Here is a 71,626-nt window from a genome sequence, read left to right as displayed (position 1 = left end):
CCAACTCAACAGCTCAGGCATCAACTCCTTTTAGGAGCCTCTTTGGCAGTCTCTCTTCCCTACTGGACACATGAGGTGTCCTGTCTGAGCATTCCCCCAGCAATCAGGGTGTAGTTGTACTGGGAAGTAGCACACAGCATTATAATTGCCTGTTTACTTGCCTCGGGCCTTCACCAGAAGACTCTTCCATGCTGGGTCCACAGCATCTGGAAAAGTACCCGATATACTATCACTATCTGACCTACGTCTAGCAAGCGAATGGGTGAAGACTTGAATGAAGGCATTTGGTCCAAATACAGATGCACTTTATAGATCAAATTTACCTTGGAATCAGTGTGCCTTTTGGTAACGAGCAATCCTCTTTTTAAAGCAGAGAGACAGACAGCAGCAAACAAAGCCCAGAATGGAAAAATCTTCACTGGGTCTCAGGGGGAGGGCCACAGGAAGACAAAGGGCTCAAACACAGGATTGGTTCCAAGGAGAGCCCCATGTGAGGATGAATGGGAGCCAAAAGCAAACCAGGCCTCCTTCATCATCTTGTCTCAGACTGCCAAAGATCAAACGTGGCAAGTCACGATTCCTATGCCATTATGTACAAAGCGTGGGCCTGGCACTGGTTACTTGTAGTCATGGGATGTATCCGATTCTTAAGCTTAGTGACAGAAAAGTCAACCACAGCCCCGAGAGTCATCAACCACCAGGATGATTTGCCCAGTGGGGCACGGTCTACATTCCTGCGGGTTTTGAGGTTCTCCTGTTATTCTATCCTGGTTGTAAATCTTCTTGCTTGATACTCTTGAATATTTTTAAATTAAAAATCTTTTTAAAGTTTTAAAGATCCCTGCTTTTATGATATGTCCTACTCTTATATTTTTCTCCCGAGTACATGTTTATTCACTTACAGAGCACGTACTCCAAGGCGGAGACTGACACCATTTTACTCCTAGTCTTTGCTGATAAAATTTCCACTTCCTTGTAATGTCTTTGTTTTTGTCCTTTTCTGCATTGTCTTTTTTTTTTTTTAACTCCAAAACCTTTAGGAAGCTATTTCTTTGTATTCCTTATAATTTTCCTGCATTCTCTTCTGTACATTCCCAGTAAAGTTTTATGGCCCATCTCTCATCAGTCTGATGGGTCAGGGGAAATGTACACAAGTTCCTACATATTTACGAGCAAAAATATTTTGATTACCTGCTTGTGTTCCTTTAAAATACCCATTTTAGGGATGCCTGGGTGGCTCAGTGGGTTAAGCTGCTGCCTTCGGCTCAGGTCATGATCCCAGGGTCCTGGGATCGAGCCCCGCATCGGGCTCTCTGCTCAGCGGGGAGCCTGCTTCTTCCTCTCTCTCTGCCTGCCTCTCTGCCTACTTGTGATCTCTCTCTGTGTGTCAAATAAATAAATAAAATCTTAAAAAAAAAAAATACCCATTTTAGGGACGCCTGGGTGGCTCAGTGGGTTAAGCCGCTGCCTTCGGCTCAGGTCATGACCCCAGGGTCCTGGGATCGAGTCCCGCATCGGGCTCCTTGCTCAGCAGGGAGCCTGCTTCTCTCTCTCTGCCTCTGTCTGCCTCTCTCCCTGCTTGTGTGCTCTCTCTCTCTTCCTCTCTGACAAATAAATAAATAAATAAAATCTTTAAAATACCCATTTTAATAAATACACATGTGAGGGAAAAAAACACAAAAGAAAGAAAAAGACATCAACAATTGTTTCTCATTATAGATCATTTTTAACCAGAGTTCTCCAGCTCTATTTTAGTTAAGAAAATCAGGTAGGCTCCTTGTTCAATATTACTTCCATGTATGAGAAGAAATGATACTCTCAAGGTAAAGTACTTAGTCAACTACTAAACACAGTTTGATATATCCAGACCAAAGCAAGTCATGCAGCTGTGCAAAGTGTAGCCTTGCTCCAAACTGAGCTGGACCTAAACACAACTGGCTTCTAACAAAACAAAAAACAATTTACCACATAGCTGACCTAAATTACTGTGTTGTTTTCAACTGAATGAATGTACATTAAAAAAAAAAAATTAAGTACTTTGTCCAGATTCTAATTGTTCAACACTGACCCTCTCCCTCCATTAGCCATTTTACCCATAGATGCACCAAAAGAAAAGGAGTCACTTCCATCAAAAAGCACATTTTCCAAGTTACTACCTCCTCCTTTGCAAAAAGTCCTTTTTGAAAGATTAGATGACCTCTAACCAACACCTATGTTGACCTCTGACACATTAAGACTGTCAGAATCCCAGGCACACCCAAACACATCATCTGATCAACTATTGTGACAACGTGTTGTCACAATATTTTGGATTATTTGCATACTTGGTATGACTAAGGAAGTATCTCGTTTGTCATTCATACTTTGCCAATTAAAGAGAGTGAATCTGTGCATAGCTATTTACTGCCTGCAAACTAGATTTCTGTAAGAACTGAAGTTAGGGGACACCTGAGTGGCTCAGTGGGATAAGCCTCTGCCTTAGGCTCAGGCCATGAAATCAGGGTCCTGGGATGGAGCCTCCTTGTGCGCTGGGCTCTCTGTTCAGTGAGGAGCCTGCTCCCTGCTCACCCCGCCCCCGCCTGCCTCTCTGCCTACTTGTGATCTCTGTCAAATCAATAAATAAACTCTTAAAAAAAAGAAATTTAAGAACTGAAGTTAGCCAGTATTAATACTGTGACATTCCAAGACAGGACAAGAAAGGAACAAAAAAATCCAGCTTTCAAAAATATTGATTAAAGATAAAGTATGACTCCCCTCTCAGAAGGATCCTCATTAAGTCTTCTTCTGCTTACCCTATGAATAAGCCTCGTAATGAACTGTTAAGTTAAAAGACGTTCTTCGTAATTACCTATTTGTACACTGTCACTGACGTATGGAAAAGACTCTTTACGTGGAACTTGGAATGAAGACTTTTCTTGCATCTTTAACACAGAGGTGATTCTTACAGATACTGTGTTTCCAAAAGTCATACCCGGTAGCCCGTCTAAGCCAAGTTTAATTGCCCCCTCTGCATTACAGGAAGCTGCAGGAGTAAAGCACTCAGCTGATCAGGGAAAAAAAACATACCATGTTTAATAAAATCCCCGATTCCTGCGGTCGGTGTCCATAAAAACGCTTTGCGGTGTTGGATATGTGGTTTGCGAAGGCCAGCAAGTCCTCCACCGTTCCGTATCTGACCGATGACAACAAAGGCACCTCCTGGCCACTGAGCAGCAGAGACTCTGAACGCTCCTCATTTTCATTACTGTCTTGACACATGGTCATGAGACTGGGCTCGTAAACCGCTGGCTCTTCGCTGGTGTAGAGATTCTCCATAATGTCTATCACATCGGACACGTTCAAGTGCTTAATTAATAAATCGATCTCGTCTTTGTTGTCACTGCCAGTGCTCATGTACTCCATCACTGTTATGCTTTCTAGAGAATCTGCAGAAGAAAAGACAAACACTTAAAGTTACCCTGTTTGTATCTGCCTGTAAGATCAGTGGGAAACTGACAACAATGGCTTGGGAACGGGCTTCCATACACCTCCGTTTATAAAATAAGGGCTCTGTGTCAACAGTGTGTGTAAATTCAAGTTGACAGATGGTGAAGAAAGGGGCCTTAGATAACCGTTAGTTAGTCTGGTCCTCCCCTTTGCAGAAGGGAAACCTGAGACCCAGGGAGCTGGCTCCTTACTCACTCACTGAGCTGGTGGCTTTGGCTGTAGCCACTGAAAACAAACTTTCACTAACATAAACACAAATAAGAGCTGCTCAGAAAGCTGAAGAGCTGAGGCTCCTGCCCCTTGACAGCTCCCAACCCTACTGCTCCCCCCAAGGGGGCAACCCTCCCCACAGAGGCTTGTCTGTGGCTTCCATGCCCTGGGTGACTTTACAGAAAAAAGAACCTTTTACTGGGGTGCCCGGGGGCGGGAGTGGGGGGGGGGCTGCTCATTCAGTTTAGTGGCTGCCTTCAGCTAAGGACATGATCCCTGGGTCCCAACATTGGGGCTCCCTGCTCAGTGGGGAGTCTGCTTCTCCCTCTCCCTCTGCTGCTCCCCACAGCTCAGGCTCTCTCTCAAATAAACAGACAAAATCTTAAAAAAAAAAAAAAAACACAACAAAAAACAAAAAACTTTTTTTAAAAGTAAAAAAAAGAACTCTTTTACCAAATTCAGGAGCTAACTTGCAAATCAAATTCAGGCCCTAGAGCCAAAAGCCTGTAAAATGCATTGGAATCTAAGGGAAGATGACAGGTCAAGTTTTAGGAATAATTCTGATGCAAATAAGTTAAACTGCTCGTTTAGACCAGGGGACCCCAAGCCTCAAATCCTGCCAGCTACCTGTGAGAAAGGGGAAGGTTCTTTTAGCCTGTGAATCAGCTGTCTCCTCCTGAGACCAGAATTCTTTAATAGTACAAAGCATGTACCTCAAAAACCCAAGAAAGTATATGTAATATTTAGATCAATCACCTTCTCGAAGTTGTGGTATTACAAAGAGGCCAGGACAGCCGAATCCATCCTAAGCAAGACACAGGAAAGGCCGGCTAAGCTCACTGTACTAGCCAATACTGTGTGTTAGTTCTTGTGTGCAAATCAGGCCCTCCAGCTTGGGATCCGTAAATGAGAAAAAGAAGGTAAACCCGGAGTAATAAAACGATGCTGTTTGTTGCTCAGGATTTTAGAAATATTCCATTCCAGAGGATTAAAGATAAAGGGATTTAAGATATCTAAGAGAATTCAGAGACAGGAACATCTACGTAAACTACTGAACTCCTCAAAACCTCTCTGATAGATGCTTCTGGTTCTTCAAAGCACAAACGTTTAACACATTCAATACTCAGTGCCCAAAGCCACGGGCCTGGGGCGGGGGGTGCACCTGCTGCTCTCCTGATGCCACCATGCCAGCTTTGGCCTCTGAGCCCATTTCTTTTCTTTTTTTTTTTTTTTTTTTAAGATTTTATTTATTTATTTGACAGAGATCACAAGTAGGCAGAGGGGCAGGCAGAGAGAGAGAGGGGGAAGCAGGCTCCCTGCTGGGCAGAGAGCCCGATGTGGGGCTCAATCCCATGACCCGAGCCAAAGGCAGAGGCTTAACCCACTGAGCCACCCAGGCGCCCTGCTCTGAGCCCATTTCATCTGAGAAAAGCCGGGGGCAATCTAGTGACACTGTTCACTTACTTGATGACCATTTCCTGGTAGACAAGCTGTGTCCGCAGGAAGCTCGCTACCTCGCACACTGTAGTCTGATATTCCTTCTCCACTCAGGCTGCTTGGGCCGGACTCCTAGTCCCCTCCTTCACTGCCTACAGAATCCTGGGTGGGCATCTTACCTACTCTGCACCTCGACTTCCCCTATCTGTGAAATGGAAGAACAGCACCTACCTCATAAGGCGGTTGTGAGGTTTAAAGAAGATCAGGTGTGTAAGGTGCCTGCTGCAGAGTCAAAACACTCTGGCATCTCTAGTCGCCGGTGTGTACACAACACACAGAAGTACTGAGTCACACTCCTGGCTTTGCAGATACTGCCTGGGCCTCCTTTCTTATCTGCAAATCAGTTGTGGCTACCTGTCCCCTGGGCTTCTTCACAGTAAGGTTGTAAAGGCTGTTTCTAGAACAAGAGACAGACAAAAAGGCAAAAACCTCTGAAATGCTTTGCTAGCTGTTAACCACAGTCACATCTAGACAGCAAAGGAAGCTTCGCTCACAGATCTCCTGTGTCTTTGAGGGAGACTATGATTTGGGCTCCTGGAGTCTTCAGTTAGGAAAGGAATTGCTTAGGTTCAAGGAGGAACATTCTACTCTGCTTTCATTGGGCCATTCAGTTGCAGTTTCTCCTTGTAGAATTTGCTGAGAAAAGGAAGTTAAAACCAGCCAGATGGAGGACTCCACTGGCTGAAAAGTTCCAAGGCTCCAGGACTTAGCTAATGGCTGGCTGGAGAGAAAATAAAGTTCCCAGGAGTACCATGACTCAAGAAAGAAAGAAAAAAAAAAAAAAAAAAGCCCACACAGTTTACCAGTCAGCTGATCCAGAGAGGAAAGACAGGTTTTGATTTTTAAGTTCTGCAGAAAGTCTGGAGCATTTATATGTGAAGCCTAAGAGGTCTGAATGCACACACCCCTAAGTTTTGTGCCCAGGGAAACAGGGAGGAAGGAAGGCGCAGCAGCGGGGAGAGGGAGAGGGGAGGAGGAGGAGAAGGGAGGGAGGCAGGGGAGGCGGAGGAGTGCAGGACACTGATGCTAGGGATAATTCCTTAGCAACAGCAGGGCTCCTGTCACGCAAATCAGCACACCCCAGCCACCCTGATGACCAGTCCTTCTGGTCATTCTAAATGTCCCTGCAGAAAACCTCAGCACTTTCAGGCCTTCATTAGCAGACAATATGCTAGTGATTTCTGAGTTATACAGATCAGTACTCATCTAGAAAACGCGGGGATTGTGAAGGTACTCTACTTGACCGATAAAGACTCTTCCCCCACGTGGTTTACAATAAAAATCCTCATAAAATCCCCACTTGACAGTGGAGTAGACAACTACAACCATCTTAGAAATGGAGAAATGGGCAGATATTGTCGAAATGATTTGCTTCGAGTTATTTCAGAAATCAGCAATAAACCAAGAGGAAACCCTGTTCCTATTCATTAATGTTACACTCAGGGCTACTTCCAGTTACATATGCAGAAGTGGAGAAACTCCTAGCAACAGTGATCGGAAAAAAAAAAGGCAAGATTATAGATATAAACCTCTGCCTAACAAAGGATAATTATACTTTTGGTTACTTCCCATTTAATAGATTTTTCTGCCAAAATAGTACGATGCCCCTCAGGGCATATCTCTTATATTTTTCGCCAAAAGCCCCAGAATTACACATTCTAGCCACACCGCTTCAAAACCCTCTAGACACCTCAACTATCCAATTTCCCTTATAAGAAAAAGGCCTTAAGGGCCAGCGGCCACAAGTAGGGCAGACAAACCTCAGTCCATCAGAAAGCTGGGTGGGGGGCGGCTGTTATATTCCACTCAGCAAATACACGAAACAGAGGCCACAGATACCTAATGCAACTCTACGAGTGTTTCTTCCCCTCTTTTTTTTTTTTTTTTTTTTTTTTAATTAGGAGCAGTTCTTTATTCCGTGCCAGAATGTCTTTCCAAAAGTGAAATGGCCGGTTCTCTCGAAGACAGCTCCTGGCCTTCCTTGTTAACTTTTGGGGCAATCCCTGTGCCCGCCGTCCTTCTTTCTAAGCGTCACTCTCCACCCAGAACTAGAAGAATTTCCGAGTCCCGATATCGCATTACGACCGGGAAACATGCATGAAATAACCTTTCTCCCCCCAATATTCTTCCTTAGACCGAAAGCCCAGCCTTCACGTTCTGGGGGAGCGACCCTTGAGTCACAGGATAGCGTCCCGGTTACATAAGCATGAAATTAAGTTTCGGCTCTTTGAAAGGTTCTCTGCTCCGCCAACGGCCACCCCCACTCCCCTCCTCGGATTCTTTAAAGCCTGGGGAAGCCGACCAAGGGCCTGTAAATTATAAAAGCCCCCACGATTTGGGCGGGCGGCAGCCGGGTCCCCAGCCTCGGAGGCGCACTCACCGGCGTCGGCGGGGTGAGTGCAGCAGACCCCGCGGTGCGCGCGGCGGGAGGCGCGGTGACAGCGGGGATCTGTGTCCCCGCGCACTGCCCAGGCGCGCACTGCTCGCGCGTTAGGGATCCGGGAAGGAGGAGGAAAGGGGAGGAGCCGGACTCTGCACCCCGTGAGACCCTTGCGCAAGGTGCTTTCCAGCTGTGCGGACTGCAGCGGCGACCCGCGCGAACCGCGGAAGCGCCACAGCGCGGGCGGCGCACACGCCCCCACCCTCAGAGCCCGGGAGTTCGCCCGGCGGCCAGGGGCGCCTTGCAGGGCTGCGACCACGGAGACACCCAGAAGCCCCCGAACGGAGGGTTACCTGGCGGGCGGAGCGCTGCAGCCGCGGCCCCCCGACGGCTCGGGGCGCTGCTGGTGGCCCAACCGCCGGAGTCGAGCGAGGTCCGGCGGCAGCGGAAGCTGGAGCCCGCGCGACCGACCCCGGAACGTGGCGCGTCGTCCAGATCCGAGCGCACCAGTGAACGCGGGGCCTCCAGCCCAGGCGGCCCGCCCAGGCCGCCCTCGTCCGCCCCTGACTCACGGCGTCTGAGCCGGCCGAGGGGCGGCGCAGCGGACGCCAGCCGCCGCCTCCCCGCCTTTTCCATTTCCCCTTTCTCTCCGTAAACAGAAAAAGGCTGCCGCGTTGCGGGGAAGCCGGAGCCCCGGCTCTGGGAAATTCCGCCCCCCCCACCCCCCGCACCCCCCGCACCCCCCGCGGTGCGTCCTCGGGGCGCCTGAGCGGAGCGGGAGGCGGGACTAGGGAGGGGCGGAGCGCAGCGCGGGGAGGGGCGCTGCCCCAGCGCCGGAGTTGGGACTAGCCACGCCACCTGAGAGGCCAGGGACAGCGGCCGCGGCGCCAGTCCGGGGCATGGGACACTTGGGGAATTTCCCTCGGACCTGGGGACCCGACAACCCGGTGCTGTAAGGCGCCCCGCGATCGCGCCTCTGCGCCCCTTCCTAGTCCCGGAAAGAAGATGGTGTTTCCTAACGTGCCGGCGCCCTCCGCGCTTCTCCAGTGTCCCAGGCCGCGACGGGTAGGGCGAGCGGCCCTGGCCTTACCTGCGCCCACCTCCAGCGCCCCGGAGGACCGAGGCGCAGTGGGCTTCCCGCCTTCTCCCAGAACCACGTCCGTGCGCACGCGGCTGGTTGCGCGGCTCCGCCCGCGGGCAGGGAGTGCCAGGATGAAGGCTGAAGTGAAGGCTGGGGGGAGGTTGCTGCAAGGTGGGCCAGAACCCCGCGGTGTGGCACCTGGAGAGGGGCCTGTGTCCCCCACTAGCAAAACCTGGTTTCGTTCTCCGCAGCCTTTCTTGGAACGGGTTATTCGGCGGCGCCGTCCCATTACGGATCGCCCCCTCCTTACCCCGACTGCCATTGTGGGGTTTTCTGCAGAGCTTGGGAAGATCAAAGTGTGTTCACAGTATTCTTCCCTGTTGAATGGAAATTGTTTCCTCCAGGTGAAGCAGGAAGCGAGTTCTAGGGAAAATAGCGCCTCTGTCTCCGAAATCCACTCTGCTGGGCATTCCCAGTACCTGAGTCGGAACTCACCACCCCCTCGCCCCTCAGTACTTCCCCTAGTAGCAAGCACCTACCATAAGCCAGACATTTTGCAAGACGGCCCGGAGAAAGAATGTGAGGTGGATATTCTCTGGGTCTCGCCGACCCGGACGTTGGGCGTCCCCAGGCAGAGCCCAGATTCAAAAGCCCCACAACTCTGAGTCCGCGCGCGGTCCTTTCCTGCACCCACTGTCCTCCTACCCTCGCGGTTTCAAAACTTCATCAGACTCGCTCTAGAGCTTTCCACGTTTCTTCTGTGGAAAGTGAGTTGCTCTTTCGATCCAGGAAAGTCCTACGAAAATTGCTGATGGACCTAGGCTAGCTTAGGTGAGGAGCAAGGCCCTCGCCGAAGGACCTTAACTCCCATCCTTTCTTTGTGCTTCGGGTCAGGCAGGGCTGAGGCTGAAAAAGTGACGAGCAGAGGAGCTCATCAGTAAAAGTGCGCGGAAAGAGCAGCTAAAACGGCCAGGACTGACGGACGCAGTCGGCACTAAATCGCCACCTCCCAATTATCTTAGCTCCTGGAGTGCTGGTGACACGAATAACGCGGGATGCGTGTCAACCCCTGGAAACTTCCAGGTGGTCTCGGGCGGTGAAGGGGTCCCCGGCGGCCGGAAGAGAAGCCCTTCTAGGCGCCAGGGCTTTTACTAGTTTTGGAGGGAGGGACTAACTTTGCCTCTCGAACTGGGGAGAGGCAACGTGTGCAGAAAATTGAAATCCAGAGGGCTCTAGCTTTTTCTCTGGGAACCAGGTTGTGCCCTTGTTATCTCTAATGGTAACGTGAGAGACGGAGAGACGTCCCTCCCTCATCTGTTGTCTCTGAGCGAGGAGGGATGGTCTTTATAAGCATTTTAAAAATAGAAACATGGAACCACTCCCGCTTCCACCCTGATGAATGAGCTCATTGAAACCACGCCTTATCTTCTGGGAACTAAATGTTAGCCTTACTTCCCACAAAGAGGTCTCCCAAATACAGCTGCATTTTAGGGAGCTGGTGAGATGGATGCCCCAGCAGGGTGTTCTGGCTGTTCACAACCTGTGGGAGAGCAGATTTCATTAGGTGGGGCGAATTAAGAGGAAGTTTAACTTAAACCCATTTTTGAAAGTCTAACAAAGATTGAATCTGGTGTCCTGGAAGAGGCTGGAGATGGACGAGTGAACTGGCAAGAAAAAGTCTGCAGACTGCTTGCCTCTTTCTTGGTCAGGACTTTGTTGTAATAGACTTGCAAAAGGAATCCCGTTTTTTAGGAGCCTGCTGGGAAAATGAGGTTCCAGCTTGCCAAGGAGAAACCACCTGAGCCAGAGTGTGCACAAGTTACTCAAGAAGCCATTACGATGTACGTTACAAAATAGCTCTTTGCAAGCTGTTCCAAGCCAACAAAACGCACTTTAAAGTTGAATTGCAACCCACTGCAGTTTACTTGAGGTTTTCTCCACCTACAGCCTGGCACAGGAACGGGTTTGTAAACTGTAGTTTGCAAATCAGAACTCATGTACTCATGGAAACAAAATGATTAGCAATGGGTCGGTCAGGAGCCGGAATATTGATCTCATGTAACCCCAAATGGGGCTCTATACTAATGAACAGAATATGGGACACAGCTTTCCAATGTTTTGCGGGGTTCTTTTTTATTCATAAAATATATAATGCTTAGAGAATACTGGAATAAACTGGAATAAGTTGGGGGATACCTATACAGAGCTTGGTGAAAAGTGTGTTTCTTCTTCTTAAATTATAAAATATGAAGTATTTGAAGATGATAATTAAATATTGAATTTGAATAAAGCTTTAAATAAGTTTTGTTTTTTGAGAGAGAGAGCATGCACAATGGGGGGGTTGCAGAGGGAGAATCTTAAGAAGGTTTCATGCTGGGCACCCCCCCCCCCGGCGGGGGGGGCTTAGTCTCACAACCCTGAGATCATGGGAGTTAGAAGCCTAACTGGCTGAGCCAGCCAGGCATCCCTAAATAAGCTATTTTTAAAGTTAAGAGGAACTTGAGGCTGATTTCATGAAAATAACTTTTTTGTGCAAGTGTTTGTTGTACCAGCTCTGCATATTTGCCAGTTAAGATATTTGAATAATGATTTGTCCAAACCTCTGATAATAACCTTCAGGGGAGACACTGTACAGGCAGACATGCGGTTTATAAACTTAGAATCAATTTTATAATCTTCAAAATTTTTTTAAAGTTGAAATGCCATTTTAAAAATCCAGTAGCTCGTTTTCCTGCATGGGCACCCTTCAATTTCTTATGCTGATGTACGTGGGTTTCAATTATGATCGGACTTTTTCTTATTTAAGTCTCTCTAAATGACATAGCTTTAATTTGCAGAATGTGCATGCACCGTTAAAGCAGTTAGCTTGGACAACATTGAAAAAAACCCAGTAGCCCAAAGAATGAAGTATCAGGTCAGGGAGGAGATTCAAGGCCAACTCCCTCATACCCCACCCTCACTGCTAATGCGCCCGGGGCTTGGGCCACGCCCCTCTGGTACCCAAAACAAACCCTTTCCTCCAGCAAGGTCACTGCAGCTACTGGCTAATGGATCTGCTTGGCCTCAGTCACCATCTGGAGGTGGATTCAGGATGTCCCTTAGATCTGTAGAGACGACAGGCTGTATCATTAAATTCTGCTCTGCCCCAGCAGTTCCCATCCCAGATGAGACTGCAGAGGGGACAGGCCCTAGAGCCCATGGGCCCACCTGATTGCTTTAAGCAATAGGGGTGAGTTCCTATAAAGCCCTCAGGGCACATCTGTGTGCAAGGCTAAGCCCTGAGCTCCTGAAGCCCTCTCCCCCGCAGATGCTCCCTAGGACTCTTGGCTGTGTGGTGCAGCCCAGAAGGAAAAAGACAATTTCTCTGTCCTCTTCCTTCTTTCTGTCTTCACCCCACGTTTTGGGACACCGTACTCATCAGCTTCTGTCAGCACTGTGCAAAGTGGGAACAGCAACCGAGTGAGGGAAATGGGGCCTGAGGCGGAGATGGAGTCCTCACGTGGGGGGAAGGGGAGAAAAATCCCCCAGTGGCCTTGGGAAGGCAGGGGAAGTTCCAGAACACTCTTAGCTGTGGGGGCTGTTTATCTATGAGGGCTGTGTGTAACTCGGGCCGGTATGCGACTCACAGATCTTCTGTTCTCACGTACAGAACACTAAAATTTAGGTCTTTCAAAGTGCCTCAGTTGCACTGTTCTGTGTGATACGTATGATGTTTTATTCTTCGCTCTGGGCTATAACTTCCTCAAATCTCAAATCAGAGGTCCTTGAACCGCACTCTGAAAACAGAAACTACTCTATGCTTCACTCTTCCACCTCCCAGATAGAAAGTCCTGGTACAGCATTTCTTAATCTCGGGCTTCCGAAATTGCCACAGGGCTGAGGATGCCCCCCAGGAACTGTGCGCAAGGCTTTGGCCTGGGGCCTGGGCAAGTGCTTTCATTGTTCCCATTTTTAGAGGCAGAGAAAGGCTCAGCAGTGGGACTCCCCCCAGTTGCCTGGAGCAGTCCCATGTGGATTTTGGAGCTTATCCCCAGGCAACCTCAGGTAGCCCTTGTCACTCCTTATTAACCTCAGCCCCAGTACTGTGCAATCCCTTGCCAGTGGGGCATGGAAAAGGGACTGCCCATGAGGGGGAGGAAGTAAGTGCTGGCAAGGTATTGTTTGCTGAGCGGAGGCATTGCTGCAAAAAGGTTAAGTACAGTGAGGGGCACTGAGTAATGTACACAATTGCTGAGTCACTGACTTGTCCATTTGACGCTAATGTTCCACTGTACACTAATCATACAGCAATTAAAATTCTTTTTAAAAATGCTAGAATTAGGGGAGCCTGGGTGATTAAGCCGCTGTTTTGGCTCAGGTCATGATCTTAGAGTCCCAGGATCAGCCCCACATCAGGCTCTTTGCTCATCGGAGAGCCTGCTTCTCCCTCTGCTGGCCACTCCCTATGCTTGTCTGTCTGTCTCTTTCTCTCTCTCTCTCTCTCTCTCTCTCTCGCTGACCAATAAATAAATAAATCTCAAAAAAAATATGCTGGAATTAGAAAGTAAAAAAATAGATAGTTGCAAATGTAAATGGATAGTAGGAAAAAAACTACACACACACACTTGAATAGGGCACCCTCCCCAGACAGTGACCTTAGCTCTCCTCCTGTGAAATGGAGCTCTTCACACACGTGTGGGGCAATAGGTCGCATTATTTCAGCAGCCTCTAAAAGTCGTGGTGTGCTTATCTTTGTGTGATTTGTTTTAAATCAAGTGAGTTAAACATGTTTTGTGGTTTGCCCTTCCAGTTACATTACGACGCTAGAGACAATTGCCCACCGATTTCATCTTTTAATTTTTTAATTTTTTTATTATGTAAAGACTGTATTTGAGAGAGAGCGAGCAGGGTGAGAGAGAGCTGGAGGCGGGGAGGGGAAGGAGGGGGAACTGGGACAGCGAGAGAGGGAGAAGCAGGCTCCCGGCTGAGCAGGGTCCATCCCAGATCAGATCAGGTCAGATCATGACCTGAGCAGAACACAGATGCTTACCCGCTGAGCCACGCAGGTGCCCCCAAATTCCATCTTTTCAGAGCGTGTGTGTGTGTGTGTGTGTGTGTGTGTGTGTGTTTTGGGGGAGGCGGTCGACTCTCCTTTCTTAATTAAAGCTACAGATTACTGTTCATCACAACTTTTTTTCTTAGTATCAAGATACTCTGATGAATAGATTTCGTAATAACTAAGCATCATTGTTGCCTTCAACCACATTGGTCGAAGCTACTGTGTTTTAAGGACTTACCATGACCCGGGCACTCCCTTCAGCTAGATTACTTCACAAAAGTCCTGAGGTGGGCACTAATGTCTCCTTTGGCGTGGGGGGATTTCCTTGTGTTTAATCCGTGCCTGTCTAACCCCACGTCCGAATAGTAACTTCCTGCATCAGCCAGCACATGGGTGCCCCCCACGGCAAAGCCCCTCAGGGCCCGGCTGCCATTTGTTGGTCAGCTGGAGGAAAACAGGGCTGACCATAGGCCAACTGGGAAATGCCCCGATGGCTTTCTCATGCAGGTGTCTCCTCTCCTGTCCCCTCTGGCCCCCTTCCTTGCGCCGTGAGTGAATTTCAGGCACTCCTTAGCCAGGTGTTTAAATCTTTAATCTTTGCTCTCTCTTTGTGAGAGGAGAGGTTCCAAGGAATTTCAAGAATATTCCAGGAATCCAGATGAGGGGGAGAGCTGAGCCCCAGAAAGCCTTCAGAGTAGAACACCAGTTTTGCTCATCCTTACCGTAAATTGGCTTTAATTCCTGTTGGAGTCTGCAGGAACCCAGAGGCCTTCCTGCCCCCCTCACCCCAGAGCTGGGTGGAATGTGGGCTTGTGTAGGTGCCAATGGGGCCTAAGTTGTTCTTAAGGTGGCTGAGCAGCTGTTCCCACTCGCCGCCCCCCCCAACTCTGGCACAGATACACAGTCCCCAGACCAGCACTGTCCCCCCAAACAAAAGTCCTTTGCCCAGACCCCTACAGACAGTAGTGTGATGGATGGAATCTGTTTTTACCAGTGTTAAACTTCGCAGGATCTGTGACAGCTGCTTGCTACACTGTCACTATGAAAAATAAAATTGTATGAAATCACAAGGAAATAAAATGGATATTAAAGATGAAGGTAACAAATACTAAGAGAGACACTGAAAACTTAGCCCAGATTATTTTGTTGCATTTTCTCTTTTCCCAGGCTCCTGAGTTTACTCACGGCTACCATCTGTGTGTGCGGTGGAAATACTAGACTATGACGCAAGCTAGCGCATGTCTTTGCAACTCTGCAGTCGGTGGCCTCACCTGGGTAGATTAAAATAGGCCATGGTGGGCGTATTCACACCGCGGAAACCAGCAAATGCTATAAACCAGGGCGGGGCTTTGAGAAGGCTGGTTGTTAAAGAGTTAGCACACCATTGCCTACAGATGAATTTTGTGTTTTCAGGCACTTTTGAGTTTTAAGGTTATTGACTTTGTTTTTACACCTTACTCTCATTTTTCTAATATTCCATAATACATCTGGATATCTCACTTCCACGCAAGCAGCAAAATATTCAACAAGGTAGGCTGATGGCAGTGGGAGGAGACACTTTCACTCCTAATCTGAACTCCCGGGCTGACGGGCTGGCTGGATTTGGGATCCAGGGTCCATGTACACCTCAAGGGATCGCCTGGGGAAGTCTCATTCGATAGATGACAGCCCTAACATCTGAATTTCAGAGTTCCAGGAGAATGTTACTGGGAAATACTGGGCAAGTAGAAAGGGCACTTTTTGGACTCAAACTTCTGCTTTGTCACTTTCTGTCCATCTCACCCAGGGCTAATCACATAAATTCACAGAGCCCTGGTTTTTCATGTTTGTTTGTTTTTTGCTTTGTGGAAAGGGAAACAAAAGCTTCTTGGTTTTCATCTTACTTTTCACAATTTCAAAAGCTGATAACACCCATAGCTTTGATATTGGGAGAAAAGTTAAATCAATTATTACATGAATTCATACCATTTTGTAAAGCTTTAGAAGAACCTAATAATTTCGTGTACTTATTAGTTTTTACTAATACAATAACCCTGAAATGGCCGTAATTAGCCCTGTTTTACACGAAGGCTCTAAAATCTGGAAATAAGTGAGTTACATCACTCAGATAATATACAGATCGCAAATTCTAACCCAGATGTGTCGCTTTCAGAATGAGGTAGCCATTAGATCATTCTATTCTTGGACTTGGCAGGGGTCAAGTCACTCATTCAAGACATACGGGGATCAGTGGGCTCCAGGGACACAACTCACAGTGTCCAGCATAGTCTGGACATGGGCCTCCAAGGGGGGGGGGGTGCTGGCATAATGAGATGCATCTTTTCACCTTCAGTGAATTAAAGATGGGGAACCTCCAGGGGTACCACTTGGTTCCTCGTAAATCCCCCATCTCAACGTACAGGTTACAGCATTACCTGCTCCCAGAAGAACACCAAACTAGAGAGCGTTCCAAAAGTTTGTACTTCTTAAAAACTTCAATCTGATTGCAAAAACAATTTATGTTCAGTCAAGACATTGTAGAAAGATAGAGATAGTGAAATTTACACCCCCCCCACCCCAGTCCTGGATCAGACATAATGACTGTCAACGTTTGAGGGAACATCATTCTGATTTCCTTTGTCACTCACAGAAGGGAAGATTTTGTTGCTCTTATCTTGGGTAACTGCTGCTAAGATTAACTTGACAAGTGAGAAACAAAGAATGACCACCACACCATTTTACAGGGAATTTGCTCGCTCATTTGTTCATTCAACACAACCTCGCGTGTGTGTTGTTTGCAGTTCCGGCTTCTGGGAAGTAGCAGTGGACAAATTCAGTGGCCTTCAGGGATCCTACAGCTCAGGGAGAAAGAGACACATACCCAAGGACGAGCACCCTGTAGGAAATGAACAGAGTGGAGGAAGTAAGGGGGTGTGAGAGATGCTTATGGACTAGACCTTGTAAGAGTCAGAGAGCACTTTTCTGAGAATGGAGCCTTCACATAAAGAGAATAATCTGTAATGAATGCAACCTGGCCCACATCCCAAGTCACTGCCTAGGAATAGCTGTTTGTCACTTAAATCCATACTTCAATTGTGTTATTAGTCGACGTGGATAGATTCTCAAAGTGAGCAGAGATCCTAGAGGTGATCTCATCCAATCCCTTCAACTCATAAATGGCAAAAGTGAGATCAAGGGAGTGATTTATCCAGAATCCCGTTACTGGCAAATAGCAGAAACATGTTCAGAGGCTAGCTTTTTTTGACCCACGAATCCTGTCTCTTATTATGGTAACACACAGCTCCTTTAAAGAAGGTTAATATAAAGAAATGTTGCTCTATATAGTTCCCATAAATACACTGTAATCAAATGTAATCACATGCATGATCTTTTTTTTCCTGATGCAAGACGAGGGTGAAAGAAAGAACATGCATTAGTGTTACGTGGCATCCAGATGTCTTTTTGGTTTTTCTCCTTTCACTTGCTGTGTGATTTGGAAAACCACTTAATCCTTCTGAGCTGTAGTTGCTTATTTAGGGAATGAGGATGCTTAGTAAATATGGTGGTTATTGCAGTGTTTGAAAGGAGAAAGTAGGATACCTGGGTGGCTCAGTCGTTAAGTGTCTGCCTTTGGCTCAGGTCATGATCTCAGGGTCCTGGGATCGAGCCCCACATCAGGCTCCCTGCTCAGCGGGAAGCCTGCTTCTCCCTCTCCCACTCCCCCTGTTTGTGTTCCCTCTCTCACTGTGTGTGTGTCTCTCTCTATATATCAAATAAATAAATAAAATCTTTAAAAGAAATAATATATGCCAGTGTAAAAAAAAAAAGAAGAGAGAAAGTAGTTAAGAGAATATAGGGGGGAAATGACACAGTTAGTGGTAACTTTTCACATCTTCCGGGCAGTGGGGGAGCGGGGGGGGGGATAGAGCAGAATTTGGTGGTGGTTGGGTTTTTCTTTCACCTGAATAGGGCTCTGGTTAAGAACAGAAACCCCGGGTCAGTGCGTGGAGAAACCTGGGGAACCAAGTCAGTGGGTCAAAGCCCTCTTGCTGTGGTTTTTCTTTTAAAGATACCAAACCTTCCGGTTTTCTTCAGTGCTTCTTTAATTATACCTTATTTGTTGCCTCATAAGCTGTGTGGTCGTGGTTTCATTTTTACCATGTGCACTGGATTATCCCACTGCAAATCTCCCTGGGGTTCTTGGAAAAATATCTAAAGCTGATAAGAAGCAGGACATTTTTAAGGAAAAACCCGACAAAGAAATTATTAAACTTTTACATAGCTTGTAGAGGTTTTACAAAGGTCTTAAGTGCCTCTTTGGAAAGGCCAGTTTAAAGGCTTATTATATATTTCAGGGGACTGCATAGAGTACTTATTTTTTAGAACACTGGAATAGACTGGAATAAGCCTAATTTTTTTTAAGATTTTATTTATTTATTTGAGAGAGAGAGAGAGCATGCACATGTGCACACAAGCAAGGGAGGAGCAGAGGCAAAGGGAGAAGCAGAGGGAGGAGCAGAGGCAGAGGGAGAAGCAGAGGGAGGAGCAGAGGCAGAGGGAGAAGCAGAGGGAGGAGCAGAGGCAGAGGGAGAAGCAGGCTCTCTGCTGAGCAGAGATCCTAAAGTGGGGCTGGCTCCCAAAATCCCTGGGACTTTGACCCAAGCCAAAGACAGATGCTTAACTGACTGAGCCACCCGGGCATCCTTGGAATAAGCCTAATTTTTGATGTCTTGGAGCCTTTAGCTATGAGGTTCATCAGGCCAACTTCTCTTTTTCTAACCCAGCTGGGTTGCCACAAACCAAGGAGAAGTGGCTTGATATGGGAAGAAAATGCAGGCTCCATCCAGAGGGATGGAATCACATGGTTCCCAGATACCTATCTTCAATGAGAGGCTGGTTTCTTCTGTTTTGCAGCCCCGAACAGGCATTTCTGCCCATAAGAAGACAGTCTTCCTGTAGCTTGGTGGCAGCAGCATGTCCAGAGGGCTGAGCAAAGAAGCCAATGACAGAGGTTCTGAGAAGGAGCAGCACCCGGAGGAGAGAAACATGGCAAAGCCGTCTCCCTCCCCTCTTGCCTCTTCAAAGGATCTTTTCTTTCTTCCTCTTCCTTTCCTTTTTTGAGGAAAAGAAGATGTGAGTTAGTATTAAATGTGGCAAGAAGAGAAATAAGTATTTCTTTTAAAAAATATTTTATTTATGTATTTGACAGAGAGAGAGAGAGAGATCACAAGTAGGCAGAGAGGCAGGGGGAAGCAGGCTCCCTGCTGAGCAGAGAGCCCGATGCGGGACTTGATCCCAGGACCCTGAGATCATGACCTGAGCCGAAGGCAGAAGCTTAACCCACTTCTGAGGGTCTAAGGTCATAGAACTCAATATTAAAGTTGGCTCCACCATCAAAATTCACATATACGTGAACCCATAGAACTCTTTGTAACTCAAGTAAAAACATGAGTATAAGCAAATTTAACAAATATAGATATTATTATCATTATTATTATGAATATGGCAAAAAAAAGGCACTAACCCGTTCTCCAAGGAGAAAAGGAACTCTAGCAATAACTAGATCATGTGAGGTGTTTTTCATGTGGTAAAACAATCTTTTCAGAAAAGTGTAGACCTCCATGGGATCACACACATGTAGGGATGGTCTTCAAGGGCTGTTCTCAACTTATAGCATATCTAACATCTTGTGAAAAATGCAGACTCCTGAACCCACTTCCCTGCCCCCGCCCAGATAGTCTGATTAAATAAGTCCGCAGGTAAAACCCAGTACTCTTGTGTTGTAGTAATCTCGCCGAATGCTTCTGAGGCAAGAATCAGGTCCCTGCACCAACCTTGGAAAGCCTAGCCTCCCAAAAAGAGGAAAAAAACCTCAGTCTAGAACATATGAAGTCAAACTGCAGCCAGATTGGTGTCGTATTCCAAAAGCTGATTTTCCCATTTTCAAAACATTTGTTTGCAAGCACTGGCACGTGAGGTTAAATCTAATTGACCATTCATGTTCACCAAAAAACGGCAGCAATCACTCAGAAAAAAAAAAAAAAAATCTTACAGGAGAAAGAAAAGTTGTCAATGCTCCTCATTTACATAAAGCCCTTCAGAGGGTAGTGAAGAACTTACAGAGCTCTTTCCTTTAAGGCAACCCTGTAGCTCAGATCTCTGGGTAATTCACTAAACAGAAGGCCTTCTTATAGTGCGGGTGGAAATGGTTCTTACGATTTCCAGCTTAGTCCAAAAGTCCTCTGGGTATTCTAAGGTGCCTGAATTACTCTCTTTGAGGATCTTTGATAGCTTTGGGGGGATTTTATTTTTTATTTTTTTAAGGATTTTATTTATTGGTTCGTCAGAGAGCGAGAGCACAAGCAGCAAGAGTGGCAGGCAGAGAGAGAAGCAGGCAGAGGGAGAAGCAGGCAGAGGGAGAAGCACGCAGAGGGAGAAGCAGGCTCCCGCTGAGCAAGGAGCCCCACCCGGGACTTCATCCCGGGACTCTGGGATCATGAACTGAGCCGAAGGCAGACATTTAAGCAACTGAGCCACCCAGGTGTCCCTGAGGTTTTTTAATATTGTTAAAGTACTGTATTTTTCCTTCAGACAGAGGAAGAGAGAGACACACAGAGATTGACCAAACTGGGACTGTGGGTCACCCTGATCACTATTCTGCCTTTACTTACAGCCTTTTTTTTTAACCTCGGGCAAATTATTTAATTTCACTGTGCCTCAGTTTCTTCACCCCCAAAATGATACATGATAATAGCTTATTTTATCGATTCTACAATAAACATTTCCCCCCAATTTTTAAAATCTCTGAAATCAAAGCGTACTTCACTATGACAATGAGAAAGCATTGTGTCATGGGTTAATTGACAGCATTTTTCTTAGTGGTGCATAAAATCAGAGAGTGTTTTATAATGATGGCATCTTAGACTAGGTGAAATATGATAATAATGGCTCTACCCTAGGGTTTTGTGGGAATTAACTGAGTCAAGAAACAAAATGCTTAGAACCAATACCAATACATAGCTGGTATTATTTACTTAATAAATTAATCTATTAGTATTCTAACCTGTGGTTGGATTATAAATGAACTAGTTTCTTCTTGTTGCGCATTTGAGTTGTTTCCAATGATATCCCTGCACTATACACTGCATTGAATGTAAACCTTTATGTACATCTCTGATCCTAGAAGTGGAATTACTAGGTCAACATGCATGAGCATGTTGAAGGGATGGACTTATAATCATGGTGAATGGATCCCCGTAACATGGTTGGGTGTAGTGCTAGTTTGGGTTAAGTGTGAGCCCGGGTTTCTCAACAGTGTCCCCCTGTGGCCATAATGGAAGTAGCAGCTGCAGAAAATAGGGTGTAGTCAGAAAGGATCAGATTCATCAGTTCTGGTGGTGTGGGCAGGACTGTCTATTTGGACATGGGGAGATGGAGAGAAGAAGGGAGTTGAGGGAAATTGGAAGGGGAAGTGAACCATGAGAGACTATGGACTCTGAAGAACAACCTGAGGGTCTTGAAGGGGCGGGGGGTGGGAGTTGGGGGAATAAGGTGGTGGGTATTAGGGAGGACATGTATTGCATGGAGCACTGGGTGTGGTGCAAAAACAATGAATACTGTTATGCTGAAAAGAAATTAAAAAAAAAACTTTATCTGTGGACTAACAGAAAAAAAAAAAAAAAAAAAAAAAGAAAGAGAGAAGCCTAGGATTCGTGTGTGACCCGAAACAGACAGACTCAGGAAATAGTGAATGTTGCCAATCTGTATATGAGGGCCTAAGCGATTGCGTTAAAAAAATTTTTTTTAAACAGTTTTGATCATTTTTTTTTAAAGATTTTATTTATTTGTCAGAGAGAGTGAGCACAGGCAGACTAAGAGTGGCAGGCAGAGACAAAGGGAGAAGCAGACTCCCTGCTGAGCAAGAAGCCTGATGTGGGACTCGATCCCAGGACGCCGGGATCATGACCTGAGCCGAAAGCAGCCGCTTAACCAACTGAGCAACCCAGGCGTCCCGTGATTGCTTTTAAATACTGAAAAACGATCTCATTTAGATCTCCTATATGAACTGATGAAGAGTTCAACATCATTTCTATGGATACGTCATAGGAACAGCTTATCTCTCTGCATAATATAACCATGAAAAAGCACTTTGGTCATTTTATTTGGGCCTTAGAAATCCTGGAAAACTCTAAGACTGAATTTTATTTTATTTTATTTTATTTTATTTTATTTTATTTTATTTTATTTTTAAGATTTTATTTATTTATTTGGTAGAGATCACACGTAGGCAGAGAGTCAGAGAGAGAGAAGCAGGTTCCCTGCCGAGCAGAGAGCCCGACGCGCGGCTTGATCCCAGGACCCCGAGATCACGACCTGAGCCACCCAGGCGCCCCTCTAAGACTGAATTTTAGAAAGGCCTCTTGGCTTGAACTTCTGGACAAATTGGATGCCTAGAGCTTAGAAAGACAATCGGGGGCACTTGGGTGGCTCAACGGGTTAAGCCTCTGCCTTCAGCTCAGGTCATGATCTCTGGGTCCTGGGATCCAGCCCCGCATCGGGCTCTCTGCTCAGCGGGGAGCTTGCTTCCCCTCTCTCTGCCTGCCTCTCTGCTTACTTGTGATCTCTCTCTCTCTCTGTCAAATAAATAAATGAATTTTTTTTTTTTTTTAAAAGAAAGACAATCAGGGGCACCTGGGTGGCTCAGTGGGTTAAAGCCTCTGCCTTCGGCTCAGGTCATGATCCCAGGGTCCTGGGATCGAGCCCCGCATCAGGCTCTCTGCTCAGCGGGGAGCCTGCTTCCTCCTCTCTCTCTGCCTCTCTGCCTACTTGTGATCTCTGTCTGTCAAGTGGATGAATAAAATCTTTAAAAAAAAAAAAAAAGAAAGACAATCAGAAGTGATCATATAATGAGGACATTGAATATATTCAGAGCTGTAAGTGATAGTTTTGAGAAAATTTACTATCAGTAGCAAAACCATAAGACCCCAAAGAGATAGATGTAGATGATCAGTTTGAATTATAAAAAAATTTAGAATATGTAATTATGAAGGTTTATATGATTTTTAAGTGTAGTTTGACTGTATTTAGGAATTTTTATAGTCACTTAATTAACAAAGTGATATGAAAGCTCTGACATGTTTAAAGGCACTTCCTTTTTTCCCCCTAAATACGCATGGTAAAAAATTTAAAAGGAGCAAAAACGTAGACGTTGAAAATTAATTCTCAGGCACCTGGGTGGCTCAGTCAGTTAAGCAACTGCCTTTGGCTCGAGTCATGATCCTGGAGTCCCAGCATTGAGTCCCATATCAGGCTCCCTGTCCAGTGGGGAGTTTGCTTCTCTCTCTGAACGTTGCCCCTCTCGTGCTCTCTCTCTCTCACTATCTCCCTCAAATAAATAAAATCTTCAAAAAAAAAAAAAAAAAGAAAGAAAGAAAGAAAGAAAGAAAGAAAAGTAGTTCCCCCTGACTCCCCTAATAATTAGATATTGAATTTCTCTTCTGTGAAGCAAATGGTAGATCTGAAGCCTTTTTACATTTTTAACTAAGAAGTGTTTTAAATCTTTAAAATAAAATTCAGAATTACAATGTTTTTATTTTTTATTTTTTTAAAGATTTTATTTATTTATTTGACAGACAGAGATCACAAGTAGGCAGAGAGAGAGGAGGAAGCAGGGTCCCTGCCGAGTAGAGAGCCGGATGCAGGCCTCGATCCCAGCACCTGGAATCCTGACCTGAGCAGAAGTCAGAGGCTTTAACCCACTGAGCCACCCAGGCGCCCTGTGAGTTACAATGTTTTTAAATATTTAAAAATTTAAAGGAACAAAGGGTATAAATAATCCCCTTCTCACAGTTGGTTCATCTCCCGAATCAGTCAAAGCTACCAGTTTTTTGTTCATCCTTCCAGAAATAGTTTGTACACATACAAGCCAAGGGTTTGTGTGTGTACTTATAGTGTCCTACCCTCTGTTTCTTTTACTTTGCAATTTTCACAATGTATCTTTTTTGTAAAGATTTTATTTATTTATTTGACACAGAGAGAGAGAGAGATCAAAAGTAGGCAGAGAGGCAGGCAGAGAGAGCAGGGAAGCAGTCTTCCCGCTGAGCAGAGAGCCCGATGCAGGGCTTGATCCCAGGACCCTGAGATAATGACCTGACCCGAAGGCAGAGACTTAACCCACTGAGTCACCCAGGCGCCCTCACAATGTATCTTGAAGGTAGTTTCAAATCAGTAAATTAAGATCCTCTTCATTCATTTAGGTTATCTGTTATCTCTCGCTGTAAGAAAGCAGCTCCAAGATCAAGTAGGGGCATACAATACATTTATAAAAGTAGAATTGCGGGATCAAAGGTGTCACGCATTTGCAGTTCTGGTAAGTGCCACTAAACTTGCTGAAGGACACTTTAAAAAGTTGTTCTTTAAGTACCTAAAAGAAACTCATATATTGTGATGTTTTAATTTTCACTGCAAGCCCTGCTTTTATATAACAGAAAGGTCACTAATCTCTGTCCAAACTATCTTCATTCCAAATTGGTAGAATATTGATAAATTCTTCAAGTTTTAAAGCATGTAAAATTATAATAAAAATTATAATAAAATATTAAAAAATTATAATAAAGTTATCTTTAAGGGAGTACATGGAAGAAAAGGATCATCAGATAGGTTGAAATGAAAAGTAATAGACAAGCGTACTAGAGTATGTCCTCTGTCAGCACAAGTACTTCTAAAAAGTTGTTCATAATTTAATGAATTGTTAACCTACTATGTTCTTACTGCTGGAGAAACAGGATGAATAAGTCACAGTCCCTAATATCAAACTGCTCACAACCCTGAGTGTGTGCCTGTCTGTTTACCACTCTCATCAATTACACTGGTTCCCTCCTTCCCCCTTCACTACACCATACCTTTTGGGGAACATCTGCTTTCCACTTCTTTCCCCCTTTTAGCATTTACCAAAGCTAGACCAAAGTAATATACTGCCTAGTCGGTTTTTCCCAGCAGAGAAGGGACTCCGTGAGGACAGAAACACTTGCTTTAAGAAACTCTCTGCTTTTTTATTTTTATTTTTGTTTGTTTTGAGAGAGAGAAAGAGAGGGTGAGAGTGCACCAGCAGAAAGGACAGAGGGAGAGGGAGAGAGCAAATCTCAAGCAGGCTCCACACTTAGCACAGAGCCCCGGATGTGGGCCTTGATCTCAGGACCCTGAAAGCATGACCTGAGCTGAAATCAAGAGTCTTACACTTAACCCACTGAGCCCAACCAGGCACCCCTTCAAGAAACTCTTGATGTAAGTCTTGCATAACTTTATACTACTGGCACATAAGTTTAAGGGACTAGGTCTTAATTGAATTTTAAGTCTTTGTGTTATGATGAAACAGAAGATCTCGTGTTTCTCTTTCTGCAGTTTATCAGACACAAGGGACAAAAGCAAGATGTTGAATTCCTTTCCTTAAGGACGAACAGAGCAGCTTCCTGGTAGAGGTAGCACTAGAGTCCAGCCTGCTAACTCCCAGGCCAGTGCTCTTTTCTCTGTCTGTCTTGATGCTTGTACCTGATCTTCAGCTCATATTCAGGGATTGTCCTTCTGCCAGGCATGAGGCTGAGCCTGGAGGTGCCGAGCTATGAGATGTGCTCTTTGCACAGAATGAATGAATGAATCAATCAATCAATCAATGAACGAATGGCATGAATAAAAATATTTATCTCTATTTACCTGATAACTAAGTCAGTCTTTGTACATGTATTAGTCTAAAGCAAGTGAAAGGAGTTCATGAGTTTTCCTCGCTCACGTGGAATGAAACGTTGGGCAATGTCAAACACTTCATTTACTAAGGGCCATTTACCCACAGGGGTCTCCCCTTATCAGATGATGACACTAGAAAGTGGTGGAAACATTCAGGTAAGTGTTCTACTGAACACCCAGGCATTTCGTAAAGGAGCTCAAGAAGTCTCCGGCATTAGAACAGTACCTTTCAGATGAGAGGGTAGGAATCTCAGGCATTTGGGGATGGGGGGGGTGGGGAGTGGAGAGCATAAAAACCGTGGAGAGTCAATCCAATTTTACTCAAAGATGATTTGAAAGGAAAAGTCAAGTAAATTCAAATGCATAGTGAGAAAAGCATTATTTGTCTACTGTTCTAAATACGTAGATATTGTAGAGAATGCAACATTTCCCTGATCTTAAAGATAAAAGATACAATTTCACAGAAACTGAAAAATTGCATTGGTGCATAACTTTCAAAAGTCCCAGAGCTTCCGAGTTTGCTTTTCTCCGCTAGTAGAATTTTCTCTGGCGCCTCTGCATGCTGAGATGTTCTTAGCTAATATATTTGGCTTTGAACGTGAAAATCCTTCTTGGTGACTCGAACAGGAAACCAGGATCTGAAAAGACATTAGTAAGTTGACCTTGTAATTTATTGCCCAACTGCAACACTTTGAGAGTGAGAGTGATTCAGTAATTACGTGGTCGCAAACAATATATGTGGTCTCTGAGCCCTTACTCACACATGTTCACTTTTTATTAAAGACTAACTTAATTTACAGTAAGTATTTTAGTGGCCTGTGAAATGTACACACAATTATTCACTCTTTTCCCATTGGCTTCCCAATCTGCATAGGATTCTCTTCTCTTTTTGATGATGTGACAAATATCTGTTTGTTTTTTAAGATGGTGATAGGTTAAAAACTCCCTCATTTCTATGCACCTAAGCCTCTGATTTCCCTTCTCATAGAGAACTGTCACTGCTGACAGCTTGGAGAGTGCCCTTCCAGACATCTCCAATGCTGTATTTCACAGGATCTTTCAAAGGACAGATGGGTCCCTCAGCTTCATTGAATCTGATTGATGTCTATTGTCTGATGTCACAATAATATTGATAATAAGTATAAGTATATGGCAAGATTATTAGTTCGCCAGTCTTTCTCTTAGCCAAATGGCACCACTGAAGTGGCTTGAAATGACAGAAATGTATTGTCCTACAGTCCTGAAGGCTAGAAATCCAAAATCAAGTGTTGATGAGGCCATGTTCCCTCTGAAATCTGTTGGGGAATCCTTCCTTGTCTCTCCCCCGCTTCTGTGGTTTGCTGGAAATCTTTTGCATTCTTTGGCTTGCAGCCGCACAACTACAGTCTGTGCCTTGTCAACATATGGCATTCCTCGGTGTCTCTATCTTCACATGGCCATCTTCTTGCAAGGACCCCAGTTGCATTGGATAGGGGCCCACGCTACTCCAGTATGACTTCGTCCTAACTAATTACATCTACAACAACCCTATTTCCAAATAAGGTAATATTCTGAGGTACAGGGAGCTAGGACTTGAACCGATCTTTTTTTTTTTTTTTTTTTGAGGAAACAATTCAGTCCTCAGCAGTCAATAAACTTTGTAAACCAAAAAAGGAAGGCCACTGTCTAACAAATATTCAGGGATATCCAGAAGCTTGATTCTTCTTCCCATGTTCAAGAGAATCTATGTGGGCAATTTTTTAAAATATTTTATTTATTTATTTGACAGACGGATCATAAGTAGGCAGAAAGGCAGGCAGGGGTTGGGGGGAAGCAGAGTCCCCACCAAGCAGAGAGCCCTATGCAGGGCTCGATCCCAGGACGCTGGGATCATGACATGAGCCAAAGGCAGAGGCTTTAACCCACTGAGCCACCCAGGCGCCCGCTCTGTGGGCAATTCTTGATAGACATAGAGAATGAATGAACTGACCTCAGCTAATAGAACCCCCAACTCTTTGACAAAGATTTATTTGCACTAGCCTTTTCGAAAGAGAAATCATTAACAAGAAAATAATCAGATATCATGGGTATAAATTTTTATTAAATATTGAATAGATACAAAATGGTATTTACAAATATGTGTATGGTAAGAAGATTTCTAATACAATGAACACCCATGGCCCTACCACACAGTGTGAAAAATAAAAAATAAAAAATTACCATATCTTTGAGGTGTCCTATGTGGAATTTTTTAAATGATAAAAGTTAATATACTGACACACTCTTTTTGTAAAAATTTGTGTACAATTAGAATTCTATGATGTAAAAATTTGAAGTCTTTTCATGCCAGAGGTATCCTCTGGACAAATGAAGGAAGAGAGTATCTTCGTAATAAAGGAAGAGAGTATCATGGTATGTCTCTACCCTAGTTGATGTAACCAACGATTGATGTTGGAGTTATTTCCATTTTTTGCTTTTACAATTAATGCTGCAGTGAACCTCCTTGTACATATAACCTTGCAGTCATACAAGTATATCTATAGGGTAAATTCCTCGAAGTGGAAATGTTGGGTAAAAGTCATGAATGTGTTTTTTAAACTTACATAATTTGAGTTGGTTTTCTGATATATTGTATTAAAATGCTTCCAAGTAAAAGAATTGTTGCAACAGTCTTGAGAAAATGAGAACAAGTTAGCACTTAAACCCAGATTTAATATTGTGGACTGTAACCTAGTTGACTATTTTACATACAAAGATGATCTCAGTTCACCAAGGACATCAGGGAAAGCCCCATGATTTGAGGCCACTTGCTGGAATTTTCCTGGGGCAAGTACTCTACTATTATGATCACCAGTGAATTATTCATTTAACAAACACACCACCTATCTACATCATCTTCATATAGTCCATATTCTGAGTCTGATCCCTTCACTTGGGAACTAGACACATCCTCTCTCAAGAACTACTAAAGGACATAGCTCAGCAATTTTCTCTTCTGGCTCCCATAACATCTATTTTCTATCTCTACTGGGATTGTTTGAATCAATGTACAAATATGTTATTTCTTCATGCACCATTTCTCTATTCACCTTAGTAGTAAGATTCCTAAAGTAATTTTCTGTACCATCTGTTTTAATTTTTCTCCTCTCATTCATGCTTGAACCCATTCCAATTGGGTTTTCATATCCACCTTCCATTAAAATAGCTTTTACTAAGAATATTAGTGACCTCCATATTTCTTGCAAAATCTTTCTCTATTGTACTCATCACTACTGACATACTCATATTTTAATTATACTAGTTTATTGAATATCTCTCCCTACTGAAAGATAAGCCCCATAGGGCAAGGATTTTATCTGTGTGGGTTGTTTTTTTTTTTTTTTTGCATTTTACCTCCAGCACTTAGAACATTGCCTATAGTAATAAATCAATAATACCTGTCCAATAAATATGTAAATATATTTACTTGAGCTTATGCTGTACTTAAGGAAAGACAGTAAGTAAAACAAGCATAGACACATATATAGAGAGTGTCAGATGGTAAAATATGCTATCAAGAAAGAGCAGGTAAGAAGAATGGGAAATAGGGGCACCTGGGTGGCTCAGTTGGGTTAAGCCTCTGTCTTCGGCTCAGGTCATGATCTCAGGGTCCTGGGATCGAGCCTGGCTTCGTGCTCTCTGCTCAGCAGGAAGCCACCCCCCCCACCACCGCCTTTCTCTCTGCCTACTTGTGTTCTCTCTCTCTGTGTCAAATCAATAAATAAAATCTTAAAAAAAAAGAATAGGAAATAATAGGCTATACTTGAGGGTAAAAGCATTGTTATTTTATAAGATGATCTGAAAATGCTTCTCTAGTGAGGCAACAGTTGAACAGGGGCCTGAAGGAAGTAAGAAAATAAGCCATATGGGAGAAAAACAACCAAGGAAGAGAATACAACAAGTGCTAATGTCCTGAGGTGCAAATTTTCTTGGATTTCTGGGAAATATCAAGGAGACTAGGGTAGGAAGAGCAGAGTAGATGAGACAGAGAGTGCCAGGAAATGTGATCTAGAAGAATTGGGAGGCTCATTTATACCAGATCTTGTAAGATTTTAGCTTTGACTCTGAAGTGGGAAAGAAGTCCATAGAGTGTTTTGAAACGAATGACATGATCACAACACTGTAGCCAGAGGACTGAGAACAGACTGTATGGAACGTGGTAAAAGGAGGCAAACCAGTTAAGAGGTTAGAGTAGAAATATAGGTTAGCTGAATGCAGCAACATGTAAAAATGATTATACACCATCACCAGTGGGATTATTGCAGGAATGCGAGATTGGTTTAACACCTGAAGATTCATTAATGTAATATATATATCGTATTGAATGAATGCAAGACAGAAGTGTAAGATCATCTCAATGGATGTAGGAAACAAAACAAAACAAAACAAAACAACAACAACAAAAACAATACCACACCCTTTCATGATAAAAATGCTTAATAAACAGTAAGGGGAGGTTACTTCTTCAACCTGGTAAAAGATATCTACAAAACACCCACAGCTAACATCTTAAACTATAAGAGAAGACCGGATGCTTTTCCACTAAGAACAGGAACAATACAGGATGTGCATTCTCACCATCTCTCTTCAACACTGTACTGGAGGTTCTAGCCAGATGAAGTAGGTAAGTAAATGAAATAAAAGCCTCCAAACTGTAAAGGGAGAAGTGAAACAATTCCTCTCTGCAGATGGCATGAACTTATATATAGAAAAATCTGATGCAGCTCCAAAAAAACTATTAGAACTAAAACTGAGTTATCAAGGTTACTGAATACACTATTAACATACAAAAATCAATTTTTGCAATGGACACTCTATTGACTGTTTTATCTACTTGCAATGAAACATCCATAAGCAAAATGAAGAAAACAATTTCATTTATATTAGCATCATAAAGAACAAAATACTCAGAAATAAATTTAATAAGTGTAAGATTTATACAGTGAAAACTGGAAAACACTGTTGAAAGAAATTAAAGGAGACTTAAATAAATAGAAGGGCCTTCCATGTTCATGTTTTAGATTTGATATTGTTAAGATGACAATAGTCCTGAAATTGATCTACAGGTTCAACACAATTCCTATCAAAATTTCAGCTACCTTTTTGGCAGCAACTAAGAAGATAATCATAAATTCATATGGAAACCTAGGGGCCTGATATAGCCAAAACAGTCTTGGAAAAGAAGAACAAGTTTGGAAAACTCAAACTTCCTGAATTTAAAACTTACTACAAAGCTACATTGATCAAGGTAGTGTGGTTCTGGTATAAGGATAGGCATATAGATCAATAAAATAGGATTGAGAATCCAGAAATAAGCCTGGTATCTATTGTCAACTGACTTCAATTAATATGCCAATACCATTAAATGGATAAAGTAGAGTCTTTTAAACAATAGTACTGGGACAAATTGAATATCCACACACAAAACCATGAAATTGGATGCCTACCTCATACCATCTATAAAAATTTATCCAAAATTGATCAAAGACCTAAATGTTAGAACTGAAAATATTAAAATCTTAGAAGCATACATAGGGGTAAAGCTTCACAGCCTCAGGTGAGGTACTGTTTCTTAAATATGACACTAAAACACAAGCAATACAAGAAAAAAAATAAAGAAATTAGATTTCATCAAAATTAGCTTTTATGTTTCAAAGGACACCATCAAAAAAGTGAAGTTCAACCCACAGAATAGGATCAAGTGTTTGCAAATCATGTATCTGATAAGGACTTACATCCAGAGTATATAAATAACTCTTGAAACAGTAGTAAAAATAATCCAGTTGAAAGTGGGTGAAGGGGGACGCTTGGGTGGCTTAGTCAGTTAAGCCGCTGCCTTTGGCTCAGGTCATGATCTCAGGGTCCTGAGATCGAGTCCCGCATCAGGCTACTCGCTCAGCGGGGAGCCTGCTTCTCTCTCCCCCTCTGCCTGCCGCTCTGCCTACTTGTGCACACTCTCTCTCTGACAAATAAATAAATAAATAAATAAAACCTTACCAAAAAAATGGAAGAAGGATCTGAATAGATATTTCTTCAAATACACAAATGACATGAAGAGAGCTTATCATTCATCAAATGCAAATCAAAAATGAGATGCTACTTGTACCCACTAGTGTGCCTATTAAAAAAAATCGGAAATAAGTATATGAATTCTGCAAGAATATGCAGAAATTGGAAACTTTTTACAGGTTAGTGGGAATGAAAATGGTGCAGCTGTTTTGGAAGATAGCCTGACATACCCTAGAAAGATTAAACACAGAATTACCATACAGCCCAGCACTTCCACTCATAGGTATATGCTCAAGAGAAGTGAAAACATATGCTCACACAAAAACTGTTACATGAATGTTTATAGTAGCATTATTTATAATACCCCAAAGGTAGAAACAGCAGAAATGGATAAGCATATGCAGCATATTCATTGTTAAAAATAAGACAACGGGGTGCCTAGGTGGCTCAGTGGGTTGAGCCTCTGCCTTAGGCTCAGGTCATGATCTCAGGGTCCTGGGATAGAGCCCCGCATCGGGCTCTCTGCTCAGCGGGGATCCTGCTTCCTCCCCACCCTCTGCTTGCCTTTCTGCTTACTTTTGATTGATATCTCTCTCTCTCTGTTAAATAAATAAATAAAATCTTTAAAAAAAGATAAGACAACAGGCCCAAAGAAAACAGTCACTTGTGTAAACCCCATATAACCAAACCAAGACTTAATTAGTTTCAACTGTCTGGGAAATGGAATCTTAATCCAGTCAATTACGAATCACCTGATCAGCACTAGTTAATTAATTTGCGGGATAGAACTGGGACAGCCCCTAAAGGAAAGTAACTTTGCAATAACCAGCGGGCTTTTGCTTAGTATAACTTCCTTGTTCCTCCTGCTCTCCTCTGCTTATAAAAGTCTTTTGTTTTTATTTTCAAATCTTCCCTTCAGGCTATGAGAGTCCTTTCTATCTGCTAGATTAGATGTTGCCTAATTTGAATTGATTTTTTTGCTCAAATAATCTCTTAAAATTTTTAATATGCCTCCATTTATCTTTTAACACCATGTAATGGATGGTTATTTTTGGTCACAGAAAAGAGTGAAGTACTAACAGATGCCACAACATGGAAGAACCTTGAAATTGTTACACCAAGTGAAGGAAGCCAGCCGTAAAAACCACATGGTGCATAAATCAATTTATATGAAATGTCTAGAATAGACCACAGTGTAGAGACAAAAAGGAGAGAAGTGGTCCTGTAGGTCTGGGGAGTGTGGTGATTCGGGGAGTGATAGCTAAGGGACAGGAGGTTTCTTTTGGAGGTGATGAAATGTTCTAAAAATAATTATGGTGATTGCTGCACAGCTTTGTAAATATACCAACAACCGTTGAATGGTACACCAAAAGGGGTGAACTGTGTAGCATGTGAACTAAATCTTAATAAACTTGTTACAAGAAAAGCAAAAACAAAAACAAAACCAGGGGCGCCTGGGTGGCTCAGTGGGTTAAGCCTCTGCCTTGGGCTCAGGTCATGATCTCAGGGTCCTGAGATGGAGCCCTGCATTGGGCTCTCTGCTCGTCGGAGAGCTTGCTTCCCCCTCTCTCTCTGCCTGCCTCTCTGCCTACCTGTGCTCTCTGTCTGTCAAATAAGTAAATAAATAAACAAATAAATCTTTTTTAAAAAAAGAAAAAGAAAAACAAACAAAAAACAAAACAAACAAAAACTTTGCACCAGATAATCTAGGTTTAACTCCCATCTCTGCTCCCGACTGGCTGTGCAACTTCAGAAATGTTCACCTAACTTCCGTATGTCCTAGTCTCCCCATAAATAAATGGAGATAATCGTTCCTATCTCACAGGGTTGTTGTAAAGATTGAGAGTTAATACGAGCAGAGCACCCACAACACCGTCTGTTAAAGAAAAAGTGCTGTCATTTATTATACTCTTAAGTGTAGATTCCCAAGTCAGTGCTCCTTCCTCAGGACCTTGCACTTTGGTTCCATTTTCAGGACTATTTTGAAGGGCAGGGGGTGGGCTTATTCTCTTGCGGGGTCTTTCGGAGAACTGTAGGAAAGCGGAAAGCAAAGCAGATTCCGTCGGGCAGTTTTCGCCTAGTTTGACCCTCTAGGCTTCCCATTCCTTTCGCCTCAGCGCGCACGCGCGAGAGCCTGTGCCCTTTCGTTTTCCTACTTCTATTGCTTTGGCAATGGCGGCTCGCGGCGTGGGGATGTTGGCACGTTTACCCCTCTGTGCTCAGAGAGGTCAAGTCCTACGTCCTACCCACAGGCTTCTCAGTTGCCCAGGCACTGTGGCCGCAGACGTTAAGAGAGAAGAGCAGTCCTCGAGGAACGTGGAGACTGGTGAGGGCGCCGTGTCCCCGGTTTGCTGTTTCGGCGACCCACAGCGGGCCGGGGAAGGGGGGAAGAGACTGGGATCTTGGGCGAGCGCGTGGCTTGTGTATACGTCCGTGGAGCCTTTGGCAATAGGGTGAGGCCGTGTCCCGTCCTCCTCTAAACTCGTTAGGGGTTCGCAGGGCCGCTCCTTGCTCATGGTGGGAGTGGGTTGGGTGATGTTTGGTTGAGGGCGCCTGTCTGCAGTAATTAAAGTATTTAAATGGGCTTGCTAATATTTTATAATTTGGCAAAACAACGTTCCCAATGAAAACAGCGATGCCACACATCAGTCAGTTGCTTCATTTACAAATGTATCTGATTTTACAAGTTGTTGATGGAGGATGAGGATAGTAAAGCAATAATGAAATAACATTATTCGCGGCTCCCAAATACAGTGTTCTGCTTCTGGAAATTACTGTCCTTTGGTATATTCTTTTGGCCATTTTGGTAACATGGTAACAGATGTGCATTCACCGGAACAGGCTGCTGTCCCGCAGACGTTCTAAATTTATATGCTGCTTTGTGTATGGAGGAGCTCACTATTATTGAACCCCTCTTGTGATCCTGGAGCTACGGTATCTGATTTACAATTTTTAAAACAATCTAGCAAAGAATGTATCAACTTTCGCCAGTTAACAGGCGTACAGAGAGGCTCAAAGAGCAAAGTAACTTGTGCTGGGATACATAGGTGAGTTCATTTAGACCTCGAGTAGAGTTAGGAAGCAAACTGTCGATTTCTGCTGTAGTTTTAAGAGATGAAATTATTTCTGGGAATATTTTTATAGTAGGCTAAACAAGCAAAATGTTCCCTAAAATAAATGGTAGGTTTGCTCTTCTCATCAGACTATATAAAATGAAGATTCATATGGACAGGGAGCAGGAATTTTTACTTAATATGATATTTCATTGACATACTGATGGATTGTATTTGGTAGAAGGTGGTTCTGTTAAAAATTCTCAGGTTACTGAAAATTTGAGTAAGGATTCTGCCAAGAAGCTATTGTAATTTAACATCTGTATAGTGGTATAGATTTGGGAGTTTTTTTTTCTTATGCTCTTTGAGAACTAAAACCCTGTCAGGTTGGTGTGGAAGGAGTTATTACAGCAGTTTATAGGTGAAGAAACAGGCTAGTCCAAATGGCTAGTTCATACTTACCCATCTGTTAAGTAGGTAAGGAAAGAACCTGATTCCCAGGTTATACTCTTCATTTTGTACAGCTTTGTTGTTTTTCTTAGAAAATGTGTTTCATTTTGTATCATAACTGGCTAAACGGTCAGACTCTTGTGGTGCCTAACAAAACATTCCTATAGATTTCTTTTCCATTTTTAAAGAGAGAAGAAGGTAACTGCACTTTATACTCAGAAATATAACATTTTATAATTGGAAGGGACTTGAGAAATTTCCAATTGAGGTTTCCATTTAGTGTGAGAACTTGATGGAAAACATTTCTAGTAATATTTTGTAGTAACAAGGAACACACTAGTCCAAAATCAGTCAATTCCATTTTTTGGTCAGGCTCTAATGGTTGGAAAATGTTTGTAATGAGCTAAATAAGCTTAACATTGACATAGCTTTTATTTAAGTAGTGGAGAAGAACCTCAATTTTAAGAATGAGAATATGCAGTGTATTATTCATCCCTCTTTGGGGTCCAGGTGACAGAAGCTAACTTGAATTAGCTTAAGTAGATGGGGGAGGACAAACCAAGCCATGTCACGAAACTTCAGAGAGAGTTAGGTGCATTAAGGTCAGCTGGATGGATATGGCCAATGTAGGGTCTTGTTGTTTTCCTCAGCTGTTGTTTGGTGGCTCCTGATCTCAGAATCTTCTCCACAGAGGCATGGCCACCGCAGCTTCATGTTTACCTGTTTGTAGCATTCACCAGAAGGAAGCATAAGATCATCTTTTACCTGAATTTGTAGAATTTGAAGAAAGAACTTTTTTTTTGTTTGTTTTGTTTTTGTTTATTTGACAGAGAGAGGAGTCACAAGTAGGCAGAGAGACAGGGGGAAGCAGGCTCCCTGCCAAGCAGAGAGCCCGACGCGGGGCTCGATCCCAGGACCCTGGGACCATGACCTGAGCCAAAGGCAGAGGCTTAACCCACTGAGCCACCCAGGTGCCCCTGAAGAAAGAACTTTTGATTGATCACATCCCGTGCCCACCCCCGCTTTGGACCCAGAGGAGCTTTCCAAAATAGTCTCATAATCTTAGACCATCTAGTGGAGTGAGGGTCAGTGTCACAGGTAGGATAACTGTATTGACTACCCCCCCTCCCCACTTCATACAGTGTTTTTCTACAAGCAGGGATGTCTGTGCCTCCAACAAGGGGGACCATTGGTGGCAACCAGACAACAGATTAATTCTATAAATGGCTACCTACCTTATTAGACATTTGATTTTGTGCCATTTTTCACCAGTTATGAGACCCGCTCTATCTCAGAGGTTATTGTGAGAATCAAAATATACAGTATATATGTAAAAGTGCTTGGAAAACTAAAGTGCTGTGGCGAATGGAGGGCTCACTGTTATATTTGAAGACAGCATTTGGGTTCGCAGTAGTTTTTTTCCAGGCTGTAAATCCCACTTTATTTATAGTAATTCTCTGTCAGTTTCTAGACCTTTTACTACTATTCTCCAGATGTTCTCTGGTTTTTTGTTTTTTTTTTTTTTTTTAAAGACCTAATTTATTTGACAGAGCAAGTGCGTGCTCGAGCAGGGGGAATAGGAGAAGAAGGTTTCCTGCTGAGCAGAGAAGAGAGTCTGATGCAGGACCGGATCCCAGGACTCTGAGATCATGACCTGAGCCAAAGGCAGACAAAACCTACTGAGCTACCCAGGCACCCCTATCTGGTTCTTTAATATCCTTCATATCCAGTATGTCCAGAGGAGAACATATATTGCATATGTGGCCTGGCCAGTAAATAGTAAAGAAATGCTGTTATCTCTTAGATTTGGATTTTTGAAAATATTTGCTTTAATAAAGTTTGGAGTTTTATATATGTTTCTCTATTCTCTTCCTAGCCATACCCCCAAAATTAAGACATTTCTTTGACTAATTCTGAGCTATGATCAAATCGAAATTTTGGGCCCTTTATATGCAACTACTCCTAAGTTGATTTTCTTCCCCACTATGTCATTGTATCTTTATGTTGTTTTTAATTTTAGATGTAGGACAGTATTTGGCCTTATTTTTTGTTTTAAGTTTATGCTGTCCAGATTAGGCCATCAGTACCATAAGTTGAGTCGGTCATAAAACATTAGCACTCACTACTTTTTACTCTAAACTTTGTGTCATTTGTAGATTTGCTAAGACTTTTGTGAGATAATAAAAAAACCTGAATTTTTTTTTTTTTTAAAGATTTTATTTATTTGACAGAGATCACAGGTAGGCAGAGAGGCAGGCAGAGAGAGAGGGGATCAGGCTCCCTGCTGAGCAGAGAGCCGGATGCGGGGGCTCGATCCCAGGACCCTGGGACCATGACTTGAACCGAAAGCAGAGGCTTTAACCCACTGAGCCACCCAGGCGCCTCAAACAACCTGAATTTTTTGTCCCTTCCTTCACAACTTTGTCTTGTCCTCATCATTCTTACCTACTGTTGTTCAAGGCCAGAACTGTTAATTCTTTGGTTTCTACCTCTCCCATCTTCTCAAGCACATTTCTTGATCTTTTATCAGACTTCTCTATCAATCTTAAATTCAGTCTCTCCTCTTCCTAGTGACCAACTGCAGGGATGTACTTGCATAAAAGTGCAAAGACGTTGTGTGCAGTTGATACTGCAGTACTGTTAGTAGTAGTGAAGAAAGGAAAAGCACCTGAATATTTATCAGCAGAGGATTGGCTAAACTATGATAAATTAACAAGAATACTTAAACAGTTACTTAAATAATGAGGTAAACATATACAAACACAGGTGTCCCCGATGTATTAAATCTTCAGAAGTATATTATAAAACAATGTATAATATGATTTCAGTAATCTTTTAATTATGTAAAAAATGTTTATCTGTGGAGAAACACAAATGTGTATGTTTATGTGTGCCTTAAAAATGTCTGGAAGCTTAAATACCAAACTTAATGGTTGGGTGTTACTAGGGACAGAGAACAAGGGAAGGAGTTATACTTTCACTTTATAAAATTTAACAATTTGACTTTACTTTTACAGTAAGCCCTTAGACATCAGTCTAGACTCAGTGAAAAACAGACAGGAATATATAGGTAGTAATTACAAAGGGAAGAGTGGGTGAGGTGATCTAGGCAGATCGGGTATAAGAAAAAAAAAGGAAATAGGAAAAATTGGAAGAACTGTCAGTAGACTGAGATCAAAATAATAACAGTCTCTCTCCTCAGTATGGAGGACAGATATTTTTCCATCTTGTTAAGTAAGTACAACACCGTGAATTACCTTCTTTCACAAGTGTTGAAGTTCAAGGTAATACGGAGTGGAGGAGATTCTACCTGTAAAGTCAAAAGTCTTCATAGACCTATGGAAAGGTGAATAGAGTTTTTGAGCAGAAAATGAGAAAGTGGGCATTCCACTCAGAGACAGGACAATTTTAAAAGTTCATAGTATGTGGCAGTATTGTGTGTGGAGTAGCTTAAGTGAACAGTGCAGAAGGAGGAAATGGTAGAAATTGACTTTGAAAGGGAGTGGTAGGACAAAATGCCAATAACTATACCCATGCTATCAGGGTTAGACTTGATCTTGAATGCAGTAGGGAAGCTACTGACGGGTTTGAAGCAGAGAGGTCAAACAATGAGACTTTTAAAAGATTAACTTATAAAGATCACTTTGTCAACAAAGAATGGCTTGAGAAGGAAAAGACTGGTGTGAATGAGACCAGTTTAGGAATCAGACCTTGAAATAAGAGATTGATGTTAAAGAGTTGGCATTCAGAATGGAGATGTGGACCCCTATTTAAGAGATGCGTTTTCAGCACCTGCTACAGTGAATGTAGGAAGGGTACTCAATATGTGTTTGATCAGTTGGAAATGTGGACTGTGTCAGGGTCAGGAGTTCTGTGGTGTGCCATTAGAAACTGCCTCTGGGTCTGTGCTATTGAACAGAAGTTAGGGTTCAGCAAGCCCTTTCTGGTTAAACGCATTTGTCTGTCTGGTCTGTGAGGATGTCTTAGAGTTTGCTGAAATTAAGGTGCAGTGTGTTTGTACTATTCCTTGATCCATCAGTATTATAATCTTCTGAAGGAAGACAGGTCTAAAAGCATCTGCCAATTTCCATATAACAATTCTATTTTCTGTACTATTTAATTTCTTTGGAATTCTTTGGAGTATCGATACCAGACTTGGTGATTTATAATCTCTAGAAACTATCTCCAGATTTCTGGAAACACTTTTAAGCCACCCAACTAGAAGTTAAATAGATTGGAGGAAAAAAATTACTTTCTAAAACTCAGTGTTTCGTTCTCATATGCTCTTAGAATTTGAATGATTTTCTTTTTTCTTATACTTAGTTGGCGATCTTTCCTTCTTGGTCATCGATTATTAATACCTAAATCTTGATTTTCACAGCTCTTGTCTTCATTTCCTTTGGTTGTAAAACACCTAACCCTTGGGGTGGTTCCCCCCCCCCCCAAAGATTTTATTTATTTGAGAGAGAGAGAGAAAGAGAGAGGTGGGGGGGGCAAGCACAGAGGGAGAAAGAGAGAGAGAAGCAGACTTTGCTGAGCAGAGAGCCCAATGTGGGACCTGATCCCAGGACCCTGAGATCATGACCTGAGCAGAAGGCAGAGGCTTAGAGCCACCCAGGTACCCCCTGGAGTGGTTTTGATGAAAAAAGAAATAACCCTGTATTTTGTTAGTAAAATTATCATAAACTTTTATGGGCAGCAACTGGATTTTAAATTCTTTGATTTCCCTGTGATACACAGCATGGTAGTTGGTAACTCATTGTTAATTGTTTCAGCCGGATCAAGGCCCAGGGTAAAGAAGAACGATAATAACTTACTTTAATATGTTAAAGTTCTAAACTCATTCTCATTACGCTCAGGCTTGTAATAATTTCCTTTAGGCTTTGGAATGTTATACTTTGTACAGATTTTGTATGTGTGCATTTGGGAAGGTGTTACACAAGTGATTTTACGTTCCTGATTTTGCTTTTAAAATTTTGTGGATCTCTCTTTTCAGTGCTGGCATTGAATGCAGTAAATCAAAACCAGGAGAATGGTAAAATGAAAATTGGAAGTAGTATAGCTTCATTCTTACATAGGTAAAGAAGAAAGAAGATGAGTTTTGGATTTAATGGTTTTAGTCAGCTATAAAATCTTTATATACCTTTTCAAAATATGCTTTAAATTTTATATCTGTGTGTGTGTGTGTGTGTGTGTGAGAGAGAGAGAGAGAGAGAGAGAGAACGTGCAAGCACACGCATGCACTGGAAATGTTTTTGTCTCGTTCATAGGCTCTGAAGACAGGACTCCCAAAAAGAAATTCTCTGAGGTGCAGAAAGAAAGACGAGAACAGGCACAGCGAACTGTTTTAATACATTGCCCGAATAAAATCAGTGAAAAAAAGTTTCTGAAATACTTATCTCAACATGGACCTATTAGTAATCATTTCTTCTATGAGAGCTTTGTAAGTATTTGAAAACAATTTACCATTCATGCCTTTGAAAGAAAAAGGCTCTGTTTGTTATTTGCAATATGGTAAAGTTAGATTCTCTTTTGATATCCTTAAATTTCTTAAATGATTTATTTGGTATGAGAATAGACATCCTTATGGCATTATAACAGAATGCTGACTGATTCCATCATTTGAATACTTTAAGTAGTCTGTTATCTTAGGGATAAAGGCCGGGGGTGAGGGATTTTTGTTTTGCCTTTTGATTTTTTTTTTAATTTGATTTTATTTTTTCAGTGTTCCAAGATTCATTGTTTAATGCACCATACCTAGTGCTCCATGCAGTACGTGCCCTCCTTAATACTCACCACCAGGCTCACCCAACCCTCCACCCCCCTCCCTTCTAAAACCCTCAGTTTGTTTTTCAGAGTCCATAGTCTCTCATGGTTCATCTCCCCCTCTGATTTCCCCCAACTCACTTTTCCTTTTCTTCTCCTGATGTCCTCTATGTTATTCCTTGTTCTCCACAAGTAAGTGAAACCATATGATAATTGACTTTCTCTGCTTGACTTATTTCACTCAGCATAATCTCCTCCAGACCTGTCCATGTTGATACAAAAGTTGGGTATTCATCCTTTCTGATGGAGGCATAATACTCCATTGTATATATGGACCATATCTTCTTTATCCATTCGTCTGTTGAAGGGCATCTTGGCTTTTTCCACAGTTTGGCGATTGTGACCATTGCTACTGTGACCATTGGGGTACAGATGGCCCTTCTTTTCACTGCATCTGAATCTCTGGGGTAAATACCCAGTAATGTAATTTCAGGGTCATACGGTAGCTCTGTTTTTAATTTCATAAGGAATCTCCACACTGTTTTCCAAAGTGGCTTGAGCAGTCTACACTTTCAATGCCATCCTAATAAAAATTCCACCAGCATTTTTCAAGAGCTAGAACAAATAATCCTAAAATTTGTATGGAATCAGAAAAGACCCCGAGTTGCCCAAGAAATGTTGAAAAAGAAAAACAAAGCTGGGGGCATCACGTTGCCTGATTTCAAGCTTTACTACAAAGCTGTGATCACCAAGACAGCATGGTACTGGCACAAAAACAGACACATAGACCAGTGGAACAGAGTGGAGAGCCCAGATACGGACCCACAATTCGATATGGTCAAATAATCTTCAACAAAGCAGGAAAAAGTATCCAGTGGTAAAAAGTCTCTTCAATAAATGATGCTGGGAAAATTGGACAGCTACATATAGGAGAATGAAACTCACCATTCTCTTATACCATACACAAAGATAAACTCGAAATGGATGAAAGACTTCAACGTGGGGCAAGAATCTATCAGAATCCTAGAGAACATAGGCAGTAACCTCTTCCACATTGGCCACAGCAACTTCTTTCAAGACTTGCCTTTTGATTTTCTGTTTCGTCATTGTTTTCAGCTTCTGTCGGCTAATATTCCTTCATGGTGTTCCTTTTCTTAGTTTGCTTAAAATGATTAGAACCAGCAGTTGTGTTAGAAGTGTATCATTTGTAATGAATCTTTTTTAGTATTACGATAATCATTCGGATATTTGAACTGAAATACTATGTCAAATATATCCTTCTCAGATGTCTTCTGTTTTTCCTTATGATTTTGGCATAGGGTCTTTATGCTGTTGTGGAGTTTTGTCAAAAGGAAAGTGTCACTTCACTACAGAATGTAACTCGCACTCCAAGTATGGACACAGAGGCTGCAGTTCCATTCAAGTCACGTTTCTTCAATGTAAAGATGAAGAATCCATCAAACCAGACTTCAGAACAGTCCTGCATACAGTACAGTAATCATACCCCTCCTTCAAGCAAGAAGCTTTCTGAATTACTTTGTTATGCAGAAAGTGTAAGTTTTTAAGTATACTTCCCAGGTTTCCCCCAATTTCTGAAAATATGTGTGTGTGTATGACATTAGTTTATATATTATAGGTTCTTATCATAAGACAGTCAGACTAGGGAATATGTTTAGTGAAAAGTAAAAGTAATCCTTCCCCACTCCCTGATATGTGCTCCTCCCAAGTAACCACATTCTTCCAGAGTTTTCAGCCTTTGGTCTGTACAGGTTTTCTTTTTCCAGTCAGCATAATGACATACAGTTGTACCTGGCATTTTTCTAGAAATTTAAAAATATCTCAGAAAAGATATCATTTCTGATTTAATCTGTTGTGCTGCCCTAACATTGTTTATATTAGTTTTAGTTTTTCTTACAAAGCCTTGTCAGAAGTTTAGCTAGTTTAGTACTTTCAAAGAATTAGTTCATGATTTTTATTGAAATGCTATTTTTGATTTGATTTTCTAATTATAAAAATTTTATTCCTAACCTTATACATTTCCCTTATTTTCTTTTACTTACTTGAGTTGAATGCTTCTTAGTTCAATTAATTTCAGTACTCTTTCCAAATATGGGCATTTGAGGCTATGATTTTTATTTTAAATACTTCAGTGCAGTTTCAAAATGTGATGCCTTTAACACCAGTTTTCTGGTGAAGATACAGGATTATTATTCTGAGGAGTTGAGGAATCATGGGCCTTCGTTACCTGAAGCATTGCTTATTTCTAGTGTTTCTTGCCTTTAACATTGGTTCTTCCTTCCCCCAACTTCATTTAAAATGTCTAGCTTTGTGGTTGTTTTGATCTCTTTCTGGAGCTTTTTACTCTTTTCATTTTCTTAAAACAATACTTAATTGTAAAGTAATAGTGAGTTTAGCTCTAGCCAACTTTGATTTTGCCAATGTTATCATTCCCTCAGTTCTTTTTAAAGGAATATTTTTAAAAAAATCTTTAAAAAAAAATTTAATCAACTTCTACAATTGAAGGAAAAAAAGAATATGTTTTTATGGTAGGTCTCTAAAGCCATCAGATCTCTGGAAGTAAAATGACAGTTATTTTCTATGACCTGTACATTTTCTGTATTTTGTTGGTTTTGTTCTGGCCAGCTAGATAGATGATCAGCTGAACACTCTCCTGAAGGAGTTCCAGCTGACGGAGGAGGACATTAAGCTCAGATACCTCACCTGTTCTCTTATTGAAGACCTAGCAGCTGCGTATTTTCAGGACTGTACAGTGAGACCCTTTGGCTCCTCTGTGAACAGTTTTGGGAAATTAGGATGTGATTTGGACATGTTTTTGGATCTAGGTGAAATTGGAAAATTCAACACCAACAAGGTAATTATATTTCATTAGATCACTAAAGATATTTTAAAAGTAATCTTTGGACTTTGTAAAATTATAACTGTTGGTTTCTAAACTTTAGTAAACATTGTGGCTAAAGAATATCTATTTGATATTGATTCTTCGGAATTATAAAGTCTTTCTTTGTATTGATAAAATATATGATCATTTTTTTGTAAATATTCTACACATACACAATAAAATGAATTATTTTTTTCCAAGGATTCTGGAGTTTTTCCGTTAGGCCTAGGTTATTTATTGTGTTATTCAGATTGTCCGTATCTTAACTATTTTTTTTTAATCTGTTTATCTAGTCATTGAAATATTCTGAAATCTCATGATTTTTTGGTTTTGTTAAGTTTCCTTAGGAATTCTTTTGATGTTTGTTTTATTTAAAGGCTATGTTAGCTTCATGTGGGTATATAGGTATATGATTATTATATCTTCTTACTGTTCATTTATCATTAAATTATGTCCTTTATTTTTATGTATGCTTTTTCCTTACATTCTTTTTTGTCTGTTAAGATAACCACTTGTTATTTGCTTCGTGTGTCTTCTTCTATATCTTCATTTTGACCTTAAATATGCTGTTATATTTTGGGTGTCTTGCAAAAACATTCTTTGTTTTCTAGTACTTTACTGATAAAACTTTTTGTGTGTAAATCTGATTTATGTTGAATTTACTTTGGTTAAGGGCTGAAGTCAGGATCCAGTTTATTTTTTTCAAGGGCTACTTGACTCATTTGTTAAATAGTAATTTTAACCCAGTGATTTATGGAATCATTTGTATTAAATTCCTATATAGTTAAAGTCAGATTACAGTTTGTTTTCTTCGATTGATTTGCTGTTTGATTTGATTTGTACATGTACTTCCTATTCTAACTACTGTGGGCTTAAAACATCTTTTATGATGTAATGGCTAACTGGGAAAAGGCAGATAGATGGTCACTGAATTTATAGAGTCAGTGGTTCTACATGTAATGTTACTTTGTGTTATATGATACATAGTGGCATATCAGTTAATTGTACAAAGCCAGTGATTTTTTAATTTAGTACTTTATACTCTGAAGAAACAAAAGACAACTGAAGATTTTTTAAGTCTGCTGTTGGCTTTGATTTCATGAAGAACTTTTTGAGTGTGTGTTTCTTGTTTTCTGGTTTCTGTTGTGCCAAAAATGATTTAGAGCATCCTTCTAGAAAGTTTAAGAAATTCCTTCTTATAAAAAGCTCCCATTTACAAATGTTTTTATTATTCAGACCTCCGGAAATTTTCTGATGGAATTTCAAGTGAAAAATGTTCCTTCAGAAAGGATTGCAACTCAGAAGATCCTGTCTGTGATAGGAGAATGCCTTGACCACTTTGGCCCTGGTTGTGTGGGTGTACAGAAAATCTTAAATGCTCGGTGTCCTCTTGTGAGGTTCTCACACCAGGCCTCTGGATTTCAGTGTGATTTGACTACTAATAATAGGTATGATCTCTTGAATTTATCATCTTAAATGTGAATATTATGAGGTTTTAACATAGTTTTTCTTGTACAGAAACAGTGGCTTTGGATTCATATATGTTTTAATAATAATAACTTTTTAAAGTTTTGGACACTTAGATTTAAAAATTGGAAATGTTTTCTCATACATATCTATTGGCTTTTTGGTTTTCATGAATAAAACCTTAGGATATTGTGTTTAAAGTGTTACCATACCTAACTAACATCATCTTCTGAGAACTGTGTTTCATTGTTCTTAACTTACGTAGCCTGATAACAACATGAAAGCACTAGAGCAGATGTTCTGTATGTAGTCTTCCAAGTATATTTAGAAAATATAGTAGCACCTTTAGAAAATAAAGTAGCACCTTGAGTTTGACCTTTGAATTGGCTCCAGATATAGTTTGGGTCCTAAACCCGTATGGTGTTTGCTTAGGTTAGAAAGCAGTCTACGCAGCTTCAGACCACATAGTTTCTTCCTTTAGCATATTTTCATTTCATTATCCTAGCAACCTGCTTCCTTAAAAAAATGGGGTGCAAATGACACGTTTTTTTCATACTCTGATTCCTTTTCTTTCATTCTTAGTCGGGCAAACTTCTTAATTGAATTTATTTCATAACTCTAGTATTCTCATTGCATGCATTAGATTTCACTATATTATCTGTTAGATAAATACTCTGTACGAAAAACAGATTTAGGAAATCCATTCCAGAGCTGTTTCGCTTCATCTCATGTTCACTAACAAGTCAGTGCTGAGTGCTTTGGAGTTTCTCTCAAGTAGTTCAGAGAGTAAAAATAAATAAAAATACATAATGCACTTCCTATCATTATTACATTTTTTTTAATAACATGTAAACTAGAACAAAATGACATCTTTGTTTGTAGTAGTGTTATGTTTATTGTCTTGTCAGGATAGATTTTTAAAATTTGTTTTACTATCCTTCAGGTTTTTATACTCCTGCATTGCTTCTTTATATAAAATACCTTGCACTATTTGATACTTATTTTCAGCTTAATTTAGATTTATTTATATGACACATTTAATCATGTGGAATTTCTAATTTGCTGTTTCTTCTTTTTTCTTTAAACTTAGGAAGTAAATCCATGATGAAACTTTATAGGTTGAAGTTGTTACTGTTAATGGTCTTGCGCCCTCTGTTGGTTCTTTGGGAAATTACATGTTTGATCAGTAGGAGCTTAATTTTGAAATATTTTTGATTAATAATTTTTTGCATTGTAACATTATGACTAGGAAACTTACTGAAAATAGGGTCTGACGAGCGGGTTCCATGGAGTAATGGTTAGCACGCTGGACTCTGAAAATAGGTTCTGAAATTTGATTTTTTTAAATTTTTTATTTATTTTTATAGATTTTTTAATATTTTTTATTTTTTTATATTTTTATATTTTATAAAATAGATTTTATTTATTGAAATTTGATTTCTTTAAAAGACATTTATCTTCATGGGTTTTGGTTTTTATAAATGTTAGACTTACATAATTTTGGCTGAATTTTAAGACATGTATACTCTCTTGATAAAATAAGTAGAATATTTTCCTTGCTTGCGAAAGGACTAGATAACTAAGGTGTGAAAGTGAGGTGTAGAGCCTCTCATTTACAAATATGTCAGTGTCTTTATTGATAGTTACTAAAGAACACAGATGTAGTGTGTTTCCTTTATTATTTAAGTCATGTTTAGGAACTTTGATTAAAAGTTCTGAGTTTTACAACTGCAGTAGGACTGTCAGCATTTAAAAGAGTGTTTTAATGTTAATGAATGTATTTGATATTCAGCCATTCACATTAAATTTTATATTGCATATACATAATGCTTTTGATTATCTGATCATGGTGTTCTGAGTATGCGTAGATAACAGTAAGATATTTACGTATGTTTCCAGATATGTGTTTTTACTCTACTCTGGAGCCATAATTTGGGGTTTGAAAATTCTTTTTTTTTTTTTTTTTTTTTTTTTCTTTTTAAAGTTTGTTTTTTAAATTTTTTTTTTTTTTTTTTTTTTTTTTTTTCCGTTTAAAGGATTGCCTTGAAAAGTTCTGAACTCCTTTATATTTATGGTGCTCTCGACTCAAGAGTGAGAGCCTTGGTGTTCTGTATTCGGTGTTGGGCTCGAGCACATTCATTAACGAGTAGTATTCCTGGTTCTTGGATTACAAATTTCTCTCTTACAATGATGGTCATCTTTTTTCTCCAGAGGAGATCACCCCCTATTCTTCCAACACTTGACTACCTAAAAACTCTAGCAGGTAAGACTGGAAGCAGTCTCTTTTCTCTTTCTGACATTTTAAATGAATATAATTACCATGTGTTGTCAGACACGTGTGTTTGTTTATTAGTCATAAGATTTGTCTCCTGTGTTTTTAAAACTTTGTGAATCTAAAATTAAAGTGCTTTGTATTTTTTAATGCCCACAAGGGGTCATGAGAGCAGATGATTTGCGAAGCTGAGGCCCTTAGAGTTCTGTCCTGTTTGTGTCAGTTGGCAAGGTTGTTTACAGCTATCATGAAACAGTTGGAGCTTCTCTCTTGACCAAGCCTGGAATGATCTTGGGGAGAAAAAAACATCCCAGATACAACTTTTGAGTGGATCAGAGTTTCGGTGATGGCTTTCCAAATCTGAATTTATTTCCAGATTTTTCTTGAAGTTGCTAAAAAGTTTCATAATGTTTTAAAGATCCTAAATGTGTTTTTTAGTTAAAAGCTTACAAGCAGTCTTGGGTGAATTATTGTAAAATAAGTATATTCTTTATGTCACAAATGAATTGACATTTTGGTAGACTGCGGAGATACTAAAGGATGAACAGTTCTAAATTCTAAAAGGAAGGTAAGTAAGGAATATGCTCGCAGAGCACAGCCACTGTGTCTTCCCCCATCCTGTGTGCTGCGGCCACAGGAAAGTACATCTCTGAAGCTTCCTGGTTTAAAATAACCTTAAGGGGATTTTATTCCCTATGGAATAAATCTCCATTTACATAGCTTGGTATTGAAGATCTTCACTTATCTAGCCACACCGACCCCCCAGCCTCTTCTCCTGTCCCTCCTCCTGCGTGCTCACGTTGCGCTCAGTACCGTGGTGCCTCTCCTCACGCTCCATCTTAGCTCTTTGGTTCAGACTCTTTGTTTTTCTGCCTGGACCATGACTTCTCTCAATTCTCTCTTCTGTGCCACCTTCTCTCATTATCCAAATTAGAAGTAATTCTTCCTGTGAACCCTGTTAAGCACTGGTGTAGCTTGAAACCGAGCTTTAAAAATGCTCAGTGTGATAGGGTAAGGCAGAGTAGGAAGTTTTCAGAAGGTAGGGTAGTGGTCATGAATCTCTCTCTTGAGGTTGAATTAAAGAGGCAACATCCGTGGCTGTGCTCTTTCATTGTTTGGGGTCATTCATTCACTCAGTATTTCCTGGTTGCTTATTGTACATTGGCTTGCATTTTTGGTACAGTGAGGATATGGATGATATTCTTAGGTAACACACAACCTGGTAGAGGCATAAGGCAGACACACAGACAGACAGACATAAAATGTGGGTATTTCTTCACAATAAACAACCTGTAAATAGCACTTCCTCTTCAACCTTTGTGTGTGTGCTCATGCCTAAAACTGCCCTCACAGGGGTGCCCCAATGGCTCAGTTGTTAAGCCTCTGGCTTTGGCTCAGGTCGTGATCCCAGGGTGCTGGGATCGAGCCCCACATCCAGCGCTCTGGCCAGCAGGGAGCCTCCTTCTCCCTCTCCCACTCCTTCTGCTTGTGTTGCCTCTCTTGCTGTGTCTCTCTCTCTCTGTCAAATAAATAAATAAAATCTTTAAAAAAAAAAAACTGCCCTCACAGAGACCATTTTGGGGAAAAATCATGGAACTCTTGGAGTTTAGAAGCTAAGGAAAGCAGAAGCTATGAAAAGGAGGAAGAACAGAGGCAAGTTGACGTAGGGGGCAAACTGTTCCTAACAGCCTGTTGCTGTTTTCCAGCCGCATGGGAACTGCCACTCCTGCCAGAGTTGGGCCCTTGACAGACCCTTCCTGGGAGCAGTTCTACTACCTTCTCTCCTTACCTCCATTTGTTTCCCACCAGTCTATTTGTAACTAGCAGAATGATTATCAAAAATTCATCTCTTACTATATTATTCTCACTTGAAATCCTTAGGTAACTTCCTAAAATCTTTTTGAAAAAATTTCTGCTAATTATTTTAGAAAAAGAATGTGATTGATGGACAAACTTAAAATGACATGTTGAGGTTTTATTCCAGATCTATTTTTTAAAACAATTTACCTTTATTCACATCTAATGGCATCAGAACAGACACAACTAGTTTTGGAATTCTTTAATTTTCTATTTTAAAATACCAAATTGGGGGGCGCCTGGGTGGCTCAGTGGGTTAAAGCCTCTGCTTTCGGCTCAGGTCATGATCCCAGGGTCCTGGGATCGAGCCCCACATCGGGCTCTCTGCTGAGCAGGGAGCCTGCTTCCTCCTCTCTCTCTGCCTCCCTCTGCCTACTTGTAATCTCTGTCTGTCAAATAGATAAATAAAATCTTTAAAAAAAAATTAAATACCAAATTGGTTGCTTACAATTTTTTGTGTTAGCTTTTTTTTTTTTTAAGATTTTATTTATTTATTTGACAGAGAGAAAAAGCACAATCAGGGCGGCGGCAGGCAGCGGGAGAAGCAGACTCCCTGCTGAGCAGGGGACCCAGTGTGGGTCTCGATCCTAGGACCTGGGATCACGACCTGAGCTGATGGCAGCCGCTTACCCCACTGAGCCCCCCAGGCGCCCCTTGTGATAGCTTTTAAACACTAAGAGAAATTTTCAGGATGCTTTTTGCAGCTTCATCTCCACACAGAGCACATTGTGGGCGTGAATTGCCAATAAACGAATACATGAATTTGATTAGCATTATTGTTACTTTTTTATCTTTGATTTTTTTTGAAGTTCTGATAATACCTTGAATTTTTTATAAAAGGATTTTTCATGAATGTATATTAAGGATGCGAAGATTATTTTAAGGAGACTTTATAAAAATATTTTTTTTTATTCATTTAGGTTCCATGTGTTTTATACTTTCTGATTTTAACCAGTGGTCCCACATTGGTATATATGCTACAGGACCTAAGAATAAAAACAATGGTAAATTTTGAAACTGTCAAAACCATCTCGGGTGCTCTGTGGTTGATTGGCTGAGTGAGTTAAGTCTTGTGTATAATCTACATTGTGCCTCTGCCTCGATTTTCAGATAGTGGTTCTCAATTTGTCTTTTTTAAAAAAAGAAAAATATTTGCTTGCTCGCTTGTTTATTAATAGAAGGCGGCATGAATTTCTGGAACACCTTCTATCACTTCTAGGGCCTTATAAACCTGGTTGGAACTTAGAATAATCTAGAGGTCGTAGAGTTATATTTAGGGTCCCTTTGATCTTCCCTTTCTTCGTCTTCTCTTACATTCGCTTCTGTGTGCAAATCTGGAGGCTCATGGCTCTACCAGCTCCTTGCTAGTCCTCATGTTCTGCTCTTGTGTCCCTGTCTTTGCCTGATACTGCCTTCTTCTCACTGCCTCCTCTTCTCCCATGGAGAGAAGCTCTTCAGTGTTCTGCCAGGGAAGGGAGAAGATGAACCCAGATCAAGATCTCATTTGTTAGGTCACTCCTGGCTGGCTCCCCGCTGCCGGCCTTCCCGGAGGTAGCGCTCTGTTGGCTTCCAGCACCTGGTACACATGTATATTGTAACAGCTGTCGTGTTGCCAACTTATTTACCTGCCTGTGTTGGCCCAGCCTTTTTAGGGCCGGCAGTCTTTGATTCATTTCTGCATCTTCCGTTCCTGGCATAGTATTGGGTTCGTAGGAGAAGTTCAGTAAACAGATTTCAGAGGATAGGCTGAGCGTTTTACAGTTGAGAGCTTTTTGTACTGAGCATGATGGAAACTTTCGTATTTTGGTTACTCTTGAATTTCTGTTTCTTTGTGTTTTCTTATAATCTCTGCTCCTTTCCCCATTATGTCTGTTATTGTGTGTTCTCTCCTATTTTGGCTTTGCTGCCTTTGTTAAATTTACTTCTTCACTTAGTGCTTTCTGTGGCATTTTCCTTTCATAAACAGTTGTTAGGTTTTACCTTTTTGTTTGGGATCCCTGTGCTTCCTTCCTGCAATGAATTAAAGGTTTGAGGAAGAAATGACTGGGTATATTATCTTTGGCAGTTTTGATGCAGAAACCCCAGGATGGAAGAGAGTTTTAATTGTTAGTTCTGTGTGATGCAGTAACAACTTACTGGGTGCTGACTCTGTGCTGGGCACTTGGCTAAAAGTCATATACACCATCTCATGCAGTCCTCCCAGCAAATCTCATAAGGCACATTTACTATTTTCATAGGTGAGAAAACTTTGAGAGGTTTTCCAAATTTCTTAAGCTAACTGAAATATATTACATCTAGAAGTACTTGCGTGTATGTGTATCAGTTTTCACAAACTGAACACACCCATGGAAGGTCCTCCCTGAGTGAAAATACCACAGAAGCACTAGCTGTCTTCCCTTCGGGCCCCTCCACGCCCCCCCCCCCCCCCCCCTTCCACAGCATGGGTTCATTTTACCTGTTTATGTCTCATAGAGAGTGTATTGTTTGGCATCTGGTTTCTTTTCTCTCAATATTACGTTTAGGAGATTCATTCCTACTCTTCGTGTATTTGTGGACCACTCGTTGTCATTGTGGCACAGTATTCTATGGGAACAAACCAAAAAATATTTTTAGTTCTACTTTTGATGGGCATAAAAATAATTTGTAGTTTGGGACCATTACAGGTAATTACTAATACCATTCTAGCACATCTCGTCTGGTGAGCACAGGCACTCCTCTATCTGTCAAGTATAAACTAGGAGTAGAATTTCTGAGTCTTGGGATTTGGGTATATTCAGCTTCAGTAGATACTGCCAAACAGTTTTCCGAAGTGTAAACTCCCACAGGCATTGTGGACGAGTTCTAATTGCTCTGTATCTTTGCCAACATGTGCTGTTATCTTTTTCTTATGGTAGCTGTTCTGAATGTATGTGTGGGGGCATCATGGCGTGTTTTGGTTTCTTTTCCCTAATGACTAATGAAGTTGAGCACCTTTTCATCCCTACATCAGTCACTTGAGTAATCCTTGTGATGTTTCTTTAAGTCTTTTGCCAATTTTGCTCTTGGCCTGTCTTCTTCAAAGATTCAGTTGTAGGAATTCTTTATATATTCCTCATGAGTTCTTGGTCATACATTGTGGATTCATGTGTATGTCTTTTTTTTTTTTATTTTTTAAGATTTATTTATTTATTTATTTGACAGGTAGAGATCACCAGTAGGCAGAGAGGCAGGCAGAGAGAGAGAGAGGAGGAAGCAGGCTCCCTGCTGAGCAGAGAGCCCGATGCGGAGCTCGATCCCAGGATCCTGGGACCATTACCTGAGCCAAAGGCAGAGGCTTTAACCCACTGAGCCACCCAGGCGCCCCTCATGTGTATGTCTTTATATCTCAAATAAATACATACTGTGGTTCCCTTTTCATTCTCTTAATGGTGTTAAGTGAAAAGAACTGATTTTGAAAGTTCAGTTCTACCAAAGTACAGATGCACATAATAGGTGAAGAGAAAAATACTCTACGAACTTAGTAATAGTAACTCACACTCTGAGCCTCTGCCTCCTGTTCTTTTTGCCTCTCTCTGAGGTAACCATTTTTAACTTTTTTTTAGCTGATCTGTTTGCTGTTATAACTATATTTTCAAAAAGTGTCATAATTTCTCTATTTAACTAGGGAGTATAATTGGCATATACAACTTTATATGGGTTTTAGGTAATAGAGTGTGATGATTCGGTATTTGTATATGTTGCAAAATGAAGACCATGTTTCTTGATTTTTAGTTTTAGGCAGTATGTATAACTTCCCTTTATGGAAGAAGAGGAATTACCTTTTTTCCTCACTATACACACGTCTCTTCCATGCCTCATATTCTGAATATGGCTATGGCTTAATTTTGCTATGCACTCTTTATACTTTTATGACTGTGTAAATGCTGTTCCTGTCTAATCCATGGAGTAAACTAAAATTAATTTTCATTCCTGCCCAACTTTTTCTGTTCTTTGGAATTAATAGTTTTTAATATTCCTTATTTTCTTGTTTGCTTAGTTTTTCATGTACTTAACATTACTGGAATCTCCAGCTTGCTACTAGTTGTCTAAAATCTTTTGTCAAAACAGTCATCAAATGTTCTATTAATTAATTCTTCCTTATGTAGCTTCTGTTTTTCTAATTTTTTTTTCATTTTATTCATTTTTCATTTTAAGTTTAGTGTCATGTTAGAGGCTTTCCTCAGGTGTTTGGTAGTCTTTGATTTTCTGCTTATGTTTGAGTTAGGAACTAAAAAGTCCAGTTGATGGGGTGCCTGGGTGGCTCAGTGGGTTAAAGCCTCTGCCTTCGGTTCAGGTCATCATCTCAGGGTGCTTTATGTCACTGTCTGGGTCATTCCTCTTGAGCTATTCAGATTCCCCAGAAATGACTCTTATTTTTCTGGAAGAAAAGACCCTGATACTAGCATGCTGTCACGTAGACATTGACTACGCTTTTGTTTACTTACTGTTCCTTTTAGAACATTGTTCCTACCCTCATCTGTGTCTCCTGTCTTCCTGTGTATAGATATCCTTTCTTTTACCCTGTCCAAAGTAAGCCTAAGGTTTTCTTTCCAGGAGGAGGAGATCTGGGGGAGTCTAACTGCTTTCTCAGCCATCAGGCTCCCAGTCTTGGTGCTACCAGTTAGCCCTGGTACTCACAGCTCCTGAGTTGTTGGGAGCTCTGCCTCATAGATCGGGTTTTTTCTTGGCTTTCTTTACTGCTAGTTCAGTATTCAGTCTTTTCAGATCTCCTAAGTCTTTGCTGCTTGTCCATCTGTTCTAAAACTGAAAAGTTTTTGGTTCATATTTCTTCTGTTCTCCATCTTTAAGATTTTATGTCATTTTAGTGTCATTTCATTGGTGTTTGGGGAGGGGGAGAAAGATAGACGCTTGTGTTCCTTTCATCATCTTTACCCCATATTATGTGCTCTTAATCAGAATATTGGCTCCCTCCTGGAGAGGCCGAGTGTTAGTGGAGCATATGGCATGGTGGGATAAGCAGGTAAAACTTTACCCTGTGCGTTGATGAGCGTGAGTGATTAATAGGGAACGATCTGTATATAGATGTGCGTGTGTGAAGAATAGTATCTGAGTCACATTCTGGAGTTGAGTGAGCTACGAGGCAATAAACAAAGCTCCTTCGATAACACAGATATCACCATAACACATTCTTCACAAGGTTAGGTCCAAGTGCTTGAGAGGCAGTTGCCTGGATGGGCATTTCGGAAAGCATTCTGGCTGCACAGGTTAGGAAACAAAACGGCGATGTGACTAAGTGAATAGCACCTCCGCCCCCTCGTGTTAAACTGTCTGCATTAATTATACAGCACGGATCACCTGTTGGCTTCTCCCATTTAATTATTGCTGATCCATGGCATACTGGAACGTTTGTACCTCTTAATAGTTCTGCTAGAAGCTGAATATAGTTACAATTTTTAGCTCTTCAAGCTTTGTTCCAGTAAGCTCCTCTTACAAAAATGGGACAACACAAAAGATTTGTTATCAAAGAAAAAAATAGTAAGCCTTCAAATGAACTTTATTCCTGTTACGCCCCTTACATATGTGCCTGTCAACTTCAGGTGACTTACTAGAAATACATGTAGCTGGCACAGTATAGATTTTGTTCTTTTGACCAGAAAGATTAACAAAATAATTATACAGACTGTAGACATGATTATCTGTGCTGCAGCCCCTCAGTAATCTATTAAGAATGCCAGGAGTGATCCCTGTTACTAATTATCAATTCCTATAATGTGGATATTAATTGCCTGGAAGACTGTGGGTAAGTTATCAATGTAGCTATGTCTCTGGGAACATTACTCAGTGCATTTCATTTGTCATGTATACTGTGCTGAAAAAGAGTTGTGGATGTTCCAATCCATGAGGCTCTGAGGTTTCCAAAAGAAGCGAGGAAATCATATTTAGTAAATACATAACCTTATTTTTTCATAGTTTCTAAGCTCACTTAAGGTGAAGGTGGGGGAATGTGTCATCAAGCTCCTAATATAGGTTAATTAAGGTGCTTACCTGGCTCTTTTCCTCATGACCGGGAGTTTGTATTTACTTAGAAGTTTTTGTCACTATGTTATACAATACTTTTAAGAAAAGAGTACCACAGGTTTAAACTAATAGTGATACGGTTCATGTCTGAATAGGTTGGGAATCATTTTTCTATTGCAGTACTATCCAGTAGAACTTTCTGTGATGATAGACATGTTTCAGATCCATATTGTACATAGGAGGGTAGGCACTGGTCACTTGTGGCTCTTAGGCACTTGAAGTATGATTTGTGTGGTCAAGGAAGTGAATTTTTTATTTTAATAGCCACATGTGGCTGGTGGCTATTATATTGGATTGTGTGCATGTTGTCTAGGTGTTACAGTAGATAAATGGGGCAGAGACGATAGGAGGGGAAAGACTTGACAGCCAAGCTGCTAGGTTTGAATGCTTTAGGAATTTTGAAAAAACAAAGATGACCCTATCTTAAATTAGAGGATACTTTTTTTGTCCTTCAAGTTTTAATACACTCTGTTAACCCTTTTAGTGAAAAGTAGCGGTCACAGAGACAGTCTCGGTTTTTCATTATTGTACAGTTCTTGAAATGTTTTGATGTGGAGCTCATTTTTCTATAATGCTTTAATTGGAAATACCTTCCTGAAAAAGGACAAACAGCTAAAAGAGCATCAATATATGTGACTGTCACTATGTCACAAGAAATATAACTGTCGATAATTTGAAAGAGTAAAACATGTGCCTGGGTCCCATAAAAAATAGATCTAAGTGTGGAATGCCTTGGTGGCTCAGACGGTTAAGCATCTGACTTCGGCTCAGGTCATGATCTCAGGGTCCTGGGATTGAGCAGAGCATCAGGCTCCATGGTCAGAAATCAAGGTTGTCCCTCTTCCCCGACCCGTAACCCCCCCCCCCCCGCCCCCGTTCATGCATATGCTCTCTTGTACACATTCTCTCTCTCTCTCTCTCCTTCTCTCAAATAAATAAAATCTTTAAAGGAAAATAGATCTAAGTATAACCGAGTATAAGTTCTTCAGGGTACTTTAAGTAATGTAATAGAGGACATAAAATATGCTATTAAAATAAATATATGGGGTGCCTGGATAGCTCAGTTACTGAAGCATCCGACTCTTTCTTTCCTCTCAGGTGATCTCACGGTCCTGGGATTGAGCCCCACATCAGGCTCTTTGCTCAGTGCAGAGGCTGCTTCCCCTTTCCCTCTCCCCCTGCCTCTCATCATGTGCATGTTCTTTCTCTCCCTCTCTAAATAAGTAAATCTTTTTAAAAAATACATAAAATTAATATGTTAGGATCTAGAGTAACTTGAGAAATTCTATTAGTGACCAGGTCTTACATACTGTCTTGGCATACTGGAACATTTGGACCTCTTAATAGTTCTGCTAGAAGAAAAATACAAAAAATGACCAATAAAAGGGGAGACAAAAATTTGAAGGACCCTTATCTATCTCTTTCTGATTTCTATATTTAATCCCTTCAAAATATCATTCAGGTTACTGGTTATGTGCCTGCTGTATGCTAGACATTTGTGGTTAGACTGGATGTGGAGAGGGGGAATAGCGAATGGGACAGCAACATTTGTAATCCCAGACTGGAGTAGGGGCGTGGGCAGCATGCATACATAATCACAGGACAGTCAGTTAAGTGCTCATGGAGTGTGAAATAACTAACGGAGGATGGCCGACTTGGAGTTGGGAAATGCTTTCAGATGAGGTGGCTGTTGATCCGATTTTCGAAGAGTGAGAATTTGCCTGCTTACTGTGCAGTGGAAGGTAGGTTAGAATGGGCGAGGAATTTCATGCTGGCTGTATATTTATCATGAAGGGGATGAATCCTTCTGAATATACAGATACTATAAGAAGAGGTGAATGCTTAAATCTAGGGTGCTGTTTACTTTGTGGTTGTGAATTCTAGTTTTGCCAGAATACTGCATTTTAGAAATCACCAGAAGTTCTTCAAAACTCTTAGACCATTCAGTTTGTGTCGTTGTTGCAAATATATGCATGAAGGGGTGATGAAGATAGAAATGGAGAGGAAATTCAATATTTTGATCAAAGATAGTGCCAACATTTGAGTTGGTGAAGGATGGGAGCTATCTACATTTTCGTTTATAACTGAAAAACTGATGACCTCAAAAGATAGATTAAGAATCTTTGGGTTGGGGGCACCTGGGTGGCTCAGTGGGTTGAGCCTCTGCTTTCAGCTTAGGTCATGATCCCCGTGTCCTGGGATCGAGCCCCGAATCAGGATCTCTGCTCAGGAGGGAGCCTGCTTCCCCCCCCCCTGCCTGCCTCTCTGCCTACTTGTGCTCTCTGTCTGTCAAATAAATAAAATCTTAAAAAAAAAAAAAAAAAAAGAATTGTTGTGTTGTTGATAGACAACTTCAGTATGCTAAAAAAAAATTAATGCTAATTTCACTGTACTGTAATTAGTCTCAAATCTTTTTGGTAAGGAGTTTTAAATCCTATTCAGTGTAAATATGTATAACACTAATAATAGGATACATTAATCTGTAACTTCAATTTAGTTAATTATCGAATCCTTTTCTGAAGTAGACAATATCTTTGAAATGTGAAAATTTTCCATTTCTGTTTTTTGAAGGTGCAGAAGATAAATGCATAATAGAAGGCCACAACTGTACTTTTATTAGTGACTTGAATAGAATTAAACCTTCAGGAAACACAGAAACACTAGGTAGGTGTTTTTTTTCCCTTTTTCTTTGTTTTTAATTGAAATAGACCTTCCTCTTATTTTCCTTGTTTTATTTTTCTTACAGAATCACTACTGAAAGAATTTTTTGAATATTTTGGCAATTTCGCTTTCAATAAAAATTCCATAAATATTCGACAGGTAAATAATATTTTAATATTTAATGACTAAATGGTCTTCTGCTGTACTAGTGTTTAATTAGTTTTCAAAGCACTCTAACATGTTATTATATTTCAGCTCCACAGTAAGAGATACTAATAAGGAAATCGATGCCTAAAGGAGCTATGTAAGATCATTCATCTAGTTATTTGGAAGAGCAAAACCCAGCTCTTTCAGCATCTAATACTGCCTCCTTCAAAATGTGGAATATATTCTGAATTATTCTGGAATTATTCTGAAAAATCTTCTGGAAAAGATAATTTTATATACACTTCTTATTAAACTGCTTTTGTGTTCATGGAAGAAGTAGGATACCCAGCCATTTTGATTTTAGTGATTGTCTCAATTTGAGCTCTAAATTTATTTGGGCAAATGAATTTATGGTTTGGATTCATATGAGTAGCTGGAATAAGAGACTTTTTTTTTTTTTTTAAAGAAAATCCAGAGCAGAATCCTAGGCAAAATTTTTTACCAAATGAGGGATACTTGAGGTAGCTCTTTGTTTGGGTTTATTCTGTTTAGCATTTGGTTACTCGGTTACAACCATTGTAAGATTGGCTACATAAAACATATAATCAGATACTCTCTTTTGTTGTTTTATTTACCTCTTCCTTTTTTCATTCTTGCCTCTTATCCTGCTTATGGAGATTTTGTTTAACAGCAACAACAACAGAAAAGTGTGGGGAACGGAGAAGGAGGGGACACAGAGCTCTGTAATGCAAGCTCTTATGGCTTAGATTCCATATGAGAGGAAGGTGACTGATCACATGAAGTTCTTTATCCTTTTTGTCCTCTGACCCCTGGGCCTCAGGGGTGATGGATAGGCAGGACCCCTGCTGGGCAGGGCTTGAGAGCAGTTAGGGAATAAAGAGGTGCTGCTCACATTGGAGAATCGTGGCCCTGTGTTTTGTTACTATTTTAGTAATATGTGTGATATCATTTGAAAGAGAAGGTTACATATACTAATGCATCACTGCTGGTCGGATGAATCACAGCTTTAGCTTTTCTTTTATTTCTATGGGATGTGGCCTTACCTGTCAGCGGCTTATAGAAGTTGGATCTTTAGGCATATAATAGAAAACTTGCAGTGTTTTATAATGAATAAAGAATAACCTTTTGTTCCTTCTCTTCCTTTCTGACTTTATTCTTGGGAAACGTTAATTACTGTATTTAATTTAAGGATATTCTAATTTTGTGTGCTTCTGTTTGTTTTTAGCAAGTCTCAAAAATAAGTGTATCTTCATTTTATTTTCTGCTATTTTTCACTTTTTTCCCCTTCCTTGCTTTATCCTCTTAGGTCAGTTGATACTTTAAAAATACTTCTGTTGATTGAGTTAGTCTAGATAACTCCCATCTGAGCATCATCATCCATAGCTATAAACCTAATTTATATTTCTCTAAAGAAAAATCACAGAACTACAGTGGTAAAAAAACCCAGTCAGAAGTACACACACACACACACACACACACACACACGACATGCACACATACCCAGTTCTCTTAGGAAAGCAGTTCTTTACTCTGTAAAGTAAATGCTGGGATTTTCCCTGATTTTGACATTTTATTAGACTAAATTGTTCTTAGAGCTGAGCCTTTCATATATTTATACATTTTTTCTTCTTTATAATAATCTGCAGGGAAGGGAACAAAACAAACCTGAGTCTTCTCCCCTGCATATTCAGAATCCTTTTGAAACTTCTCTTAACATCAGCAAAAATGTAAATCAAAGCCAGCTACAAAAATTTGTAGATCTGGCCAGAGAAAGTGCCTGGATTTTAAGTCAGGAAGATAAAGATCGCCCTTCCCCATCAGGTAATCGGCCCTGGGGGCTGGCAACGCTGCTGCTTCCTTCGGTGGTAAAGAGTGTGTCTCTTGCTAAGAAGAAAAGGAAGAAGCCTGCAAGTGAAAGAATTAAAAATTTGCTGGAATCCATAAAAAGTAGCAGTCCAGAAAATGACACAAACACCAATGGGAAAAGAACAGTTAGTACTCAGGCATAGTGGCTCCTCCTTTGCTTTAAGAACTGGTTTTCCCCGAGAACATGCACTTTGGGGCGCCTGGAAGAACGGGTGTGAAACACTCATAGATGCCCACTGTCATCCGATGTCCCTTTTCATGATCTTCTCACTGGGCCTCCTCCTCATCTGAAGTTCTGGGAGCTTTCAGCCTGATAAGCCTCAGATCCATCAGCACCTAGAACGTCCGCCACAAGGAATGGGTGACAGAGGATTGGAATGCTCTTTAGATAAACTATACAAAGCAAGAGGTAAAAAATCAGTTTTAGAATCAAACCATTATTGATATCAACATTAGGCCCCGGATGGAAATCATTTAAAAGGACTTTGGGTATGTACATATGTAGTCATTGAATTTAATAAAGCTTCAGAATTTGCTATTACCCTTTAGTATGTAGTTCTATATTCTTCAAAGTATTCTTATTCACATATAAATTAAAACAGGTTTTCCTGTTTTATTTCATATATAAATTAAAGCAGGTTTCCAAAAAGGTTCATGTTTTTAAAAGATAGGAGTGCGGATACTTCAGTACATTCACGGTATTCTAAGCCAGATACATAAAAATATTGGTACATTGTATTCTAGAATGTTAGGTACTTTTTCTGTTTTCAAAAATAAAACCCTGTTTCTACTATATGATATTTGCAGTATTCTTTTTCTTATTTTTTGAAACCTCCTTTCTTCCTGTTCAAAGCAGATATGTATTGAAATATAATTTCCATACATTCCCTGTGGACTTTCAGGTTTAGAAGCCAGCAGAGTAGTGCTTGAAAACAGGGGACTTGAGCCAGACTGGCTTCCCGGTAAATTACTCAGCCTCTCAGGGCCCCCCATTGTTTTCTCTGTAAGAGGGGGACAATAATAGTGCCTGCTTCTCAGATTTTTGTTGACAATTACATGAGGTGCATAGGAAAGTGCTAGGTCAAGAGTCTGACACATTAAATGTGTTACTTTTATTTTTTATTTTTTGTGATATGTAAGTTATTCTTGCTACTCAGAATTGAGATTTACAGTTTAGGTCAGAAACTAACGAGCTCTGCTTGGGATTATTTTGGGGGGCTCACTAATAGAATTGTTATGAAGCAGCGGGGTTCTCAGAGTGCTCATGTGGCTCTGCTGTTTCGATTTTACATCCGAAACCAGCAGACAAATAGCCGTATTCTTGCATATATGTATGGCGTGCTTTTATACAGACAAGTAGCAACGTTCTTTTATACAGTTCTTTGAAAAGCCATTTTTCATTTGTTCTTCAGTTAGGTTGATTCTTTTGGGCTAGAATCTGTACTAGGAATTGAAAAGAGGTTTAAAAAGCATAATTACGTTAGAGTTTCTAAATGAAACGATCCCAGATATTTGATTGGACGTTTTCTTTTTTAGGTTGGTGTTAAGCCTAAAATGATCATTTAGGCACATAAAGTGTGTTTTGGCTTTTTTTTTTTTTTTTTAATAATCTATACAACAACTTGGGCACTGTAGGTTTGTGTTTCTTTTCAGGCTGAGATTAAATTATGTGATGAATTTTAATCTACAAAGATCTTTTAATCTAAAGTTTCGTTGAAGTCAACTGAACATAGACTACAAGCAAATTTAATGTTTTCTCATAAGTTCTTTGTATCATCTCCCAAATTCTTAAAACGTGGTTTTTATTGCATATTAGAGATAATCTGCACTTGTCATTGCCACGTCTTAAAACTGATTGTAGTGATAAGGTCAGGAAGAAGTTTTGTTCAGGGTGTTTCTTTTCTAGCTATTTGTTACTCAGCTTCCATTGGGTTGCCTTCATCTAACTTTTGCTAAGTATGTGAAAGAATTTGGATATGAGCCTACCTAGATCAGATCGATTTCACTTCTACTTCGTTCCGGATTTTATGGTCCACTGGTATAGTTCCAGTCCTTAGGAAATTAGAGAATTGGCCAGAGGCATTCTAGGAAAAAAATCTGTAATCTCTCCATTCACAAATCTCTAGGGATCATAGAGGAGAAGAGAAAATACAGTCGAAGTAGGACTTCCTGCTGTCATTACTACGAGCCCCTTCTTCCTTTTGCTCAGGGACTATAGTCAGGTGAGAACAGAATTAGAATTGTCTCAAGTTATGTCATGTTCCTAGAAATTCCTTGGCCTTTAAAGTACAGCTCTGTTCAATTCCTTACAGCCTGCTGGTGCCACAGTAGGGAAAAGCTACATTTGCCTGTGTCTTTTAAGCCAGCACAGGGAACATCGCAGCAAAGCCATCAGGAAGAGCAACCAAGCAGTCACAGCTTGCCCATGTGGCAACTTTGCACTTGCCAGAGTCTGGCATTCGGTTGGTGAGTAGCTGTCCTCAGTCTCCGTTCAGTCCCTTCGGGAAACCTTGTAGGAGTGCAACGTTCAGAACACCGTAGAAACAAATAAATCATTTTTGCCTGAGATGATCAGCCTCACTGATGAATGGCTCAGGTAGATCTTGAAAGTACAGGTAGACAAGAGAAGGGCATAGGGCTTATTGTTTGGGAAATCACAGGACAGCCCGAGGAGGAGTCAGGAAGAGGGAGGAGTATTTGGAGAACTGGCAGTTTGGGTGGGTTGGGATGCAGTTTTTCCCGGGATGCTCAAAAGAGTTAAGGTTGGGTGAGATCACGAAGGACTGCCAATGGCAATTTAAGGAAGTTGAGTGTGTTTTCAGTGGTAAGCTACTGAAGGTTTTTGTGTAAAAATAATAAAAATTAAGGCAGTGCTTTTAGATGATTCATCTGTTCATACCCAGTAGTTTTAGATCACTGCTCCTTTTTTGCAAGTTTGAGTTCCATGGCTCTCATCATTAAGTCAGATAAAATTTGGCTGTTCAGTTTTCCGTGAAGGTCCAGAAGCTGACCCCCATATACCTCAGAGGAGTTTTTCTTCTTAATATTTAATAAGGAAGTAAGGTTTAAGTAGTTTTTAAAGTTATCAGGAAATATCAGGTCCTGACACACAATTTCATGTAAAACCTTATTAATGAAAAATTCTTTGCAATATATACTTGGAATGAAAGTATAACCAAAAATCACTTTTCACCTCGGGATGATGTTGGAAAATTTATTTTAAATACTTGAAAGGCTTATTTTGGTTTCATGCAGAGTTCAGTTACTTGGGATACATAGTCCAAAGAATATAAACATTACAACGTTCCTCTGGAATTCCCATGGAACAACTCCCAGAAAATGTCTATTTTATATAGGATCTTTAATCTGTAATATGTATAATATAGGATGTGTAAAATCACCACAAGTTATTTAAAAATATACTGTTCATATGTCATCTGTGGTATGTGTATCCCACCCACCTGTAAGAACTCAGTGGAGTCAAAGCTAGATTAAAGGCATTATTCACTTTCTCTGTCCACTCTTAGATAAATGCACTTAAACTTATCCTCCCCCTGTGGTAAAGTTTCGAAGCTGTTAGCACATAGAGCTAAAGCATTTTAAAAGAGGGTATTGGAAAGATTCACCTTTAATAATAAATGTTCTACTTTGAAGCCAGTATAGCATGGCAAAATACCTAATTTGGAATAGGCCAAGGCAAAATTAACAAAAAATATAGGTTATAGATTGAAAACTTACTGTGATGGAATGCTGTCAAATAAAATAGCTTCAAATTAATGACAAGATTACAAATCAGGTCTCTGTTATATTTTGGGTTACCAAAATTCTTTAACTTGCTAAATTGTTAGGTATGGTGAAAGTCTTACATTTTTGAAACTTTTCCTGTTACAAAATTACTGGTATTTGGCTTAAAATAATGCGTTTTAATGATTAGAGTTTTAATGAATCTTTGCTGAGTTTACGCATGGACTTAGAGAGTGGTGTAAAATAACACATTGATGTGTTCTCTGCCCGAAAAATTAATAGTAAAAGATGGATTATGAAGCTGACAGGTGTCGTGAGATGGAATTTGAAACTCAAAGCCTGTGTTTTTTTTTGTTTTTTTATTCCATCTAACATGTGTATTGTAGGATGCCTGGATGGCTCAGTTGGATAAGCAAATGCCTTTGGCTCAGTCATGATCCTAGAGTCCTGGGATCGAGTCCCACATTTGGCTCCCTGCTCAGCAGAGTCTCTTTCTCCCTCTGACCTCTTATTCTCTCTCTATCCCATTCTCTCTCTCTCAAATAAATAAAAAATCTTAAAAAAAATTTATCGTAAATCTATAAATACACATATCAATATAAAACTTGCACAAGCTTCACCTAAATTAGGAGAGGTAATCAAGACATGAACTAAGCTAATGGCAACAGAAATAGAAAAATTTAACCAAACAAAGGGGGAAAAAAAGAGAGTCTGAAAGGATGCCAAATTTGAGCCAAGCTTCACCTTGCTATTCTTCATTAACAATTTTGGTGATTTAGAAGGGCTGTTTGTTAATGATTTATGCGATAATGTCCCTTCATATCCCCTTCTTTCCCATTCTGTAATAGACCCCAACAGTAAACATTTTTGGAGTTCCCTGCTTGATTTCTTGGCATTACTGATTATAAAATTCAGTTATCAATATTGACTGGTTTCCTTTAACTTTGTGTTTTTTGAAATTGAGTTTTTTGAAAAGAGAACCATAATACCTTTTGCATATTTTTATATTTGACTCATTCACCTTTTTAATTTTTATTTATTTTTTAATTTTTCTTCATGCACCTTTTTTTAATAAAGATTATTTGAGAGAGAGAGAGAGAGAGAGAGAGAGAGAGAGCTAACACACGAGTAGGGGTAGGGGCAGAGGGAGAGAGGGCCCCCCCTGAGCAGGGAGCCAGATGCGGACTTGATCTCCAGACCCTGAGCAGGAGGCAGACGCTTAACCGACTGAGCCACCCAGGCACCCCATCATTTACCCCCCTTTTTTTTTTTTTTTTTAAAGAAGTAACTACATTTGTATTAATGGTGAGCAGTAGCACTTCGCTTATCTTTGTTAACCAGTAAGATGGGTTCAGATAAACAGTTTTCAGGTAACACTGATTTCCATAGCTTCATCATCCCTTCTGGGCATATGACAAGACCAGTCGTTGTAGTCCCGCCTGTTCATACTTGATCTTGATTGTGCACTGGGCTTTGTGTCCCGTGTCCTCACCTCCAGTGCAGCTTGCATTAAGTTAAAATGATCTTCTTCCTTAAAATTGACTTAACCTCATAATTTGCCTTTTTCTGTGGTTAGTGCCATTATTCTCTGCCACCACAGCCCAAAGCCTGGGACCTTTTAGGCTCTGTTTTTTTCCCCTTTGCTTGGTTAATCTTTTTCTATTCCTGTTGCCATTAGCTTAATTCATGTCTCAATTACATTTCCTAATTTAATGCAATAATCTGTTAGCTTGTTTTTTAACCTAATGATTTCCTTCTTCTATCTACCCATTTGAACCGTTAATTTTCAAATGAGTAGGATTTAAGAGAGACTTGTTATGATAAATGAATATTAAATTATGGGTGTGTATTTGTTATGTTTCTGAGAATACCTGGGAATTGTACTTAGGGTCATTCTGAATATCCATGCAAATTTTTGTACAGGTGTACGAAAAATATAGTGATTAAACGTTTTAATTAGGAATTTTTTTCTGTAACATCCAAAAGGTATTCTGTTTATAAGCTCCACTGATTTCTTAAAGTTTTCAGACTTCTCTAATAATGATACTTAATCCCCAAATACTGGCTCAGTAGGGTCATTCATTCAGTAACCATGTTTACTATGTACCAGACACCGTAAATGAAGACACCCTGCTTACTAAGAGATACGAGAGGTTTGAATTACTGGAAAAAATGATTTTTGTTCTTGTATAGAAAGGCTTCGTATAAAGGTAACAGTTTTACTCATATTTATCAATTAATAATGATGCAATCAATTAAAATCCTATAAGGATTTTTAAATGTGAAAGTCATCAGAAGTGTCTCAAAGAATAATCATACAGGAATAGCTAGGAGAAATTTTTAATTTGGTAAATAACTTACTGCAGTATAAGACATAAGTAAGTGAAACACAGTGCTGCTGGTTTGTGATAGACAAGTCAATGAAACAGCCCAGAAACAGATTCAGGATATATGTGGGAATTCAGTAACCTAAGCACAGCATTTCAAATCAGTAAAAACATGGATTATTCGATAATTTGTGTTGGGACAGCTGATAGCTATGGGGGGGGTGCAGCTTGATCCCATTCTCACTCTTATAAATTCCAGATGAGTTGGGATTTAAATGTGGAGGTGGAGAAAGTGAAATCCGAAAGTACTAAAAGAAACCGTGGATGAACATTATAAATGTGAAGTAGGGAAGTATGTCTTTACAAGTATGACGTGCACTGATAAAAGAATATATTGATAAATTTGACTACTTTAAAATAGAAACTGTGCCACAAAACAGCCATAAACAAAATGAAGAATTCTGGCAACTACTGAGAAAGGACTAATCTTTGTAATACATAAGATCTACAAATCTATAAGTAATAGGCAAAAACAAAGATGCCACAGAAGCAACGAAAATGCGCACGTAAATAGTAAAGATGATCAAGTGTACTAATAATTCCATAAGACTTTATTGTGGAGAATTTTGAACAAAGTAAACTGAAAAGTACAATGAATTTGCATGAATCTGTCACTTATTTCAACACTTTTGGCAAATTGTGTTTAATTTATAACCCTGTTACTTGCCCCTTTCGTATGAAGCAAATTTCAGTCATTCTACCATTTCATCTGTAAATCTGTTTCTCCAGAAGATACTTTTTCTAACAAAGTCACAAACCATTATTAAATCTAAATGGAACAAGGAAAAACAATAATTCCTTAGTATCATCACATCCGATTAGTGTTCAGGTTGTCTTACAGATCTCGCAGTGGTTTTCCCCAAGGACATTCGTTTGAGTCAGGACCCAGTTGTTGTCCACATACTCTGGTTGACGGGCCTGGTTCTGGAGTCTCTTTAATCTTTAGATTTCCGTTTCCTCTCCCTTTGTCCTTGCAAGTTACTGAAGATAATGGTTTGTCTTAAGTTTCCCCAGCGTGGATTATGTGGGTTATGTCAGCACATATGATTATGTGCTGTGGACTTGTTCAGCATGAACTTAATGGCCTAAAAATAATTTTCACCAGTTTTAGAAAACTTTCAACCATATTTTATTCGGTATTTTCTGTCCTTTTCTTCATTTTCATTCTGGATATTTCTTTCTGAAACCGTGTTACAGTTTACTATTTTTTTTTTTCTTAAGCTGTGTCTAATTTTTAAAATCCATTCACTGAATTATCTATCATCTTGAGTAGGTTTTGGTGTTTTGGGGTTTTTTTTTTTTTTTCAAGTTCTAGAGTATCCACTTGGTACTTTGAAATTTTTTTTTTTTCTAATTTTCTGGAAAAAAATCTGTCTTGTCTGCTTTTCTTGTATTAAACACTCACTTTAAAGTCTGTGGGTGGTATTTGGATATCTGCTGCCCTGTGTTTCTCCGTCTTTCGTGGTGTGGATTTCTCTGCTAGGACACCTAGGTATTATTTTGTGTGTTGACATTGTATGTGAAAGAACAGAGATTATTTCCCAGAGGTTGGTGTCATCCTTCAGAATCGATTTAGTTTTGCTTTCAGAAGGTGATAGTGATACTTAGGATCTTGAATCACCTTAGTCGAGAAAGGGCTTTGAGATTTTGAAGTTGGTTTCAGCTCCTGATTTTAGTTACTCTTTACTCTCAGAGCGTGTCCCCAATCCAAAGCCAGAGCGGCCTTTACCAGCGTCCTTTGTCCTTGGTAAGCCCCGAACTTCAGTTTTTGTCCCCTTTCCTGTGAGTCTTTTCGAAAGCTCTACTCAGCTTACCTCATCAGCAGATGCCCCTATGCGAACAGTAGAGATGCTGGGCTTACCTGAGTCCGTTTACTTCTCTACTGTTCTGTAATTTTTCACTGCCTTCTTGGCATTCGGTGCTTTCAAGTAACTGCCCTCAGTTTTGCCCCCCTTTTTTAATGTTCAGAGTTGGTGTTTATTACCTGGTGTGCCATTACATTGAATTCTTTGTGATTCCAGCTTCCCATCCCTCTGTGTGTGTGTGTGTGTGTGTGTGTGTGTGTGTGTGTATGTGTATGTGTATTTTTAACCTTATAGAAATGATAAATACTATTCATTTCAAACGCTTCCTCATAAGGAGCTTCCAAATGCTGTCTCACTTAACAACATGTGTTGAGTTGGGCCTTGGGTAACAGTGTGAACACCTGTCTGCAGTGAATGCCTAATTCCCCAGTAAGGAAACAGGGCCCTGCAAATGCTGTTTCGTGCTGTGCTTCAGAAATTGCTTTTATTTCTGGACTGTGATTATTTCTGGACTGTGATTTCCTCATACAGGATTTTGTACATGCCAGTTCAAAGTTTAAATTTATGCCATGTGTGAATGTGTGCAAAATGCCCAAATAAGAATGGGGAAAATATCTTCTTTTTCCAACCGTCTTGAGACACCTCAGACAACTATGAAATATAATTTTTCTTCCAGTTTTCCAAAACATTTCTCTGGGTTGAGACCAAGAATGAGGCATTTTTGGCCATAATGCTTCTTAAAATTTTTATGATTTTATAAGAAGAAATTTTCTTTTGAACTTTGAGCCTATGTTATTATCATATCTTACACGTGAACATAAACATCTCAGTGCATCTTTACATCAGTGAAATAATATAGGTGTTCTGTCTTATTATGAGTCAGTGCTCTCATGTTCAGCCATTTCATATTTGTTGTTTTTCAGCTGTCTTATCAGCCTGTGTTTGCATAGGTAACAGAACTGCAATTAAAAATAACCATCATTATTTTGAGTTTTCATTATTTTTGGTTTTCAACTTGTGTTTGTGATTTGCTGCATATATTCTAACATTACTGTATTGCCAGAGACATTCATACAGGTCTTTAAATATTTAATAAAACCGTTTTTGGTGAAAACTGAAATTATTTGATGTTTTTATCTTGATCGCTCTGCACAAAGACCGTACTTCAAACTTCCCCTTGATGCTTCAGGGTGAAAGTTGGGTTAAGCAATATTTGAATTTAAATGTGGTTTAAATGTTTTTTAATTCTGAAGCCCTTTGTAGTTTTTATTTTCCAAGCAATATTAGCTGTATTTGATCTTCTAGATGAAGAAAGATTTGACTGGAATCAAATACATGCAGTGCCATCCTGGAGTGAATTTTATTCATAGATTAATAAAATCTGTCCGGCATGATTCAGGAGAAGGTATTTTAGGCCATTAAATTTAGTTACATAAGCTACAGTCTGTTTTAAATTCTGTGCAACTAAAATCTGGTTTGCTTTTTTTAAAAAAATGTTCATTACGCTGGGAAATGTGGAGTATTTGTTTTCCAAAACCATCAAAAGCATGCTCAGTCACTCATTTAGGAAAATTTGGAAGTACTAGTTTTAGCCTTTCAACTTAATGACAGTTACTATCATTATCTAATTTTTTTTCTCTGTACTTAAAAGCCTTAAGAACATGCTGATGACTGATTTGACTACAAGCTTTTTTTAAGTGCCTCTGTGGTTCAAATGCTATTCTTTTTCAGACAGGAAGTAAACTATAAGGTAAAGGAATCTAGCACCCTACCTGACATATATTTGGTAATCAGTAATTCACCCCCCCACCACTGCAAACCTCCACCACACACGCATTTTTAGCTCATGATTTTAAACGTGTTAAGATACAAAAACAGTAAGAAGAGTTTAAGAGCTCAGCCTCCATGTAAATCTTTAAACTTCTTTTTCTAAAACAAAGATTAAACATTAATACATGATGTTGTAGGCAGAATTCTGTTGTGGCCCCCAGGATTCCCAGGCCCTGGAGTATACACCCTGTAGAACCCTGTGTCCTTCAGTGTGATCAGACCTGTGACTAGGATGGTACCCTCACTGTCTTGGTTGGGCTGCATTAAACGTCACAGGTGATTGTTGCATCATGCCTGTGATTATGTTATATGATCTAAGATCCTTTTGCTGACTGGGGAGAGATTCCTGCTGGCCTTGAAGAAGGAAGCTGTTGGGGCACCTGGGTGGCTCAGTGGTTAAATCCTCTGCCTTCGGCTCAGGTCATGATCTCAGGGTCCTGGGATCGAGCCCCGCATTGGGCTCTCTGCTCGGCGGGAAGCCTGCTTCCTCCATTCTCTCTCTATGCCTACTTGTGATCTCTGTCTGTCAGGTAAATAAATAAAATCTAAAAAAAAAAAAAAAGAAGGAAGCTGTTGTATTATGGAGGGCCACGTGGCTGGGCTGGGACCCAAGGATGACTTCTGAGAGCTGTTAGCTCTCCCCAGCCACCAACCAGCAAGAAATCAGGGACCTCAGTTCCAGACAAGAAAAGAAAGACTGTGAGATATGAATGAGTAGGCTTCTAAGAGGCCCCCCCCCAAGCCTCATGTGAGATCATATCCTGGTCAACACCTTGATTTTATTGAGCCTTCTGAGACCCTGAACAGAAGACCAGTTAAGACCAGTTTCTGAACCTCAGCCACAGAAACTGTGAGAAAATAAATATATTGTTATAAACTGCTTAATTGGTGGTCATCTGTTAGACAGTAACAGAAAGTTAATTCATTTGGGAAAATCTCTTTTTCTTCTTCTTCTTCTTTTTTTTTTTTTTTTTTGGTGAAAGTTAATTATCTTAACATTGCAAGTATCTGTGTTCAGGACCAGCAGTGAAAGGATGAAGACGTAGTAGGTGGACTCTTCGGTAAACAAAGGTTACTAGATGTGGTAGGCGTGTAATGGCCCCAGCTGTGTCTACATTCTAATCTCCAGAAGCAGATTATGTTCCTTTACATGGTAAAAGGACTTTGCTGCTGTGGTTAAGTTAAAGATCTTGAGATGGTAAGATTATTCTGGATTTTCTAGGTGGGTCTAATATGATCCAGGGTTGGCCCAATGGTTGGCCAATATAATCACTTACTAGAAGGAGAGAGAGGGAAGAAGATGTGATGATGCAATCAGAGGCATCTGAAGATGATACGCTGCTGGCTTTGAAGATGGAGGAGGGGTACCTTGTGAACCAAGAAGTGTAGGTACTTCTAGAAGCTGGAAAAGACAAACAGATTTTCTTCTAGAGCCTCCACAAGGAATACAGACCTGCCAACACCCTGGTTTTAGGACTTCTTGATTGTGCTGCTTTAAGCCAGTAAGTTTGCAGTAATTTGTTTGGCAATAGGAAAATAATACACAAGGTATCCAAGAAACACTTCTAAAGTGGGAGAAGCCAGAACAGTGATTTATGGAACATATTCCCATCCAAGAGGAGGGACACCTGAAAGGTAGAAACTTTCCCTAACATGCTTGTAGAAACAAGCAAATGTATGCATCCCTGAAAGAACAGAATGATACATATACATATAAACATGCAAAAAAGACCTTAAAAATAGAAATATAATAGAATTTTAAAACTCAATATAAGGGTTGGTAGATGAAGTTAAACAAATTGCCCAGAAAGAATTAAAAAAGAAAAAACAAGGAAGAAAAAGGTAAGAAAATTAAAGGAGCAAAAGCAGTAGGTCCGAAACCTGAAGAGTAGAACTTCCATTGAGAG

At 40.6% G+C, this 71,626-nt stretch overlaps 2 protein-coding genes across 6 annotated transcripts in view; one reads left to right on the top strand and one right to left on the bottom strand.

The window, feature by feature from the left end:
• The window catches only part of LOC111158620 (mitogen-activated protein kinase kinase kinase 8), a 24,891-nt gene extending 16,918 nt beyond the window's left edge, over positions 1-7,973 (bottom strand). The window contains exons 1-3 of one of the 2 annotated variants that reach the window (XM_022520762.1): positions 7,927-7,973; positions 5,365-5,590; positions 3,067-3,425 (exon numbers count right to left, since the gene is read on the bottom strand). In XM_022520762.1, coding sequence (XP_022376470.1) covers positions 3,067-3,402 — 336 coding nt within the window. In that variant the 5' untranslated portion in view covers positions 3,403-3,425; positions 5,365-5,590; positions 7,927-7,973. Of the gene's footprint in view, positions 1-3,066; positions 3,426-5,364; positions 5,591-7,573; positions 7,656-7,926 lie in introns of those variants that run through there. The other variant, XM_022520761.1, reaches the window with a different exon arrangement.
• Positions 7,974-33,609: 25,636 nt separating this feature from the next.
• On the top strand, positions 33,610-63,036 carry LOC111158638 (mitochondrial poly(A) polymerase). Of its 4 annotated transcripts, XR_002641361.1 has the most exons (11): positions 33,610-33,763; positions 40,211-40,383; positions 42,026-42,259; positions 43,354-43,578; positions 44,842-45,053; positions 47,109-47,335; positions 57,830-57,922; positions 58,005-58,078; positions 59,734-60,442; positions 62,080-62,175; positions 62,266-63,036. XR_002641361.1 is itself a non-coding variant. In XM_022520803.1 (9 exons), the coding sequence occupies exons 1-9, from the start codon at positions 33,610-33,612 to the stop codon at positions 60,094-60,096; spliced, it is 1,755 nt and encodes a 584-aa protein (XP_022376511.1). In that variant the 3' UTR covers positions 60,097-60,730. The 4 variants fall into 4 exon arrangements, 1 of the variants encoding a protein (XP_022376511.1); XR_002641362.1 differs by lacking the exon at positions 62,080-62,175 and having other exon boundaries at positions 59,734-60,362; XR_002641363.1 differs by lacking the exon at positions 62,266-63,036 and having other exon boundaries at positions 59,734-60,362; positions 62,080-62,102.
• Positions 63,037-71,626: the final 8,590 nt, after the last annotated feature.

This window comes from Enhydra lutris, unplaced genomic scaffold (genome assembly GCF_002288905.1).
Source record: "Enhydra lutris kenyoni isolate GAN:26980312 unplaced genomic scaffold, ASM228890v2 scaffoldscaffold61, whole genome shotgun sequence".
NCBI classification, from domain to species: domain Eukaryota; kingdom Metazoa; phylum Chordata; class Mammalia; order Carnivora; family Mustelidae; genus Enhydra; species Enhydra lutris.
Note: the sequence above shows the minus strand (reverse complement) of the source record. Positions and strands in the feature narration are given on the sequence as shown.

What these genes read in the sequence shown, in the direction of transcription:
- LOC111158638 (XM_022520803.1), top strand. Translation starts at nt 33,610, where the DNA reads ATGGCGGCTCGCGGCGTGGGGATGTTGGCACGTTTACCCCTCTGTGCT. An exon ending in CTCGAGGAACGTGGAGACTG is followed by an intron (nt 33,764 to 40,210) that starts GTGAGGGCGCCG and finishes TCTCGTTCATAG; the next exon opens with GCTCTGAAGACAGGACTCCC. An exon ending in ATTCCATAAATATTCGACAG is followed by an intron (nt 58,079 to 59,733) that starts GTAAATAATATT and finishes AATAATCTGCAG; the next exon opens with GGAAGGGAACAAAACAAACC.